The sequence below is a fragment of the Silene latifolia genome, chromosome 3 (genome assembly GCF_048544455.1).
Source record: "Silene latifolia isolate original U9 population chromosome 3, ASM4854445v1, whole genome shotgun sequence".
Classification (NCBI taxonomy): Eukaryota; Viridiplantae; Streptophyta; class Magnoliopsida; order Caryophyllales; family Caryophyllaceae; genus Silene; species Silene latifolia.
Window position 1 is genome coordinate 152,637,246 of NC_133528.1, and position 72,089 is coordinate 152,709,334.

At 39.9% G+C, this 72,089-nt stretch overlaps 3 protein-coding genes across 3 annotated transcripts; all 3 read left to right on the forward strand.

The window, feature by feature from the left end:
- The first annotated feature begins 11,938 nt into the window (after window positions 1-11,938).
- LOC141649990 (S-adenosyl-L-methionine:benzoic acid/salicylic acid carboxyl methyltransferase 3-like) lies at window positions 11,939-16,071 on the forward strand. The gene is made up of 6 exons (XM_074458653.1): window positions 11,939-12,106; window positions 13,583-13,987; window positions 14,849-14,903; window positions 15,229-15,455; window positions 15,606-15,905; window positions 16,018-16,071. The coding sequence occupies exons 1-6, from the start codon at window positions 11,939-11,941 to the stop codon at window positions 16,069-16,071; spliced, it is 1,209 nt and encodes a 402-aa protein (XP_074314754.1).
- Window positions 16,072-21,853: 5,782 nt separating this feature from the next.
- LOC141648548 (putative jasmonic acid carboxyl methyltransferase 2) lies at window positions 21,854-26,295 on the forward strand. Its single transcript, XM_074457273.1, has 5 exons — window positions 21,854-22,034; window positions 23,145-23,286; window positions 24,370-24,774; window positions 25,179-25,439; window positions 25,807-26,295. Exons 2-5 carry the CDS (start codon window positions 23,167-23,169, stop codon window positions 26,149-26,151), a joined length of 1,131 nt encoding a protein of 376 aa, XP_074313374.1. The 5' UTR covers window positions 21,854-22,034; window positions 23,145-23,166; the 3' UTR covers window positions 26,152-26,295.
- Window positions 26,296-30,067: 3,772 nt separating this feature from the next.
- LOC141649991 (putative methyltransferase TCM_000336) lies at window positions 30,068-33,243 on the forward strand. Its single transcript, XM_074458654.1, has 4 exons — window positions 30,068-30,220; window positions 31,527-31,931; window positions 32,686-32,946; window positions 33,085-33,243. The coding sequence occupies exons 1-4, from the start codon at window positions 30,146-30,148 to the stop codon at window positions 33,241-33,243; spliced, it is 900 nt and encodes a 299-aa protein (XP_074314755.1). The 5' UTR covers window positions 30,068-30,145.
- Window positions 33,244-72,089: the final 38,846 nt, after the last annotated feature.

The window sequence follows — 72,089 nt, forward strand, 5'->3', positions numbered from 1 at the left end:
GCCAAGATTCTCAATGTTACCATTGGTGTGGTATGGAGGGAGTATTATAGTTTCTCCATCTCATTTTCATCGGCCGTACCTTTTTTAGTCTGGCAAAATTAATCCGCCTCTGTATGAATTTGGTAATATTTCGTACTGTAGGCCTGGAGAAAAAGAATTGTACATCGGATGTACTACATCATACTTAATGATTTTTTGAGTTTTTGTGTATTTTTTTCGAGTACTATAGAGTTTATAAATTACATTTTAGGTTTATGATGTTAAAAATCAAATTTTTTTGAGCTTATATGTAACTTTTTTGAGTTATAATGTAATTTTTTGAGATTAAAGTTTAAGTAAATAAACTCAAAAACTTCAAAATAAAACTCAAAAATTTTAGATTAAAACTCAAAAACTTTATCGTAATGCTCAAAAACTATACCATCTGATGTACTACATCAGATGTATAATTCACTTACTGGTAGGCCTGGAAAAGTCCGTAATGTTTTGCTGTTTTAAGGAATAGTTTTGCTGCATGTTTTGTGTTTTAAGAATGCACAAGAAATAGTAAAGATTTCTCCTATATAATTGAGTCATTCTTTCTTTTCACTTTGTATAGACAAAAGAGTATAGGCAAAACGATTTTTTGTTAAACGAGGGGTCGGATTTTTTTTTTTTAACGAGGTAACGTTTTAACTGGGGTATTATTGGTGGTATTTACCAATTGCATTGAAAGTCTCTCGTGCAGGTCTACCTCTCTATTGACTTTTTATATAACATAATGTTTAATTTGAAAAAATGTTATGTACAATGGTTTTACATTAACATAGTTCGAGAAGGGTGACGATTTATTTATTGGTATATATTCTATAACATGAAACATGACAAAGATGCAAGTTTCTCCAATTAGCTATAGTTTTAGCTAACCTTAAACATGAACAAACATCTCTTTGTCGATCTTTTTTCCGCCCTAAAATCTTAAGATTTTGCATTGTAACAGAGAATGATAACAGCACAGGCAAGGCCGGTAATTGAAGAAGGCATAAGGGAAGTCTATAATACCTTAAAGCCAGAATGCCTTCTGATGGCCAACATGGGTTGTTCTTCAGGGCCAAATGCTTTGCTCCTAGTATAATTAGTAAACGTAATATTATTAATCGTGGGAATGTGTCTCATAATTTGTTGATAAATTTTAACATTTTAGTATAATTGGTAAACGTATGAGTTAAGCATAGCTAACGCAGTTTCATTTCCTAAAAATAAAATTTGATGATAAATAGAGGTAGTCCGGACAAGGCCGAACACCAAACCTAGTTTTTTTAAAAAGTGAAAGTGACCACTTTTAACATAAAATGACCATTATTTATTTATTTAAATGGTCACTTTTTTATGATCGGTGCTATACGATGGTCTAATTTGCGTTATCATAAACTTTAATACAAGCCATCAAAGTTTGATTTATATGATGGATGGTGTTATTCGAAAAGGAATAAAACAGTGACAAAAGAATCAGAAATACCGAAAACCGGAAGGTAGTGCCGCGTATAAAGAACCGCTGCCTTGAAAACTATTTCTCCGGTACGACCGTGGTGGCGATCAGCTAGTGCCGGTAGTTCCCCAAGGTTAACAGTACAATCTCCACGCAGTTCCGCCCACTCGGAACTGTGAGACTTGGAACGATCGAAAACAATACCCAGAAACTTTTAAGAGAGCAGAAGAGAAAAGGAAGAAGGAAGTGTGTTTTTGTTATATCTTTTCTGAAGTGAAGGGACTGCTTATATAGGAAAACGGAAGAAGAGCAAGAGCCAAAAACTGTTCCTATAATTGAGCAGTCAAGGGCAGAAATTAGGGGAGCATTAACAGCACATTAATCTCCCACTAACAGTCATATTGACTAAGCACCTGGACACTTTAGTCCGTAACAAAACAAACGGTCCTGGCCCAAAAAGATAGGCATAGCCCGCCGCAGGCGATTGCCAAATCCCGAATCCCGAATCACGAATCCCGGCCGGGCACGGGCACGGCGCGCGCGCGCGTGTGCGAGCTGAATTAAGCACCTCGCAAGGCTTCCACAAAAGCCTCCCTTGACCCACTAGTGATAGTGTAAGGTAAGAGAACATATATAAACACATGAAACTCTCTTTTCCTCACCAATGTGGGACAATTGGAAAAATAGGAAAGCCTCACATAAGCCCCTATTTCCAACAATCCCCCACTAGGGGCGCCAGATACAAGAAGAAAAGAATTCTGGGTAAAGGAAGAATTGGATACTTAGGTATCAATATCTTTCGATTTGAATTGACACTTTAGTGAAATGAGGAAACAACTTACTTACAGCGAGAGAATATCTTGCGATTTGAATTCCTAGCTGAGCTTCGGTCGATAGCCCCCACAACACATATCATACCTTCAGATTAAGATCGTTCCGCGAAAGTGCAACGCGCTCTGTTAGAACAATGCGTTTAACTTGGTATTGGCAGACATGTTCACAGGACTTCTCATAGTCTTGTGATCATCACACCTGCATAGGTGGCTCAAGTGCTTCTCAACAGCACTTCTCACATGAGTCATTAAGGACCTAAGTCCAACCTGGTGTATGATCCATCAAGTGCGTCTCAAAAGCACCACCATTAAGGCTATGAATCATACAACGCCATAGGAATAGAAACTTTAGACCTAGTCAAGTCTCACTCTTGACCTAAGGACTTAAGCCCCATTCCCCTCGACGTATCAACGACTAGTCTCCTAGCCAGCCCTTTAGTAAAGGGATCAGCAAGATTGTTTTCGGACTTCACATAGTCCAAAGCAATCACTCAATTGTCTTGGAGTTGTCTACCTGCAGCGTGCCTTATTCGAATATGTCTCTTTTTCGAATTGTAGACACTATTCTTTGCTACACCAATAGCAGCCTGCGAGTCACAGTGCAGGGAGACCGGTGTTAGCCGTCCGCCCCACACTGGTATATCAGCTAAAAGGTTTTTCAACCATTGAGCCTCTTATCCTGCCAACTCAAGAGCTATGAACTCAGATTCCATGGTAGAGCGTGCAATACAAGTCTGTTTAGAAGACTTCCACGATATAGCACCTCCACCCATGGTAAAGACATAACCACTAGTAGAACAGATCTCATCGTTACCGCAACCCAGATTCGCATCACAATATCCCTCTAACACACAGAAATTTACTATAATGCAAACATAAGTCAACTGTTCCCTTTAGGTATTTTAGTAAACGACGAAGAGCATTCCAGTGTTCATTGCTAGGGTTATGTGTATAACGACTCAGTCTACTAACTGCATAAGCAATATCTGGTCGAGTACAGTTCATTAAAAACATCACACTACCTAGGATTTTAGCATACTCTTCTTGGGAAACACTCTTGCCCAAGTTTTTACACAAGTGTACACAAGTGTACACTAGGATCATAGGTTGTTCTAGCAGGCACATCATCAAAGCAGTTAAATTTTCTCAACACTTTTTCAACATAATGAGATTGACTTAGACAGATTCCATTGGGATTTCGGATGACCTTAAGTCCTAGGATAACATCAGCTTCTCCTAAGTCCTTCATCTCAAATTGTGATGACAAAAATTCTTTGGTTCTAATTATCACCTCTAAATTATTACCAAGTATTAACATGTCATCAACATAAAGGCATATAAGCACACAATCAGATTCTATTACTTTTGAATAAACACATGAATCAGAATTGTTAACCACATAGCCATTACTTATCAAAGTGTTGTTAAATTTCTCATACCATTGTTTAGGTGCTTGTTTGATCCATAGAGTGACTTGTTCAGTTTACACACTTTACTCTCTTGACCCTCAATCACAAAACCTTCAGGTTGAGACATATAGATCTCTTCCCTTAGTTCACCATTCAAAAAGGCAGTTTTAACATCCATCTGATGTATAACAAGGTTATGAATAGCAGCTAAGGCGACAAGAGTCCTAATAGTCGAAATTTTGGTCACAGGAGAGTAAGTATCAAAATAATCAATACCCTTCTTTTGTGTAAAGCCTCTAACTACAAGTCTAGCTTTGAACCTCTCTATTGTACCGTCAGGTCTCATTTTCTTTTTAAAGATCCATTTACTTGTAATGGGTTTACTACCTTTAGGTAAATCAGTCAACTCCCAAGTCTGATTTGACACAATAGAGTCAAGTTCACTTTTAATAGCATCTTTCCAAAAATTAGCATCAATGAATTTCATTGCCTCACTATAGGTTTTTGGGTCATCTTCTATTAAAAAAAGCTGAAACAAACTCATCACTAGCACAAACAGTGTATCCAAGTTCAGACAACATAGTTGTATCATAATCATCACCAAAGTTCTTTGGGCATCTAGGTCTTTTACTTCTTCTAGGTTCAACAGAAACATCAATAGAAGTGCTAGTACTAGCATGAGAAGACAAATCAGAAGATGCAACAGATAAACTAGGAGATGGTACAACAGTTTTCTGAAAGGGAAAAACATGCTCAAAAAATTCAGCATCTCTAGCTTCAGATATAGAACGATCACTCAAAGACATAAATCTATAAGCAGAGCTATTTTGAGCATAACCTATAAACACACAATCATAGGTCTTAGGTCCAACGGTAGGTCTCCTAAAATCAGGTAAACCCACTTTAGCTAAACACCCCCATACCCTAAGGAAGCTCAGGTTAGGAGGATAGCCCTTCCAAATCTCGTAGGGTGTCTTGTCAAGTTTCTTATGAGGTACTTGGTTAAGAATGTGACAAGCTGAAAGAATTGCTTCCCCCCACATATCGTCAGATAGGCCAGAACTTAAAAGCATAGCATTCATCATTTCTTTTAAGGTTCTATTTTTACGTTCAGCTACACCATTGGATTGGGGTAAATAAGGTGGACTAGTCTCATGTATTAAACCGTTTGCAGCACAAAAGTCAACTAGATAACTGGATTTATACTCACCACCTCTATCAGACCTTACCCTTTTAATTTTCATGTCAAGTTGGTTCTCAACTTCATTCTTAAAGTTTATAAAAGATTGTTCTCCTTCTCTTTCATCTTTAGTCTTAAGCAAATAGACACGGGTGTATCTAGAACAGTCATCTATAAACGTAACATAATAATTCTTGCCACCTCTACTTGCAACATTTTTGAAGTCAGCTAGGTCGGTGTGAATTAACTCAAGAAGACTCGTGTTCCTAGTAGTCACAGGTTTACTAGGCTTCTTTGTAAACTTAGCCTCAACACAGCTAGCACATTTAGAGAATTCTTGACTCGTCAAACTCGGAATTAAACTCATAGTTCTAAGTTTTTTAATATAATCCACATTCACATGACCTAACCTACCATGCCAAATATCAATAGACTCAGCGATATAAGCAGAAGAAGATGCAATATTATTAATAGCAGAATCAGAGTTCAATACAAAAAGACCCCCAGACAGATAACCCTTGCCCACAAATTCCCCATTACGCGACATTACCACCTTGTCAGCCTCAAAAACAAGTTTCAAACCAGCTTTGTTTAACAAGGCACCAGACACAAGGTTTCGACGTAATGAGGGTACAAATAAAACATTTGCGAGAGCAAGTGTTTTCCCGAGGTGAGTTTGAGAAAGATCTTGCCTTTGCCTGTGATCTTTGCGGAGGAAGAGTTACCCATGTAGACGCATTCCCCATCAAAGCAACTTCCTCGAACTCGGCAAATAAACCCCTATCAAAGACGAGAGGTGTCTCGAAGCTCCGATATCAAGACCCATTCAAAGAACATTACCCACCAGATTAGCTTCCACAACCACAACTGCAATAACGTCATCGATCAAAGCAACATTGGCCTCGGCAAATTTCTTCTCGAACATTGGTAGGCTTTGTGCCCTGAGTTTTCCACAAACATAGCGAGACAATAGGACCCTTAGCGACTTTCGAATCTTAGGAACCGGTTTGGTATGCTTCCCTGGACCATTCTTCTTTGCAGGACCCTGGTTCTTACCCTGACCAACCTTGGCCTTACCCTTACCCTTATATTTCTCAAAGATAAGACGGACCACCGGACTCAACCAGATTAGCTTTTACAAAGAAGAACGGCAGAAACGAGTCACAGATTGACTAGCAGGAAGGTCTTTAAGGCGATTAGCCTCCTCGGTCCTCATATGTCCTATAAGTTCCTTAAGGGACAGGTCTTTCTTTTTGTGCTTAAGTTGGTTTCGGTAATCAGACCAGGAGGGAGGGAATTTCTCTAGCAGAACATTAGCTACGAAAATATCATCAAGTTTCATGCCTTCATTCACAACATCAAAGACATAAGTTTTCATAGACATGGACTTGATCCATGATAGGTTTCCCTTGACCATTTGAAATCCCAACCATTTTCCCACAACATATTTCTTTTTCCCAGCATCATCAGCCCCATACTTAGTTTCTAAAGACTCCCAAATAAACTTAGCAGACTTATTCACAGCAAATAAGTCGAAAAGGGTGTTTGTCATATTATTCAGAATATGCCACCTAGCAGTTTTGTTATCCTTTACAAATTTCGCAATATCCTCTTCATTGGACTTAACATCTTTAGCAGCAGGAGGGGTCGTCTCAACATCAGTAGAGGTGATAGGTTTAGGCGGGTCATTAAATAAAACATAATCAATTTCTAACTGCTCAAAATACATCAAAAGTTTCTGGGACCAACGCTTGTAATTGTGACCGTCTAACGACTCCAATTTCGCCAATTCAGGAGCAATTTTCGACATAACAGACATAGTTACAGCAACTAAATAGTTTTCAAATTGTTATTCGAAAAGGAATAAAACAGTGATAAAAGAATCAGAAATACCGAAAACCGGAAGGTAGTGCCGCGTATAAAGAACCGCTGCCTTGAAAACTATTTCTCCGGTACGACCGTGGTGGCGATCAGCTAGTGCCGGTAGTTCCCCAAGGTTAACTGTACAATCTCCATGCAGTTCCGCCCACTCGGAACTGTGAGACTTGGAACGATCGAAAACAATACCCAGAAACGTTTAAGAGAGCAGAAGAGAAAAGGAAGAAGGAAGTGTGTTTTTGTTATATCTTTTCTGAAGTGAAGGGACTGCTTATACAGGAAAACGGAAGAAGAGCAAGAGCCAAAAACGGTTCCTATAATTGAGCAGTCAAGGGTAGAAATTAGGGGAGCATTAACAGCACATTAATCTCCCACTAACAGTCATATTGACTAAGCACCTGGACACTTCAGTCCGTAACAAAACAAACGGTCCTGGCCCAAAAAGATAGGCATAGCCCGCCGCAGGCGATTGCCAAATCCCGAATCCCGAATGCGGATCCGGGCCGGGCCGGGCTCGGGCACGGCGTGCGCGCGCGTGTGCGAGCTGAATTAAGCACCTCGCAAGGCTTCCACAAAAGCCTACCTTGACCCACTAGTGATAGTGTAAGGTAAGAGAACATATATAAACACATGAAACTCTCTTTTCCTCACCAATGTGGGACAATTGAAAAAATAGGAAAGCCTCACATAAGCCCCTATTTCCAACAGATGGCACAATGGATTAAACTTAACAACCTAAAGATCAATAGAAACAAGAAGAAAAACTTGACCCTTTGCGGAAAGTCAATAAACTTTTGCTGCATGTTTAAACAAGGAATAGTAAAGATTGATCCTATATTATTGAGTACGTTACTCCGATTTTACATATTTGTCGATCAATATCTTGTTAATTGTAGAAGTTTCATATTAAATTTCCAACAAATTATACATGGAAGTTACTAAGGAAATGGATGTAAAAAAGGTTTTTCACATGAAGAAAGGTACCGGTCACACCAGCTATGCAACGAACTCTGTATTGCAGGTCTACCTCTCATCACTTTACCTTAGTACTCCCTTCTATTATATATTTTTTACCCTATTTTCTAAAACGAATTATTCAGGTTTTCTTCGCCTTTCTTATTTTGGAAATTTTTACTCTTATTTTATTCATCTCATTCTTCTATCCCAAACCCCACCAAACCTTTTTATTTTTATTTTATTCCTTTCCTTAATATCCGTGCCCACAAATAATGTGTAGAAAATATGGAATTTGAGGGACTATATATTTCTGATTATATTAGGAAGGAAAAATTATGTTTTACTACCTATTATGTTCCATTTTTTACAAATTACCACCTATTTTGTTCAACTTTACAAATAACCACCTAACTTTCATATCCATCCCCGCCATTTTAACCTATTTGTCCTTCTTGTGACGGTTTTGTGTAATTATCGACTCGATTTCATTTAACGCTCTTTCGATTATTTTCTTGACCAATCTACCCTTACCTATTACAGTCACTCACTCACTCACTCTATTATTACTTACACTCATTTCACTTTTCTTCACCTTTATCACTGGAACCCTATTAATAAATTATGGTAGTTCACTTCGACAATCGACAAATCTGGGTTTTTGCCCTTATTAATTATCAAGATTATTTGTGACAAATCTGATTTTCAAGATTAATTGCGCACTGTCTCCAATTAAGAATAATTGGCTGCCTGTTGAAAGCATTATTCTTTGCATCATTGATGTACAGGTCAGCCAAGTCATCATTGTTACATTTCTCTTGATTTGCTTCAGTAGCAATTTCATGATCCAACACATTCATCGTCTTGCAGTCTATGTTGAAAAAGAGAGAAGAATACAATTATAAACAATAGAAAAACAAAAATGAACACATAATAATAACTCTAATTGAAGAACTAATTCGAAAAAAAAATGGGGAAACAAATCTGAAGTTGCCCAGAATATGAGGAACAACTCTAGGTATGAGCAAAGTGACGTTTGTTCTTGATTTTGGGGGTTTTCATTTCAATAGAATGTAAGATGACAAAGTGAATTGAGTAAGGGTAAATTGGTCAAGAAAATAATCGAAAGAGCGTTAAAATGAAATCGAGTCGATAATTACGCAAAACTGTCACAAGAATGTCAAATAGGTGAAAATGGTGGGGATGAACATAAAAGTTAGGTGGTTATTTGTAAATTGAACAAAATAGGTGGTAATTTGTAAAAAATGAAACATAATAGGTGGTAAAACATAATTTTTCCTATTAGGAAATGTCGAATTGCAGAAAAGGTCAAGTAAACGGTTTTACATTAGAATAGTTCAAAATCATTATTAAAGATAGGGTAATTTGATAACTTATACCTTGAATAACTCACTTTTTCAAATCTTATACCTAAGAAAATTTTCCTTAAAATCTTATACCTAAAATAACATTTTCTTAAAAACTTGATACCAAATCTTATAAAAATCCCTAAATTAACGATTTTGCCCTTACTAATTTGATTGTTTTCAGTGGTGGTAACCGTAGATATGTGTGTTAATGGGTGAGGCAAATGATGACAATGTTTAATTAGTAAGGTTAAAATTGTCAATTCAAGGTTTTTTTTTCAGATTTTTGTATTGCAATAACTGAAATACAAAACAAGGAAACAATTAAATTTTATTAATAAATATCAAAAGTACGTGTACAATCTCTAATGTATCCTCTGATTCTAATATGCCGTAAGGGGTACGTGTACGGGGTACACGTGAGGGGTACGCGTGTAGACAAATTTAATTGCTCTACGCGCGATGTAAATTTGATTTCTTGAGAGGGTCGCGATGACTTGAATCTCTCTTGAAGGTTTGAACTTGTGATTGAATCTTCAACGCAGGTGGCATGATTTGATGTGCTTGTTGACTGCTTGCAATGATTTTGACATAGAGGATTTGTAGGAATTTGTACCTTGTTCTCTCTAGCTCCTTTGCAATTATGAATTTCCAATCCTTTGAATGAATGCGGAGAGCTCTATTTATAGAGTTTCAAATCCCCTTGTTGGACTTAGTTGGTCACAGGCCCATTTGTGGGTTTATTAGCTCCCTTGGCCCAAATTTGATTCTTTCTGGGTTTATTGATCCGAACAACTCCTTTTGTAATCCGAATCGGCCCATATTTCATTTAATCGGGACAAAATAATTAAATTAAGTTAAAATTTGGTATTAACTCAAAATAATTAATTTATTTTATTTATTCGGCACATTAATAAATTTTCCGTGCCTACAAATTGCCCCCTCGGGACCTTGTCACGTGCACCTCCCGGTGTCTTGACGTGGCGGGGTCTCGATTTTGCTTTGACTTGGAAGTCGATGACGAGCGCCCTAACTTGTCACGAAGGGCTCCTCCACTTGGCTCGACTTGGAAGTCGGAAATAGATAGTGAACACCCTAACTTATCGAAAGGATGCAATGTCGCCCGTTATTATCTAACTCGGCGGGTGAAATTTGTATTTGACTTAGAAGTCGCATGATGTACCCGAACTTGTCATAAGGGTATTTTTTTTTTTTTTTTTTCCTGGAATTTTTTTGACGTCACCCTGTCATTCTTTGATTGTTTTCTTCGACGGTGAACAGGTTGCGCTGTCTGCCTTGTTTGTTTCTTTGACTTCTTGCGCGTAACCAAAGTCCAACCCTCATCGTCATCTTCATGCTTCTTTTCCTCGTTCTTATCCTGAGGAGGTAGTATTTCTTCCAATGACGTTGGAGGTAGTGACGACAATGACCCTTGGATCTGTAATGCCACAGGCTCAAAACTCCCGAATTGCAACATATACACACATTGTCCTTGTTGTATAATTGGCTCGTCAGGTTCCTCCAAGACTACAGTAGTTTGATTTGTAGTTACTGTGTCATCCAAGTCAAGAATGATCTTCTCCTCCTTGGAGAGCTGCATGATCTTCTCCTTGAGTGTTATACACTTTTCAATAGGGTGACTCACCAGCCTGTGATAACGATGAGAATTGGGATCGTTTGTCTTGTTTGCTTGCTCGGGCGCTTGGACTCGGCAATTGTATAACCTTCTTTTCCAAGAGGTCATCAAGCATTAGGACAAGTCGAATCTGGGAATGGATATTTCTTAGCCCGCAACTCTTTCAATGTAGGCTTGTCTCGTTGGTAGTTGTAAGAGAATGATTCTTTCTTCTTTTCATACTTAGGCTTTGACGATATTTTCACAGTGCACTTCTTTGTTTTTCGACGACCATTGTTTCCTTTGTCGACGATTTGAAGTTCTTATCAGTTTTCTTGAACTCCTTCTTTTCACTTGGTACCTTAGAAGAACTTGGTCGAGCACTACCATGTTCTTTGATTGTGATCTCCATGTCATGGGCGCGGGTAGCCAGGTCTTGGAAGCTCTTTGGCATGATCCCTTTCAGGATGTAAAGAATGTCCCATTTCATCCCGTTGACGCACATTTCAACTGCTGACGCTTCACTTAAGCGATCCTTGCATTCCAAACTCAGCGCACGCCACCTGTTGATGTAATCGACGACAGGCTCATCTTGCCATTGAGTTGTCTTTGTCAATTCGCTCATGCGACGACACGTCCTGGTCTTTGTAGAATCTGTTGAGGAATTCATCTTCCATGTGACCCCAGCTGTCAATTGACTCAGAGTCCAGATCTGTGTACCAGTCGAATGCGATCCCTTTGAGCGAACGAACGAACTGCTTCACCAAACGATCACCTTCTGTTCCAGCATTGTTGCATGTTTCGACGAAGTGGGCGATGTGTTGCTTTGGGTTCCCCTTCCCGTCGAACTGTTGAAATTTTGGAGGCTGATAGCCAGATGGCATGCGCAGACTGTCAATCCTCTTAGTGTAAGGCTTGATGTAGCGTCAACTACTTGTCGAGCTATCATCCAACTGACACTTGATCGTCCTGGCTATTAACTCCTGTGACTTCTCTTGTGAAGTTCTTGATCTCATTTTTTGGCTTTTCCCTATCCTCGCCAACTTCTCTATCGCTATCATCATCCCTATCAGTGTCACCATGCTCGCTCTCGGCCTTTCTGTCACGGAGTGCCACCACCTCTTTTTGGAGCTCGTCAATTTTTTTGTTCTTTTCTTCATTTTCCTTCATCATCTTCTCAAGGAGTTCATTCATTTTCTGCATTCGATCCTCAAGAGTATCGCCACTTATCACCATGACTGAAGCGACGCTAGGAGTTGATGTTTCTTTCTTCTTTGGGGACGCCTTGGATTTGCAGGGGGAAGCCTTTTTGTCAACCTTAACACTTCTAGTCTCCTCGCGTGAAGGAGAAGAGGCGGCCAGGAGCGCTGTAGCAGCAGCAGCTATGGAGGCGACAGATCAAGTTTGGAAGAAAATGTTATTTTACGTATAAGATTTTAAAGAAAGTTATCTTAGGTATAAGATTTGAAAAAGTGACTTATTCAAGGTATAAGTTATCAAATTACACTTTAAGATATTTAAATGTGTCAGTGTTACTCATAAGATACGATATCGAGTTATTAATATAAAACTAATATAGACCCCGTGCTACAGCACGGTAATTTTTAGATGTAATTGTTAGATATGTTTGCATTTAGAGTATTAGTTTTAACTCATTTTCAGTTTTTGGGGATCATATTGATAAAATTTTACTATTAAAATAAATACAATAAGAAAGTCGACACTTTTAATTCGAATAAATTAGTGAATTTTACTTGAATTATTTTGTCAACTTTATTCAGAAAATAAATATTATATTATTATATTCATTAAAGGCATAAATCTCGTGAGATTTATATCATCGGATCAAATATGTAATAACTGATGAAAGATGATAATTATGGATATGATTGCATAATAATTTTAGTGCGTAATTATGGAGATTGTATAATAATACCCTAGATTATCCTAATATAGTGGGTTGCACGATTAACTACAATTTAGTGGGTTCTTATCCATTCTCATTCTCATTCCTAATGATTTAATATCCAAAGAAATAGGCCAATATAAGGATTATGCAATTTAGGCGGGAAAACTATTAAGAGTTTTATTCTCTTAGTAATAGAGTGATTAAACACAAATTGTGAAAATTAAAATACAAATACAATGAGAATGAGATGATTACTTTGGGTTACTTCTATTGGACCAATCATATTTAGATGAGGGTCTTAGAGCTGGTCATCGGCATGGGCTGAACCGGCCCGACCCACCTTGGCCCGTTAATTTAGGCAACTTGACCCCGCCCATCTGACCCGGTATTGGCCCGGGTCCTAAATTTCCAGCTCGACCCACCCCAAGCCTGCTATTTTAGCAAGAAAAAAAAATTAAAGGCATGTCGGCCCGTCCCGCCTTTGGCCCGCCTAAAATAGAACATGGGCCTGGCCGGGGTTATATCTCCTACAGCCCGGCCCGTCTCGCTCATGAGCCTGGTTAGGGCCAGAACAAAAGAGCCCGGCCCGAGAATACCTATAGACGGTCCTATAGAAGAGATGCTGAAAAAGAGTACAAATTATTACTCCCTCCATTCAACAATTATCACCCCATTTCTCTATTATATGTGAGGGATATTATATTGAAATGGGGTGATAAAAGTTGAATTGAGGGAGTATATAGTACCAATTTATACATAGGACTAGCCAAGTAACACAAAGCCTAACTAAATTATTCAATATACTTGTAAAAAAGTATTTCATTTTGATAAGTTGTATACCGGAAAAATGTAAGTTTGTCCAAGTAGTGAAGTAGGTGTAGTTTTAGCTAGCCATAAAAATGGTCGGGACGGAGGGAGTAATTTATTATTAATTGCACCTTGATATCTCAAACTTTTGCTTTATAACAGAGAACAGTAACATCAAAGGCAGGACCGATAATTGAAGAAAGCGCAAGGAAAGTATATAATAGCTTAAGGCCAGAGTGCCTTATGATAGCCGAAATAGGTTGTTCTTCAGGACCAAATGCTTTGCAAGTAGTCTCGAGAATCATTGACGTAATTGAAGAGGCTAGCCGGAGTATTAACCGTCAATGCCCTCAATTCGGAGTGTTCTTAAACGATCTACCCGGTAACGATTTTAATACCTTGTTTAACTTGCTCCCGAATTTCAACCAGAACTTGCAAGAAGCTAAAGGAAGAAGTTTCGGACCTTGTTTTTTGTCGGGAATCCCCAAATCATTTTATGGAAGAGTTTTCCCTGACAAATTTCTTCATTTTGTTCACTTATCTTACAGTGTTCACTGGCTTTCTCAGGTAAACAACAAAGCGTCTTGCTTGTGACGGGTTAATCCCGTCACAAGCTAAAGACCTCTCACAAAAAGGAGAGGGGTCAAGGTGGGGCACCTCCCATGTGTTTCCCCACTTACCTCTTATGGGTATTTTGTGAGAGGAAATGGTATCCGTTACAAGCTTGTAACGGATATCGCGGTATTCAATGAGATTTTATGGGTAAACAAAACCCCTTTTAGAGTCACCTAACTATTAACACAAAATGGCCTAACATAGTCACCAAAATGAAAACCTTACTCCCTCCGTTTAATACGTGTTTTAATTAGATTATACAACTAACTTAATTATATTATTAATGTCATAAATCAGTTGCATGTAATAATATATTATTTTTAATATTATTAAAATAACTTAAAGTGTCTTTTGGTAGTAATAAACTTTTTTTTCTAGCTCTTATTAATATTATATTTAGTAGATTATAACATTTAATTAAAACTACCGTTTATTAATGCAAATAATTTAATTAAGAACGTTTCTCTCTAAAATAAATCTAAAAAATACCATATTTTAACACGGAAATTACATTAGTAGTAAAATCAGGCTTTATCACCAATCTGATGGCTAAAAGGAGCTCTTTCTTCTAACTACTAGAGTGTTGGAATTTGTAAAGCACATACTTCGTATAATATATGGAACAACGTAAAACAACGTATAAAAGAAAATTTTGTGTTTTATAAAAACGATATATAATATGAAACAATGGGAGTATTACTTTATTTATTTATTTTTTGTGTTAAATAAGTTACCATGCAGTACCGTATAAGAGGAGTGGAACTAGAACTTCAGACCTAATAATGTCCACAATACCGGAGTCTTAAATATTAGGCCGATCTAGTCGGTGAAGTTTTGTTAATTGAAATGGTAGGTACCAAGAGGACTGGTGAGCGAAAATGGAGAAGCCTTTGATAGATGAACCAACTCAACCAAAACCTTAAGATGATGGTTGAAGCCCAACTCTTATAAATATTCTTATTACGCTCCCTCACTCAAATGCCCGTTGGGCTTGAAGAGTGGTTAGTTGTGCACCGGCTCCCCCGTACCGTGTGCTGGGTTTCCACTTCGAGAGTTTTTGAGGGGTTTTGAGGTTGCCAGGATTCGACCCGTGACCTTCGGTCACACTGGCTCTAATACCATGATAGATGAAACAACTCAACCAAAACCTTAAGGTGATGGTTAAGCCCAACTCTTATAAATATTTCTATTAGCCTTTAACAAGGGAAACATATACATAGCAAAAACAAGCCCTCCTGAGGTATATAAGGCATATTATACACAATTTGAGAGAGATTTCACGTTGTTTTTAGGATCGCGTTCAACGGAAATGGTCTCTGGTGGTAGCATGGTCCTAGTACTCAATGGTAGCATCAATAGTGATGAGCGTGACTCGATAGCTGAGTTGCTTGGCTCTACGCTCCAGGACATGGTTTTAGAGGTAACTAATAATTTATAGATATTACGGTATATATATTATTAATTGAAATTATGGAATTATACAATATACCGTAATATCTTTAACAAAAAAAATCGCAATTGTTATTGTTACCTACCGGAGGAGAAATGTTAATGCTGCAATTATAGACAGGGTGTAATTGAGCAGGAAAAATTGGACAAGTTCAACATGCCCTTCTTTACTCCAACCGTCGAAGAGGTAAGAAAATTAGTCGAGGCTGAAAGATCATTTGCTCTCAACAAACTTGAAACATTTGCAATTGATTGGAGCGTAGATACGTCTCAAAACCTTGAAACTCGAGCCAAGTTTGTAGCCAAGACCATAAGAGCAATTGTAGAACCTTTTCTTACAACTGCATTTAGCCATGCTGTTGTGAATGATTTGTTTCTATTATTTGAAACACGTGTTAAGGAACGAATTGGTAGAAAAAAGGTGAATTCTTTACCATTGTGTTATCGGTGACCAAGAAAGAATGAGAATTCTTTCCTTTGGTTTAACAATTAAAATGTATGTAATATAATTTCTATTGTTATCTGTAAAATAGATTATCATTGATAAATCTATGTTTAAATACACAAATATTAGAGTTTTACGATAGTGTTCATCGCGAGATACAATATGTAATGACGTTGTACTGTTATATAAAGATCATATTCTGTATCAACAAAATTTATCAAAGAAAACAAGTATGAATGTATTTGAAATCAACTAGTACAAACGAGTCGATGCTCGTCTTCTGAGAATTGATTGTCAAAACACAAACAGATATGTTATTATATGTATAATCTAATAATCTCAATTGAAATAAGAAACATATCAAGTTAAAATTCTCGAAATTACACACTACGGATAAGAGATATGATATGCCGTATTTAGCACGGGTTTAAGAGTCGTGAATTATTCTCGAAATTCTCGATCCGCCAATTAACTAACTTGATTCTCAAGATTCTTGAAATTCTGCTTATTTTTTGCTCTATCTTGAGTGACACTAATGGTAAGAGCCCGAATCATGTCCTCAGTAGACATTGATGAGCTCGGTGTAGCTTGTGATGGTGCCTGAGGTATGGAGGGTTGCTCTTGTGATCGCAGAATAAACTGACCTCTAGGAGGGCCAGATGATGGGTTAGCTTGAGAATTTCCCCAACGGAAGTTGGGATGAGCTTTCCATCCTTCATTATAAGTATTAGAGTATGGATCCCATTTCCTGTTTGGAATACTCTTCCATACACCATTCACCGTCTGAGAATCACCTTCTTGCATTTGAGGGCACAAATCGCTAGGATGACCCTTAGTAGAGCATATACCACAAATAACAACCATTTGTCTGCCAGATAACATATCACGGAGTGTGGAAGCAATATTATCACCCTTTTTCTCCAAGCCAGGATTAACACCCATAGCACTCACTCCTCTCCGTGAAGGTCTTCTCTCAAACTGTCTAGAGGTCTCAGCTAGCTTCGTGATAACCTCCCAAACTTCATCTGGATTCTTGTTGGATATATTTCCTCCACAAGCAGAATGAATCATACGGCGGTCATCTTGGTTCAGTCCACCACAAAAGTACATTATGAGATCATGTTCGGAGTAACCATGGTAGGTGCAACTGGTACATAACTTCTTAAACTTTTCAAGGTACTCGTACAAAGTTTCTCCATCTTGCTGTTCAATATTACTGATGGCTCTTTTCAGTTGAGCTGATCGAGAAGGAGGAAAATACTTCTCCAAGAATGCTTTCTTCATATCTATCCAAGTAGTGATACTCGTCGGTGGTAGATAGTTTATTAACCAGTCTCTCGCATTGCCTTTCAAGGAGAAAGGAAAGGCTCTCAATTTTAATTGTTTATCTGTGACATCAACTGGCTTCATACCGGTGCACACAATATGAAAGTCCGAAAGGTGCTTATTCGGATCCTCAATACTCGTCCCACTGAAACTTGGTAATTGATGTATCAATCCAGATTTCAGTTCAAAGGTAACTCCATCATCCAATGTTGGAAAAGTGATGCATAATGGCTGAACAACAAGATTTGGAGCTGTGAGCTCCTTTAATGTGCGGGTCTCTCGGGCCATATTCTCAGTGGTAGTAGAAATTTCCGAAGTATCTAAATCAGAGTGTAAATCCTCCTTGGAATCTGGGTGCTCGAAAACAGCTAACTGGCTCCCACTGATATGCTTCAACCTGAAAAGTGTCCGCTCAATCTCTGAGTTGTAAGGCACGAGTGGATGGTTAGTAGAACGGGTATTATGCATAAACAAAAATAAAACAAAACTAAGACTCTATACTACCAAACACACAAATTAACTATTGCCTTCCCCGGCAGCGGCGCCAAAATTTGGTGAGCCGAAGTCGTATGCTCCCAAAAATAAGTAATAAAGTCCTATTACCTTAACTATATAGTAGAGGTAAGTCGGGTGTCGAATCCACAGGGAAGGCGATGTAATTAATGTGTAAAAAGTAAAGAGTACAAGTAACAATAATATGGGGGTTTATAATGATTGATTAACTAAAGACTAATTAAACAAGGAATAAGTAAATAAGATGAATTCAGATGATTAAAGGTCTTGGGTCAACAAACATCCACTATCAACAAACTAATTGGTGTTCGATTGTCTTTAATTCAATTACTCTCAAGTACTCTATTGTGGAAATACAAGTTTCTCATTTCTCTTAAGTTTAGTCAACTAACTCGAAACGCGATATTAGAAGACCCTAATTATTGAATAATCTAAGCCAAGCGTCTAGATTTAATCCAACAACAGCATTAACAATTCAAGGAAGCAATAAAGATAACGATCTTTAACACACGCGGTTAACGATTCGAATTATATGTCTAGTCTCTACTTCGTCCTAATAACGATGAAACGCATACAAATTATTAGGGTAAAGTTTGCTACTTTAGTCTAGATTAATTGAACAATTACGGATTCAATTTCTAAACACGCAATAGATTAAAGTAAACAATTACTAATTGGTCAGATTAGCAAAAAAGAAACAATAATCATAAAATACGAGCAAGAGACATAAACAATACTTGAGAAATAAAAGAAAGAAAGAACAATCTCACAATTAATTAGTCTATAGCTTCAATCTGTCGATCAAAGAAAAGGGAGGATTAGTTCCTCATAATTTCTAAGCAAAAGTAATTAGGGTTCAAGAGAGTTTTTCCCCAAATTACACTTATTGAATAATAATATCAATGATAGAATAGCACCTCCGTACTCAAGCTAAACCTAATAATAATAACTAATAATAATAATAATCTAATAGTAATAAAATATAAAGTCTGAGATCTGGAAATAAGGCACGAAATTTAACTGTTCCATCCTGTCTCACGCGCGACCCGCGCCCTCATCCACGACCCGCGCACAAGTCTGCCCATATTCCCCAAGTGCTGCGTGTTTCTTCTTTTCGTATTCATTGTGAAACTTTCCCATGTTGGGCCATAGTGGGACAAGCCATGTGCCATGTCCAATCTTTTTTCCACTACTTTGATCATTTGCATCAACGATTAATTACTAGCCCAATTGTTATAAGTCTCCAAGTTGCATAACTAAGTCCACATTAAAGTTGGACATTAGTCTATACGGATCTTCTTGTTCTTGGCCTAAACAATGGACATGCTTCATATGTCTCAAGATCAACCCAAAGTCACGCTTCCTATCATAATTCCACTTAAATATTCCCATACACAATAAATATTGAAGATTTGTCCAATTCCACTTATAAAAATCCACCTATTCCGCAAATACTAACCCAAATAGACACTTATATATCATATTAAATCCGTCTTATCAAGATACTAAGTTAAAATGTAAGAATATACATATTTATTTGTAAGTTTATAGTATTAGAAGCTAAAGCTCTCTATGATTAACTTACATAAACAATGTCAATTAAAATTACGTAAAACATTTAATGGAGAATATATGACTTTTCATATTTATAAAATTTAGATTAAATATATTATTACAAAACGACCTGTACGAAATGCTATTAGTCACGGAGTAGCGACTTGTTATACTCCAATTATGTTTCATAGGTAGACTAATACATGATATAATTTAATAATAAGATCATATAGATCAGATATAAAGCCCAACTTTTACTGAATAATGACAATTAATAGAAGCTCAACTCTTTCCAAATAACTGAACGGGGAAAATTTGGAGTAAGACTTATTCTTTTCATTTTGGATAGTATTGTAAAGGATAATTCAAGTAAAGTGATGAACAAAACTTATGGTAAAGTTGTATAAAAAGCAGCTTTGCATAATTTTATAGTGTAACTGATAAAGAACAATAATTAAGGTAGTGATTGCATAATAAATTAGGAATAGTGATTGTTTCTTGTAAAAGAGGTAAAATATAAATGTAATATAAATTTGTTATTGTTTCCATGTATAGGATTATTTTTTTAGGCGGGAAAACTACTAAAAATTTTATTCTATTAGTAGTAAGAGAGATTTAAGCACAAAGACCAGTAAAAGGAGAGGGATTACTTGTGGAGATTTGTATTGAGTGACAAGTGAATAATGATTTATGTGGTTGATCAAAATTACCCCTTAAATATATTCTCGATATAAAAAAATAAACAAATAAATGAAACACTCATATATTAAACACAAATTCTCATTGAAGACATGACATATCCGTCACAAGCTGAAAACGGATACCATTTTACCTCACAATGTACCCACTTTTTTTCTCTCTGCAACACTTTCATGTGGTCCCCTTTCTCCACTAACCCATTTTGTTACCATTTTGTCTCACAAAATATAAATAAATAAATGAAGTAGCAAAATCATGAGGAGACCAATTGTATATTAAATAGATATAGAAATAATTAGAACAAAAGGAGTACTAAACTTGCTTAATAGTTAATACTACCGTTTTATCCAACTCAATTACAGACCATTAATTAATTATCTAAAAATAAAATAAAAAAAACATTATGTGGGGCCTCATGCACATAAGGTTGTTTGGAAAAGACCGTGACGTTTTGCATGTTTTAAAGATGCATAAGGAATAGTAAAGATTCCTCCTATATTAATGGAATCATTTCTTCTTTACATTTGGGAATGAGTATTAGGCTCTGTTTGCCACGACACTTCAGGTAGCTTATTTGATTAAAGGAGTTTATTTGACCAAAATTTTAGCTACCGATTTTTTCTTTCTGAAGTGTTTGCAAGTAGAACATTTTATTTGGTCAAATAAGTCGACGAAATGAAATCTTACGTTGGGAAGATTTGAAATCAGTCACGCGAAATGACTTATTTTCCATTTTTGTACCCTTTATTCTATAATATTAAATAATTTTCATATCCTTTTACGTCATTTTACCAAAATTAGCTACTTTTTCAAATTTAGTTTGTCAAACATATTTTTATATAATCGATTCCTTATCATTTCCTAATTTTATTACCTTATTCATTTTTTTTTGATTTTCGCCATTTTTAGGTTTTCATTTTTACCTTTTGATTTCACTTTACTTTTCGGGTAGCCAAAAACAGGCGCTTTAGAAAGTATAATCAAAGAGTTTATTGTGTTTATTGTGAGTTCTGCTTTGGTACAAGACCAATCTCAGTCTTAATTTGCCAAACAAGAGGTCAGATATAGGTAACGTTTCAACCTGATTTTAGCATAGAGTGAGAATATTGTTGTGATTAAATAGAAATATGGTAAGTTACTAAGGTATATATACACTCGGTAGTAATTTACACCATCCAAAACCTAATACTAGATTTAAAACATTTTAACTTATTCTACAAGGTAATAATATACTCCGATTTCTTATTTTCTAACTAGATCAGTCTAAAAAGTAGCTGATTTTAAGCTTACAAGTTAATGATCTACACCCGACATTGAAATGGAGATGGGAGGTTAAGACTCGCTTAACAAATTATTACGTGTCGGTGTATGACTCTGTCTTTTCTATAGTCAAAATATTATACTTTCTCCATCTCATTTACATCGTCCGCCTTTCACTTAATTGATCAACAGTTTTGTACTCCATCCATCTCGGACAATTATTATTTATTTCCTCTTATGGTGTATAACTCAATTGTTATCTATTTTTATTATTTTTGATAAGTTTTACAAAAGTGGACAAACAAGTGAAGTGGGTAAGTGACACGTATGATGGCTCTTTAATTTATCATTATTTTTCCTTTTTTTTTGTCATTTCCTTTATTTTTGTATCAAAAGGAAAAGATAACAAATAATCTAAACAAAGGAATATCAATTATAAACCACTGGTTCCTCATCTCCACTCCTTCGTAGCCAAACAAGTACGGTCGTCCGAATCAATTTAATCCACAAAGGGATCAATTATGTGGGGGCCTAGGGAAAAAAAATCAATAGCGTTAACTCCCAAGGTCCTAAATGTTTTAACAAATGTAAAAGGAATATTAAAATTTGCTATTATATAATGGAGTCGTTCTTTTTTTTTTCATTTGGCAGAAGACAAATAAAAGAGTAGAGGCAAAGAATTGAGGCACTAGTGAGTTTTGCTTTGGTACAAGACTAATCTCACGTTTTCGGCAAACAAGGGGTCGAATATAGGTAACGTTTCAACCTGAATTTAGTGTATAAAGCAATATAACGGGTTTTCTTAAATAGTACTCATACTCCGTAATTTAGACACTTAATCAATAGATACTATTGGTGGAATTTATCAATTGTAATGGAGGTCTAAAGGGTATAAAATTGTATACCTAATTTATTGTCCGATCTAAATTCGCTAATGTAATTTGACCAGTTTATTTATATTAGCACTATTTTTACAATTCATGGATTATACAACCAGTTGTACGATATAAAATCCGAGTTTTGTAATAAAATATCTGAGCTTTCTGTTAAAGAATATGAGATTTGTTAGAAAGTATCTGAACTCATCCATTTACACATTAAAAATATGAACTTTGAATTAGCTCAAAAAAAAATACATATAAGCTCGGATTCTTATACCTTGGTTGTACAATGCTCTATATACAACTGGATGTATAATCCTATTTGTGCTATTTTTATTGAGTTTAGTGAATTTAACTAGTGGATTTTACCTCCGTCTTGGAGAGTCATGCCACAAGTTTTTACCCTATATCCAGTCTCATTTTATTCATTTGAGACTTATTTTACTTTTACGTATTTTTCGGTTGGTATCCAATTATGTGGGGGAAATTCATGTTAATATTACAACAAATTACACGTGGGAGATTGTCGTTAATTTCAGAAAAACTATTGAAACTAAGAGCATCTCCAATGGTTAAGCAAAAGGACTTGCTTGCAAATAAAAAAGTTTTCAAGCTACTTGTTTAACCACCTGGAAAGACTTTACATATCTTTAGCTTAAATTGAAATTTTAGTAGTTTTCTATGGAATTTAGTAGCTCAAATGGGCCTACAAGAAAAAATCTACCAATTAAAACAACACTTAAATATTTTTAATTTTTATTTTCTAGGTAAAATAAGTAAATGTATTAATTAAAAAAGTGTTGTGGAAGGTAGTTGACATATGGTGCATTTAAGTCACAACATTAAGCTAGTAGTTTACCATTGTAGTAGTTTGTAGCTTAAAAATATTCTAGCTTGAAAATCTTATGTGGCAAAGGTAAACTAGTAGCAACTAGCTTACCATTGTGGATGCTCTAACGCACAATTGTCTTATGCCTTGTAGGAGTAATCTTATTCTATACAACATGCAAGTCATTGGAAACGCAGGAGATGGGAAAGATGCTAAAGAAATGGAACTTGAAAAAGTTCTTCATATGAAGAAAGGCTTTGACCACACCAGCTATGCAAGGAACTCTCTGTTTCAGGTCTACCCCTCCACCGTCTCAATCCCTTGCTCTATTTCTCCGACTCTTCATATAGTACATAGTGTTCAGTCGCAGAAAAGGTTAAACGGTTTTATGTTAAAGTAGTTCCAAACGATAAATTAAAGATATAGGAGTATATCTATATTACAACTAGAAAACATTACCAAAATCAATTTTTTATACACACTGCGCGAAAAAAAGGGTACAAGAACGGTCGAAAACTATTTTAAGTAAAGACACGGAGGCGTTCTAATGGTTCTATCCTTGGCTGTTATAGTAGGTCTCCTGGTTAATTGTAATAGTTATCGAATTATAATATAAATATTAAAAATAATAATTAATATAAATAATAATAATAATAATAATAATAATAATAATAATAATAATAGATGTAATATAATAATTTATTAATATAATAATAATAAATATGTTATTAATAATATTAATAAAAATGAATATAGTAATAAAAATAATAAATACAATAATAATAATAATAATAATAATAATAATAATAATAAATATTAATGCTACTAATATTGCCATTAATCATATATAATAATATAATAAATAAAATAATAATAATAATAATAAATATTAAAAATAAATTTTAATATAATAATAACAATAGTAAATAATATAATATAATAATGATGATAATAATTAGAATATAAAATAAGAATAATAATATTAATGTTGAAATAAACTAATCTGAACTAAACTAAACTAAACTAAACTAAACTAAACTGAACTAAATGGAGCTGAACTGAACTGAACTGAATTGAACTTAATAGAGCTGAATAGAACTTATTAGAACTGAAATTAAGTCCAAAAGAATATGACCTTAATTTGTAAATAGAAGAGCTGAACTGAACTGAACTGAACTGAATGAAGATAAACTAAACTGAATAGAGTTAAAGCGAACTGAAATTAAGTCCAAAAAACCAACTGTGTAAAAACATCCTACACAATTAGGCCACAAATTTAGCTAACCTTTAAAATGCGCAAACATCTCTTTGGCACTCTTTTAGCAAGTCTCTTGTTTAAAATTGCACCCTGAAATCTCGAGCATTTGCTTTGTAACAGAGAATAGTAACAACACTGGCAGGATCGATAATAGAAGAACGCATAAGGGAAGTCTACGTTACCTTAAGGCCAAAATGCCTTATGATGGCCGACATGGGTTGTTCTTCAGGGCCAAATGCTTTGCAAGTAGTCTCTAGAATCATTGATGTAATTGATGATGCTAGCCGGACTATAAACCGCCAATGCCCTCAATTCGGAGTGTTCTTAAACGATCTACCAGGAAACGATTTCAATACCTTGTTTAACTTGCTCCCTAGTTTTAACCAGGGTTTACAGGAAGCTGAAGGAAGCAGTTTTAGACCTTGTTTCGTGTCAGGGATACCCAAGTCATTTTACGGGAGAGTCTTTCCGGATAACTTTCTTCATTTTGTTCACTCCTCATATAGTATTCATTTTCTTTCTCAGGTAAACAAAAGCCATCTAATACAATGTCAAATTAAGTGTATATTAATTAGATATACCTAGTTGGGGCCTTAGTTATGTCGGAAGGTGTCTCGGTCCCTGCTGATTTTTCATAATACAATGTCAAATTATCAGTCGGCGTCCCTAATAATATTTACCCACGAATTGTACTCAAAAAAACCACGAAATCAATAGTTTAAACTTGATATATAGACCCACAAAAGCTATAAGAGATGCATATACTTAAATTATATTAATTTACTTATTTTTGATATTGAATGAGCCACAACTTAGTACAATAATATAGGTTGAGGGGAATTAAAACTTCGGTCTTGATGTCCAAAATGTCGGAATCTTAACTATTAAGCCAAGATATCTTCGTTAAATTATGTTAAGTGAAATGACAGGTACCAAGAGGATTGGTGAGCGAAAATGGAGAAGCATTGAACAAGGGGAACATATACATAGCAGAAACAAGCCCTCAAGAGATACACAAGGCCTATTATGCACAATTCAAGAAGGATTTCACATTGTTTTTGAAGTTACGTTCAAGGGAGATGGTCTCACAAGGTGGCATGGTCTTGGTACTCCAAGGTAGCTTCAATAGTGATAACCCTGACTCGATTCACTCGTTGCTAGGTTCTACCCTCCAGGACATGGTTTTAAAGGTACACTCGTTTTCGTGAAGCCAATAAAATACTTCCTGCATCCCATTTATATTGTCCTACTTTATATTTTAGGTGGATTTAAGAAACCCCAATATAATAGCAAAGATGATTGATTTATACTGTACATACTTACTAAATTTCGAAATGGGATAATAATTTTGCGATAAATTTAAAAGAAGAGGGACAGTAGATCAAGATGAAAAGAGGTAGCTAATTTAAGGCCAATTTAGTGCTTTTGTGTTCTTCGAGGTGGGTTAAAAGTCATTGGTTTTCAATCTCTTCGTCCTCACATTATCCCGTCCCACCTATAATATGAATATATGATCGATCAATTACAAAAGAAATTTAACCCTTGATTTATCACCAGGGTGTGATTGAGCAGGAAAAACTGGACAAATTCAACATGCCCTTTTATGCTCCAACAATTGAGGAGGTAAGAAAATTAGTGGAGGCTGAAGGATCATTTGCTTTAAACAAACTTGAAGCATTTACAACTGATTGGAGCATAGATACCTCTCAAAACCTCGAAACTCGGGCCAAGTTTGTAGCCAAGACCTTAAGAGCAGTGACAGAACCTTTGCTTGAAACTACATTTACCCATGGAATCATGGATGATTTGTATCTATTGTTCGAAATTCGTGTTAAGGAACGAATTGCTCGAAAAAAAGGCGAATACTTTAACATTGTGTTATCTGTGACCAAGAAAGAATGAAACTTCTTTCTTTTAAAGTCGAGGTAAAATCAGCATCCTATATAAAAATCAATAGATCACAATGTAAAATAATGTATATTGTTATCCACAAATGAAATTATCATTGATAAGCATTGATATGTATAATCTAACTACGATTTGATCCATCATAGATTTTAGATATCAATACTCAAATGCTGGATATTTATTTCATTTCAAATAGTTGATTTTAAGCTTACCGGGTACAATCGACAGACGAAAAAATGAAATAAGATGTGTTATTGTGTAAAAAAAAAATTTACAACACTTCATAGTAAAACCGATTGTTGTGTACTAAAATAGGTAGTTACAAAAAATGATCTCATAACTACTATCTCAAGAGAGTTTTTGCAGAACAAGAGACGATTTTACAATAATATTATTGTAAAACCGGTTTATACGGGATATGTGATTGGGCTAAGACTTGCTTTAACAAATTGGTAGGAGACATTGTATGAATCAGTCTTTTGTATTAAAAAGCCCAAGCAAGCAACAAGCAATGTCGGGCCCAATGAATGTTATATTACGCCTAACGGCATGATCAAATTATCCAGGAAGGGCATTCCCACCCGTCTTCATCTCAATTTGCTCGTGTGAATGATAACCTGTAAGATTGAAAGCTGCTACTACAAAAGAACCGATGCGCTTCTTCTAAGAATTGATCTTTATACACGATTTCTCGTACGTCTTCGTTCCGGGGATTTTCATCGATCCCTGATGTTGGAGATGGTCATGTCTAGACCTAGCAAAATGGGCCAGACCCGACCTGAAAAGGCTGACCCGAGATCCGAAAATGACCCGAACTTGCTTAACCCGAATATGACCCGAAACCCGACCTAACCCGACCCGAACATTGTTTGACCCAATGTTGACCCGACCCGAGGTGACCCAATCCGAAAAGACCCGACTCATAACTCACCTGATCCCAAATGACTTGAAGTGACCTAAAATGACCTGAAACGACTAGTATTAACTCATATTAATACTATATATATATCAAAATAAAGTTTCATTGGTTACAATAATCCCTAATAAATAGTTAAATTTGCAAAATAGTATTTCTTAATCAAAATAGTATTAACTTAAGTGCTTAGGCATTAACTCAAAAGCAACCCGACCCAAAATGACCTATACCCGAAAATGACCCGACCTGAAATGACCCGACAACAGGTCACCCGAAATTGATCCGAAACCCGAAAGTGACCCGACCCGACCCAACCCGACCTGAAATATGTGACAGACCCGAAATAACCCGACCCAAACTAACCCGACCCGTACCCGACCCGAGTGACCCGTTTTGCTAGCGCTAGTCATGTCTGCTTCGGTTGATTGCAGTACCGAGGATCATCTTTTTTCACTTGTTATGAACTACTTAGGCCCAATGGGCCATGACTATGACAAAAACCGAAATCCAACCCAGTTTCTATTTTAAACATCAATATATCATTAATTTATATTTATATTTAAACTCAATTTACATTAAATAGTTATTAATATTTTAAAAGTATTTTAATAATTTATAACGTAGTTTTTAGAATAATTTTCACTAATTTTAATATAATTATATACATATGATATTTCTTTTACAAAATTTAAATTTTGTAATTCATTCAAATATTATTTTTTTCCTTATAATGAATTACATACAATTTATAAATTTATAATAACTTTTATTGTATGTGATAAATTGTATAAAGGAATGAAATTGATTTTTTGGTGTAATTTTGGTTGAAAATTTTAAAATTGGATCCAATTTCAATTAAACTCAAAGTTAAAGGGACTAATCACTATATTTCAAACTTAAGGGGGTTAATCTCACAATTGACCAAAGTAATGGCCTAATGGGGGCTAATTGTCCCTTTCGCAATTATCAATGCAAATAGGTTTTGAAGATCAAGCCTCAAAAGTAGGATATTGATACAAGGTATAATCAAGACCTAGCAAACAGGTCAATTGGTTATATTTCGAATCGGATTAAACCAGTTTGATTTTATTCAAGTTGGCCTAAGTTTAAGTTTCATTTCGATTTTGGGGTGGCCATTTTCGAGTTGGTTACGGATTAGGTCGGGTTAATATCAATTCATGTTAGTTTCAGACTTTCTAAGTCATTATTTTCTTAAGCTCAAGGTAAATAAATAAATAAATAATAAATAATAAATAATAAAAATGGGCCTTATATTTTCCTTATATCTTTCAATTTGAATTTAATGATTTAAAGTACCATTAAATAGATAACTATTGGAAAAACTCATAACTGAGAGTGTTTTTATTCGAAAATAATTTTATTTTTTAATTCAAATCAATCGGCGTAGTGATATACTTTATACTTTAGATATAAAGGGGCCACAAGAAAGAATATGTTGATGATGAGGTCTCAACTCAAATCACGAGTACAACCTCTCAATCTTTCATAATTTTACATATGTATTGAGTAAGATATATTCAGGTTCTCTAGAAGACTATCTAGAATCAACTTAAGATCTTGTGAAGTTTTAGTTTAAATATCATGTAAATGTAATTGGTTGAACATTAAATAAAAGATACTCACTATAGATTGAGAAATAAAAGCAGATATACGGCAGCCGCAAAAGATCTGTGACAGTTTTATTTTAATAATGCCTATATTATAAGACCGTTATGCTGCGATTATATAAAAAGTGATCATTTTATGATAACAAGTGATCATTTTATGCTAAAAAATTATCACTTTTATTGCTTTGTATTATAAAATGACCACTATTTAAAAGTGGTTACTTTTTAACATAAAACGATCAATATTATACAACGATCTTATCTTATACTCCCTCCTATTCTATATGATCTTCCACATTGGTTTTGGACCAATATTTAGTGGAGTGGTAATATGTGGAGGAAAATAAAAGAATAGGAGAGAATGTGGGTCCGTTACAACTTACATGTTATATTAACCATATATGATAGACAAATAAGGAAAGTGGAAGATTTTTGTGAATTTTCCGTTTTAGAAAATGTGGAAGATGTTAGTGAATAGAAGCGAGTAATAAAATTTGCGTCGTCATAAACTTTATCACAATCTCAGCCTTCAATGTTTGATTTATGATGACAAAATGCATTAAAACTTAACAACAACCTGAGACCCAACAGAAACAAGAAAAAAACGGTCATGTGGGGCCTCACCCACGTTTTTTTTTCTTTGGCGAAAGTCTATAAAATTTTGCTGCATGTTTTTAGTGTTTAAAGAATGCACAGGGATTCCTATATACTGTATATATATTAACAAGTCATTCCCAGTTTAGTGTGTGAAGGGATATAACGGATTTTTTCAAACAATAATTTAGAGAGTTACTTTAGAGATACTATTGGAGGTATTTACGAGTAATTATTTTAAGAATTTCATTCCTTTTCGCTTGTGTTCCTTTACATTTTATATATTACCACCCCTCCATATTAAAAAGATTGAAAATTGGTGGAAAGTTAAGCAATTCTCATATGCCTCTCTGCATTTTTAGACTATGCATTAATGTCGCGTGATTATCAAACATTATAGAGTTCGTCGGTTTCTCAAGTTTGAAGTACCATAATATGAGAAACGTAACCCCGTTCTACCCTGGGAGAAAATTATTCATTAACCTTAGCTTGGATACAGTAGAGGAAACAAATTGTCTTAAGGACACAACGTGAATTCATTAGACTCGAATTTGTCATTCCATTTTAATATTGTTTTTTTGGGTAAATACTTCTATACCTCCAGTTGTATAATGAGCATTATACAACCATAATTTAGTACAGAACTCGAATTGTAAAGTGGTATAGTCTATTAATCTTGTTGTTGTTGTTGTTGTTGTTGTTGTTGTTGTTGTTGTTGATATTAAAATGCTTTGATATTTTGAATCCAGGTAAATCGATATAATCCCCTACTTTATTTTGTACATTATAATCCTATACAACATGCAAGCATTGCAAACGTAGGAGAAAGAAGAGATAAAGTACTAAAGAAATGGAAGTCGAAAAGGTTCTTCACATGAACAAAGGTGTTGGCCACACCAGTTATGCAATGAGCTCTCTATTTCAGGTCTATCCCTCTTCACTCGATCTTAACTACTTTCTTCGTCCTGATTATTTGTTTAGGTTTTTTGTTTTTGTTTTTTTATATATATTTTGGCTGTCTTATTCATATGTTTATCTTTCTATATTAGGTATGCTTTTAATGGGTAATTTGAAATCTTACATCTATTATTATCCACTTGTCATCCAAAAACAAAAATCACAACTAGTCACCTCTTCTCTCCTTGGTTTTTATGACAAAAACAAAGGTAAACGATGATCGAGATAACAGTGACGTTTTATAGATCTATAGCGGGAACTATGAGAAAGATTCAAGTTTCTCTAAACAGGTGTAGTTTTAGCTAGCCTTAAGGGTAATAACAAGGGAATGTTAATATCAGAAGTAGGGATGTCAATGTGGTGGGGCGGTGTGTGGTAGATATAGGTTCCGTACCCACCAAGCAATTCTTATACCTACATCTGTCTCACACTCTCACCTCCCATGATGGGTACAAGTTTTCATACCCGTACCTACGCCACCGGGTGAAAGTATAGACCCGTACCTGCCCCATTACCTACCAACCACCTGTCATAATTTTTGTCGATACTTTTTCTTTATATAAAATGCATGCGGTATCACTGAGGTTTGGCATTTTGGCTGAAATGCCCAAATTTTTGATATGGAAAACTTTAAAAGGCTATAACTCGTGTTTACGAACTTAGAAAGTGACGATTTTTTTTCAAATTGATCATCTTTCCGAGACCTACGACTTGAAAAAAAAATTGTCGAGTTTGGAACTCGTGACCAACAGATATGGTCACTCAAAGTTTGTTCGGTCAAAAAAACTTTGACATAAAAAAAGTCATAGCCACGGGATCCAAATACGACAATTTTTTTTTTTTCAAATTGTATTTTTCGGAAAGATGATCGATTAGAAAAAAAATTGTCACTTTCTGAACTGGCTTTGACCACTGTTATCGACTTATCGCCCTAAGATTCTAAGAATGATCAAACATCTCTTTATTTGGGTTCAATTTTTTCCCAAAGTCTCTTACACCCTCAATCACGATCAATAATTTACAAATGATTATTAAGGCAAGGACTAAGGAGAGAAAAACGAGTTTATAATTATTAAAAAATCAAAATTAACTTGAAATGGGATGAAATGTAATGGTTTCCACCACATATGAGTTGGTTTATTTACCAGAAAAGAAAAGTATAAACTATTGATTAATATACTGAAAAGTGTAAATTATTGACTAGGACGGAGGTGTATTTTAAATTTTATGGTGCACCCTGAAATCTCAAGCTTTTGCTTTGTAAATTGTAACAGAGAACAGTAACAATACAGGCAGGACCAGTAATAGAAGAAAGCACGAGGGAGGTCTATATTACCTTAAGGCCAGAATGCTTTATGATGGCCGATATGGGTTGTTCTTCAGGACCAAATTCTTTGCTACTAGTCTCGAAAATCATTGACGTAATTGACGAGGCCAGCCGGAGTTTAAACAGACAATGCCCGCAATTTGGAGTGTTCTTGAACGATCTTCCGGGGAACGATTTCAATGTCTTGTTTAACTTGATCCCGAATTTTAACAAGGAATTACAAGAAGCTAAAGGAAGCAGTTTCCAACCTTGTTTTGTGTCCGGAAACCCCGGATCATTTTACGAACGAGTCTTTCCTGACAAATTTCTTCATTTTGTTCACTCCTCATATAGTATTCATTTTCTTTCCCAGGTAAACAAAAGCCCTTTGCCTAGTTCGATACACCCATACATTCTAGAAAAGATCGCAAATTCTACAATGACACTGTCGTACGGTGCGACCAATAGAGCTGGCCAACATCACGGGTCAGCCCGGCCTGACCAAGGCCCAACCCGCCATCCTACACAACCCGCTCGGCCTGCCCTCTAACCAGCCCGACCCGCTCCTTCCCCATGGCCTGGCCTGGTCGGGGTTCCATTTTCCCAGCCCAGCCCAGCCCGCCCTAGCCCGTCTATTTTAGGAAAAAAAAAAATTATGTTATTAGGTGCGGCTTTAGCCTGCCTCGGGTCAAGCATGGTCCAGCCCAGCCAAGCCCGCCCCTCTCCCTGGCCTGGCCCGGGTCTGACCAGAAGAGCCCGGCCCACCCCATGGCCAGCCCGACCCGGCCCGAGTACAGGTCTAGCGACCATATAAAAAGTGACTACTTATGGTTAGAGCTAAGAAGTGACCATTTATGTTTAAAAGTGAGCCATTTTTTATAATGATAAAATAACTACTTTTAACATATGGTCAGTGAGTCACCGGTTATGATAAAATGATCATTTTTTATCTATTGCACCATAAACTTGTCACACACAATAACTATTGATAAAAGATGCATTTTTAAAAATATTAATTTGTTTATTTTCGATGTCAAATGAGCCACAAGGTAGTATAACATAGTTTGAATGAAATTAGAACCTCGGACTCGCAATACTTGAGTCTTAACTATTAGGCCGAATGACAGGTACCAAGAGGATTGGTGAACGAAAATGGAGAAGCATTGAACAAGGGGAACATATACATAGCGAAAACAAGCCCTCCAGAGATACACAAAGCATATTATGCACAATTTATAAAAGATTTCATGTTGTTTTTAGAGTTACGTTCAAGCGAAATGGTCTCGAGTGGTGCCATGGTCTTGGTACTACTAGGTAGCTTCAATAGTGATGACCCTGACTCGATATACGAGTTGCTTGGCTCTACCCTCCATGACATGGTTTTAAAGGTAACTCGTTAACTTGACATCAATTACTGAAGAAGAATTTATTATATTCGAAAATCACGATCCCTTGTGCTTTGAATAATATGAAAAATTAATTTGGAAAGAAATTTAACCATCTATCGCGTTATCACCGATCACCAGGGTGTGATTGAACAGGAAAAACTGGACAAGTTCGACATGCCTTTCTATTCTCCAACAGTCGATGAGATAAGAGAATTAGTCGAGGAAGAAGGATCGTTTGCTCTCAACAAACTTGAATCATTTACAATTGATTGGAGCGTAGATATAAGATATATGTGAATATTAGTAATTGTATTGATGATTAAAAAAGAGTTACAAATGGTGGTGTGTTTATATACTACTTGTATACAAGCTAAGCTAGGTTTAGGAAAGATACACTACATATTTTAGGGAGAGAAAATAGGTAACAACTAAACTAATTACAAGATAATAGAAGATAATGTGTGAATGGAATATGCATAACAAATACGAGAGATTTGTTCCACAATAGAAGGAGAGTGGACTTTGACAATTAGCTTGGTTGACTTTGTTCTTTAACATTCCCGCTCAAGATGGACGGGCGATAGCGAAGGCCAATATTGGAAGAAAGCAATTGAAACCGTGGCTTATGGAGCGGTTTAGTGAGAGTATCCGCAAGTTGATCAGACCCGTTAATGTGCTGCACTCGAACATAACCATGACGGATTTGTTCTTTAACGAAGTGAAATGCAAGGGCAACGTGCTTCATTCGCGAGTGAAAGACTGGGTTAGCCGAGTAGGTAGTAGTACTTAAGTTATCACAATAGATCATTGGTGGAGTACGGGTCGAGATGCCAAGTTCGAGTAGGAGGTTTTGGAGCCAAATGAGCTCGGCAGTGGTGCTTGCAACAGCTCGAAACTCAGCTTCAGTGGAAGAGCATGAGATCGCTTTTTGTTTCTTAGCAGACCACGAGATAGGATTACTTCCCAAATAGATTATGTAACCAGTAGTAGAAAGGTAATCATGAGGATCACCGCACCAGTCCGCATCACAGAACGCGTGAAGGCACAATGGGGACGAGTTGGTCAAATGAATGCCAAGATGTAGCGTGCCATTAAGGTAACGTAAGAGACGCTTTAGAGCAGTCCAATGGGCCGCGGTGGGGTGGGTTAAAAACTGGGCTAGTTTGTTGACGGAAAAGGCAATGTCGGGTCGTGTAAGGGAGAGGTATTGCAAACTACCAACAATTGAGCGATAGTCGGACTGGTTTTCAATGGGTGCGGTTTTGTCCATTATTAAAGGTGGATGGGCGAGCATTGGTGTGGACGCGGGTTTGGATTGTTCCATTTTAAATTTAACAAGAAGATCATATAGGTACTTGGTTTGGTTTAAATGTAAGCCATTTTTGGTTGGGGTGACCTCGATGCCTAAGAAATAGGACAGAGGGCCTAAGTCTTTAAGGGCAAATTTTTGGGAAATTTGGTTGATAAAATTGGTAATATGAATTTTATTTGGTCCAGTGACGATTATATCGTCAACATAAACTAAAACAAATAACGTGGTGTGGTCGGTTTTGAAAACGAAAAGTGACGGGTCAGAGAGTGAGTTTCGAAAACCTGTGGCGAGGAGGTAGTTCTTTAATTCGGTGTACCACGCACGCGGTGCTTGTTTAAGACCGTAAATAGCCTTGTTGAGTCTGCAAACATAAGAGGGGTTAATAGTGTCAACAAAGCCGGCTGGTTGACTCATGAACACGGTGTCCGTGAGTCGTCCCTGTAAAAATGCATTGTTAATATCAATTTGATGTAAGTGCCATTTGTTGGTGACAGCAATAGTAAGTATTAACCGAATGGTTGTTGGTTTGATAACCGGACTAAACGTTTCCGAATAGTCAATACCGGGTCGTTGATGGAATCCTTTGGCGACAAGTCGTGCCTTGTGTTGCTTGAGGCTACCATCGGGGTTGTATTTAATTCGATATACCCATTTGCAACCAATAACATTAGGGGCTTGGGTGGGTGGTACTAAGGTCCATGTTTGATTCCGGGTCAGGGCATCGTACTCATCCACCTTGACGCCATTGAGGGTGAAGGAGAGCTTGCTTGGTTGTGGTTGGCGTGGTGTGAAGAAGGGAAAGAGAGGCAGTTTGGGCAGTCTTGTTGGTCTTAAAGTAGCGAGGGTTGGGAACGATGATGTTGTTGGAGAGGCGGGTTCGATGGGAATGAGAAGGAGGTGGAGGAGGAGGGGGAGGTGGTGGAGGGGAGGGGGAGGCAGGGGGTGTGACAGCAGGGGGTGGCGAGACAGGGGGTGGGGAAGCTGGTGGGGTCACGGGTGGTGAAGGAGGGGTAGGAGGTGGGTCGATTGGAGGCTGGGCAGGGGGTAGGAGTGGTAGGGTGAGAGTACACCATTGAGTGGGAGTATGTAAAGGTTCGGGTTTGGAGTTCGATAAGGCGAGGTATGGAAATTCCAGCTCAACGAAGCGAACATGTCGCGAGGTATAAAGTCGATTAGTGATAGGGTTCAAACAAAGATACGCACTTTGGGTGTTGGAATATCCAACAAACACACAAGGGACGGACTTGGGTTCGAGTTTGTGGCTAGTGTAAGGTTTGAGCCATGGGTAGCAAAGACAACCGAAGGGACGGAGTTTGTGATAGTTGGGATGTTGGCCAAAAAGGAGCTTGTAGGGCGATTGGTTAGTGAGGGTGACGGAAGGAAGACGATTAATGAGGTACGTCGCGGTCGAAAACGCATAGGGCCAATATTTGGTGGGCATTCGAGCTTGAGTGAGTAATGCTAGTCCCGTTTCAACAATATGTCGGTGACGACGCTCCGCAAAGCCATTGTGCTCGGGAGTGTGCGGGGTGAGGTAAGATGGGTTATGCCATCGTTGAGAAGATCGGGGTTTATTTTGGTGTATTCGCCACCGTTGTCGGAATAGAATTGGCGAATAGGACGATTAAAGTATTTCTCAACTATAGCTTTGAAGCGATGAAATGTGATAGCGGTGTCGGACTTATGTTTTAACGGGTATAGCCAAAAGTAGTGGGTGAAATGGTCAACAAATATGACATAGTATTTGTATGAATCATTTGACAAAACTGGTGACGTCCATACATCGGAGTAGATTAAGTCGAGTGGTGCATGGGATTGTAGAGTAGAAGTCGAAAAGGGTAGTTTGTGGCTCTTGTTAATTAAGCAAGAATTACAATGCAAGAAATCGGAAATGTTGAAATTAAAACTAGTGTTTAACAAACGTAAAGTAGAATTTGATGGGTGTCCTAAACGAGTGTGCCACAATACACTCGAGGATTTATTGGTAGCAAGGGCGTGAGAAGGCTTGGTGGAGGGAGTCCATTGGTACGAACCGTCAACAAATGGTCCTTCAAGCAGAGTTTCCCCCGTCTTGATTTCCTTAAAACAAAAAGAAGTAGAAGAAAAGAGAGCATAAGCATGGTTATCGGTGCAAAATTGCGAGACAGAAATTAATGGTTTAGAAATTTTAGGAACAAGAAGCACATTGGTAAATCGTAAAATATGAGATGAATTAGGGATAGAAAAATAACCAAGGTGCGAGATAGGTGAGGACGAGCCATCGCCAATCACGAGGTCGTCAGGTCCGTCGTATGGTGTGTGGAAGGAGAGTGTGTTGAGGTCGTTTGTAATGTGATGTGAGGCCCCGCTATCAATGAGGTAAGAAGTAGAGGAACCCGGATTTGTGGTGGCTGTGTGGGCGTGGGGTCGAGGCTGACGGGTGGGTGGTGGTGGGAAAACGACATTCGGATAATCCTTCTTAAAATCGGGACAATCACGAATGACATGACCTTGGGTGCGACAATATTGGCAACGTTCTTTGAACGGGTTTGGGGTCGGGTTGGTGTTGTTGGAATCACGGTTGGTGAAGGTGTTTTGGTGTTGATAGTTGTGACGAGGTTGGTTGTTGTGGTTGGAATGGGGTGGGCGAGATTGGTTAGTGGTGTAGGAGCGATGGAAGGTCGCGTGAGCAGAGGGTGTAAAGGCGGCAGTGGTGGTATTTTGTGGTTGGTTTTTGACAGTGAGCTCATGCTGAATTAATTTCTCATGAAATAATTCAAATTAGATAGGTGAGTCTCGAGCACGAACCGCATCGATGACGGGTTTATATAGGTTATAATCAAGGCCGCCAATTATATGGGAGGTAATGTCCTCGGGGTCGACGTGTTTTCCTAATTGGGCTAGTTGGGTTGTGCATTCTTTAATGGCAAGCATATACTCGGATATGGTTTTGCCCGTATGAGAAATGGTTCGAAGACGATCCTTTAATTGAAGGATATGTCCGCGAGATGGGTTGGCGTAGGTTGTTGCGAGGGTAGTCCAGGCTTCTTGAGATGTGGTTGCATCCAATAGGACGGGTGCCACGACATCATCAAGGGTACCAGCTAGGGCTCCTAAGATTAGTTGGTCTTGACGGAACCAGGTTTCATAGGCAGGATTAGGGACGGGTTCGGGGTTGGGTTTTTCCGTGGTGGGCGTGGGAGTGGTGGTTTTGGGTGGGGCTTTGGTGGTACCATCGAGGTAGGAGAAGAGGCCGAAGCCAAGGAAGAGACGGCTTATTTGGTAGTGCATGCTCGATAATTGGTGGGGGTTAGTTTGGTGCATGTAGGGAAAGAAACAGAGATGAGCGGTTTCGTTGGTTCGGCTGTGTAGATACCCGTATCCGTCGATATTGGAATTTATAGAGAACCCGACAAACACCCGATGATGATAGGACACATGTATTCTTTAGTTGTCATTGTCATTATTTGGAGCTCGTTTACGAGGTAGAATGGGCGTCGTCGATGAAGTATTCTATTAATTTAAATGATATTTAAATTAATGTTTTTTTTAAGTGAATTCATTTTATTAATTTAAATGATATTTAAATTAATGTTTTTTTAGCGAGTTCATTTTATTAATTTAAATGATATTTAAATTATGGTTTTTTAGGTGAATTCAATTTATTTTATTTTATTTTGAATTTATTTTCCCAAGTTTATTTTATTGAAAATAAAATAAATAATTGATTTGAAAAATCATTTTATGAGTATATTTGATTTGAAAAGTCATTTATTTTAATGGGTTAATTGATTTGAAAAATCGTTTTGAAAATCGAAAAGAACTCGTTTTGAACACTTGTTTTTGAGCTCGATTTTAGCTCGGTTTTTGAGCCCGTTTTCTTTGCGAATTGGCACGAATCTCGAGTACACTAACCAACCTAAGCCTCTACCCATCCACCCTTGTTCGAACCCCCTACCCACGGCCCAAATTCCATCCCCAAACACCCCCCAACAGCCCGCGCATAAACCGAGCCCCCTGTTTTTGCGAGCTAATTCCCGAGCCCAAACCCGCTCCAAACACCACCAAGACCCGTACCCATTAACCCTAACCCATACCCTAGTATCCTACCCATATTATCCTAGCTTAATCACCAAGAAAACCCCAAAAACGAACCCTAGAAACCCCCCCAAAAGCTGCTGGACAGCAGCTATGTTCAGCTAGCCCGATTTGCCCTCCCTCTCTTTTAACCTATTTTAACTCCCTATAAATACCACCCCTCGACCATACAATCATTCCTCTAAGTTCTCCATACATCCAAGCATCACATACAAGCTTAAAACCTCAGAAAAAAACCCTAAACATCCTTCAAAAACCCTAAACAAAACCGACACACAAACTGAAACTGTTTGTGTGTCCTCTTCGAAAACCCATTCGTTCCTCCATCAAAACTCCATAAAAATTCGAGTTTCTTGTTCCTAATTAACCACATAACATCCATATACACATTAGACAAAGAATTACGAGCCAAATTGCCCTTGAGAGTACACGAGATCCCTCGAAAAACAGAGTGAAATAACACTCTGTTTTCGCGGTTTACTCTTGTCTGTCCAGTTCTGTTTGTGCTCGTTTTTCGTGCCCATTAACCCAAAACGAGCAGGGGTTGCTTTAAGATCCTTGTTCTCCTCTCTTTCTAGTTTCCAAAACATCTTTCGAATCGAATTTTCGTCGTGAAACGAGGGAGATATCACTGTTTTAAAATCGCTGTCCAGAAACTTTCCAAAACCCGTGTTTGCTTTGTTCTTCGTCGACGACGGCCTCTCGAGATAAAATCTACCATCGATTACGACCCAAGACGGTGTCAACGATACATGTAGGTTGAGGGTGCATCAAATCCCCTTCTCTTTTCTCTTTTTATTTCGTTTTTTTTATGCCTTTTTTATTGTCTTTTTTTGTTTGTTTTTTCGCTTGTTTATCGATTGTTTTAAATTAACTATGAAACTAGTTAGTCCGAGTATGAGTTAAAGTACCACTATGAACACCCGCGTTGACTTGAGATGGGAAAAGAAACCGCTACATCTGTCGGTCGTACACCCCCGTCTCATTTACATATCCTCGTGTTCAAAGTAGGGCATAAATAAAACAATTATCTAACTTTGTTCTTCGTTTTCGACCCCCTTTTGTTTCGCCAAATCGATGCAGACCCTAGGACCCGTTGCATGTTAGTTTAACCTCTGGTTGTTAACCTATGACGTATTTAGATGACTTTAATTTAATTTAATAACCTAATTAGACACGATAGGTGGCTTCGACGTAAGTTATAAAATCAATCGACGATTCTGTAAATAATTGAATGCATCTCTCTCTTTCACCTAATTTCTCGCTAGTATAAGAGTGCGTGACTAGCACCTTCTTATTGACACTCGATGAGTTAAATTATTTAGCGAATTGGACCTAATTAGATCCTTTAGGCCGTGTGAATGCACCCTCGTGCGACAATCAATCAACATCGTTTTTTTACTCGTTTTCTAACTTGTTTCTTATCCCTTTTCGCAATCATTCGATCTAACCAATGAATCTAACTTAGGAACTAGGTTGGCCTTGTCTTGGCCGTGGGGTGGCCGTTTTATTTACCTTTCTCGTTTTGTTTTTATACCGTTTGTTTCCTCGTTGTTGCGTTGTTTGTAATTTATCGTTGTTTATTGAGTTGTAATTTTCGAGTTTGTTTTACTTCTTTTGAGTCAAAACCTCTTCAAAAACCTTGGTCTTGTTTGGTTAGACGGTTTTTCCCCAATGCTTGTAGGAGCGTAGTAAACCGCATGTTGTTTAAGGCAACATGGCCCGGTTTATGCTAATGCATGCTTTGGTGCGTAGCCTTATGTCTAATTCGATGAGATTAAGCGCGAGCACGCATTACGAGGAGTGACCCAAGGACCGTGGGTCATGTGAGCCGTGGGCCACCCTCATGTGCACGGTTTTCAAGGCCTAATGGCCGTGTGTTTTGTGTCGTGTTTGAGTTGTATGTAGCAATTGTAATTAGATCGAGTTGTAATTTATTTATCGTTGTGTCGGCATGAAATGCCTGGTTTGTAATAGGTAGATCCCAACGGCTCCCCCATTCCCCCTTAAGCCTTGTTTGTTTGCTTTACATGTTGTTAGATCAATCAACCCACATGCTAAATTACAACTTTGACAAAGTTAGTTTAGTTGCATTTAAAACGACATAGAAATTGTTGTCACATGATAGGGTTAAAACAACGTTTGCATATCATACATCGTACGTAGCTATGACCTTGTTTGAAATCCGACACTTGACTTAGTAGAGGCCGTTATCGACGGGCGGGGTTGGGTGTCCTTATGGGCTTCCCAACACGTACCCTCACCCCTTACTCAAGATCTATGGTTTGTGGATCCGTCTAAATACCATTGGATTACGAGAGTCATTCAAATCGAGTGATATAGGGTACAAGTCTTTATCTTTAATCACTCGTAGTCGATTGGCTTTATGCTTTTCGATGAAAGGTGTAAAGTTGACTTGAACGGTTCCAAGTTCCCAAAAACTTGGTGGCGACTCTAATATGTCTTAATTCGATTCGAAAGAACCTCGAGTCGATTATGCAGCGTGGATACCTCGGACGCAGTTCCCGAGGGCCTTGTCCCTGATTTGGCGACTCACTGGGAAAAGAGGACTAGTTACACTTTGTGTTTCTAGGGTCTTTTCCTCCGAGGTGAAACTTGAAAAGAAAGTGTTGGAAAGTAAAACATTACTCATAGTGCTACGATTCATGCATAAACCCTTAAGGACTTTCCCGGGCCGTCCCAGCGTTTCTTCGTGATGCGTGGGGGGCGACGTCCCACTATGCTAGGAAGCTGCACATTGCTCGCTTCCACTTCGCCTCGCGTGGTTCTTGAGGGTGGGGACGATCTTCTAGGTACTTTACCTTAAGACACCTCGCTCTATTAGACCGCAAAAGGATGGAGGGCATAGACCTTCTTATAGAAGACTTGCCGAGACTTAGAGATGTCTAGGAGCATACATCCTTATAACATGAGAATGACAATGTGCAATGTGTTTTCCCGAGTCCTTTTTTTTCGAAAATTCCAAGTCCCTTTCAAAACCGAACTTTTGAACAACTTACTTTCAAAATAACATGGTTTTAAAAACGCGGAATGCTGCCCAAATAGGACTAGGATTTTCGGCCCAAAACAAGCTTTTATAGCAAGCATCTTTGCCCATTTCAAATCTCATTTTTCAAATCGATCATTCGTTTTTCAAAATCAATCCAAAATGTTTCTCGAACCTCAACCAGGCATGAAATGCGTCGAGTCGTGTCCGGGTCATGGCCGTGTTAGGCCGGGTTTGTTTCAAGAGTCTAGAACACGACCTTGTTGGGTCACCCAAACTCACCTCTTGGGCTTTGGGTCATGTTGGTCGACCTTTTGGTCTAGAATAGTCCACAAAAAAACGTCCAAGCTAGGCCTTATGGACGTTTCACTCGAACCCCTAGGCTATGTTAGCCCAATCACGGGTTTAGTCACACCAAGTCCAGTTTAGAATCGAGTTATGACAGTTTGAGTCATGTCGTTTTGTCGAGTCTAAAATGAACCGATGTCTAAATCAAACCGTGAGTCGAACCCTTGTTTAATCAATCTCAAGTCGAGTCTTTGTTTGAGTCAAGTTGGGGTCGAGTCCTTAAGTGTGCAGGGGCTCTTACTTTAAATATTGACTCAGTACGGGGTTTTCTTGTAGAAAGGCCGCCAAAAACCCGACGTCAAGCAATGGAAGATCTTTGTTAACAAGCTTTACCGAGGCCGTGAACCTCATGATGACCCGAATGGATGCAATCGAATCTAAGCCGGGTGAAGATTCCCTCCACCACCGACGATCTCCGGAAAAACGGTTCAAGTTCATCGAAGACCGTTTGAAACTCTCCCAGGGGAAGAACATTCACTATGAGAATGCTAGGGCCTATGCCCCGGTGCAGGATAAGTTGCCCACGAACATGGTACTCACTGACATCCCAAAGTTTAAGGGCACAGAAGATCCAGTCCACCATGTTAAGACTTATAAGGGGTACTTAGCATGAAAGGGAGTACTATTTGACATGCTCTCGAAATTTTCGCTCAATCTCGGATGAACACCGAAGGCGTGGTTCTATAATCTGGACCTTAAGAACTTCCCCACTTTCGAAGATATTACGGTGGAGTTCTGCAAGCACTATGCTGACAATGTCGAGATTCAAACCAACATAAGAACATTAGAGGTGATGACACAGAAAGAAAAAGAAGGCTTTACTGAATTCCTTGCAAGATGGCGCGCTGAAAGCGTGAAATTAGCCAAGAAGCCCGACGAAGTTGAAATGGTAGATAAGTTCGTAAAGAATCTACGACCTATTTATCGCAATGCTCTGAAATACCAGAATTTTGGCTCTTTCAAAGAATTGATAAGAATCGGGATAAAGGTAGAAGATGATGTCATAAGGGCAGAGGCTGAAAAGCCGAAAGGGTACCAAGGGGCCTCATCGTCTAAGGCCAAGGCCCCAACAACGACCCATATTGATGAAGCCATCAATATCTTAGAAGGGCAATCAAAGAATCCGCAGCGCCAAACACCAAGGGCATTCACCGATATCGGATGCACTTATACATACGCTCTCCAAAGGCTCATAGCCCAAGGGAAGCTGAAGCCTATTGGTCCAACTCCGGACCCACCCGCTGAGCAACAAGGTAAATGGTATAAACCAAATGCCTACTGTGCCTTTCACCAAGGGAAAGGCCATGATACTGAAAGGTGTTATCGACTGAAACACGAAATTCAAGACATGATTGAGAACGGAACGCTCCCGATCCCAACTGTTAAACCCAATAACATCACCAATCCATTTGGCGATCACGCCAACTTTGTTTCTGTCGAAGACAATGTCGATTATTCCCATCTTATCCGCCCATGTCACTTGAAAGGGGTGTTTATCGGGAAAATATTTGTGGATTGCTTTGAATTCTTGCCAAACCCGAAGAATGAAATTCAAGTCGGGAGTCTTGTTCTAGAATGTACTCCTCTCGTTAACGAAGTTAATAAAAGACAATTTGATTCACCAACCTTCATCACTGGCGTAGATCCTCAGAGGACTACCTCGGGATGGAGGCAGACCATCAAAGGGATCAAGGACAAGAGCCGAGCATCTAAGTTGACAACTGAACAAGGGAAAGCTCAAGACCAGATTTGAAAATTATGAGTCGGGATCTGTTTTCTTATCTTAGTCGAGTCGAGTCTAGGACTTTCTTTTCTTGAAGTTGAGTCGTTTGTTCCACGATGACCTAGGGTGTGTCCTAGGAATCGTTCCTTCGAGTCTGTTAAGCATTTGCCTTCCCAATAAAAAGTTGCAGTTTCATTTCCAAATATGTCTTGTTTCCAATCCTCAATCATTCCGAAACATGATAAAACGCACAACACACTCAAAGAAATCCCTGGGGTAGAAATATGTCCCGTTTCAAAATGTAAGGTACACTAGGATCCCGTGTTTGATTCCTTTACCTATTCCATGTCTGGCGGTAGAAAACCTCCATCAGAACCAATGCTCAAGAAAAGCTTTTAGATGATTCTATGACGAACCCGAACTAGCTCCTTGTTTCCCTATCAATGACGGAAGGCAAGCCCATCCCCAACAAAATCATCCCATCTCGAAGAGAGAAGATATCAACCCGTTCTAACAAGGAATTGTTAGTTCTTAACCCAATTAGTTGGCGAAGCCCAGTTTTCAAGGTGTATCCATTTATGACTAAGAGAATGAGTAGAAGATCATTTTCAAAGAGAAAAAAGATGAAAAAGAATGAAAAGATGAAAAAAAGGATGGAAAAAAAAGAAAAATGAAAAAAAAAAGAAAAGTGATGAAAGAAAAAGGAAAAAAGAAAAAAAAAAGAAAAAAAAGATGTTGAAGTTATTGCAGAATGCTTTTGGTCGAATGTCGAAGTTACAGAGGCCAGAATTCAAGTCAAGTACCCATAGTTGAAGTTCAATGGGCGAAGCCCAAAAGCTTAAGTAGTAACCTCTTTACCCTCTAAGTCCTTCCTGAGACAGTTACAAGGGGATAGTCGGGAATTTTGAGAATCATTCCGCTTGTGTTGTTACACCCAACCTTTAGGGTCCAGACATGGAAATTTGAACCCACATCATTTTTTCAACCAATTTGCACTCGTGGTTCATCAAACCCGAGACACCCATTCCAATCACATCAACAGCTATAGCCCTTGGCCTTAGCACCACAAAATAAACCTTCAGAATGATGGTTAACCTTTCCAACTTGTTATTACCAAGCTCCACATCCCAAAAGATCAAAGCCTTTTACACCTAACCCCAAACACGGGATTTAACGGTACTTTACAGGCTAGAATGGGATATGACATGATACCTTAGGTGAAACCTTCGAGTGTGTACACACAATCAAAATGCCATGTTTATGCACCATGATCGAACTACGTCGGATTTGATTTCGCTCCACGCGAATACGAGGCGATCCTGAGAATAAGGGATTCAATCCACTCATCAACCAAGTTGCCATCTTGTCAGTTTCTTACGGGTCTTAACCAAGTCCAAATGAAGCCACCTTTGTTTGAGTCGGTCTTAGCACTCGATGTAGGCTAGGATAAGGATATAGGTTCAGATGAGTAATGTCAAGTCTCGGAATGAGCTTTATCTAACGGTTTAGGCAAAGATGCTGAGTCACATAGATGTGGGTTTGTATTGGGAACAGAAAATATGAAAAACCCGCTGAAAAGAAAGAAGGCGTGGAAGAATAATAGTAAAAGCCCGCTGAAAAGAAAGAAGTGTGGACAGCGGGCCGCCCACGGGGGCGCTTGGGAGTGAAGGGGCTCGAAAACAAGCGTTTGCATTTTGTATGGAGTCGCCACCAATTTTTATGGGAAATTGGAACCGTTCGAATACCTCGTGTCATGTCAAGACACAAAGTAGTGACATGAACACTAAGCAATCGTTACCCTTAGCATTCTATGTCTAGAATGACTCTCGTGGATGCCAATGAACACGGGTGCTCACGGAGATCTGGAGTAAGGGGTGAGGGTACGTATTAGGAAGCTCTTTTGATCGAACACCTAATCCCGCCCGCCTCGATAGCGGCCTCTACTAATGATTAGGGAGTTTATTCGTACTTGATATATCGTCGGCTATATGCATGCAATGCAACATCCAAGTTTTAATCCTAACATGTGAAGATTAGCTAAGTCGGTGAACAATTAAGTTAGCAAACAATTGGGTCAAAGTTGGATTTAAATGCTCGATTACATGTGGAAGCATACAAAACAATGAAATAAATGAAATAAATTACAATAATGGGAATTACATTAATTACATTGGATTAGGCGGTTTATGTCGAAAATACCTTTAAAACGGATAATTTGATAAAAAGGAACAAAAGAATAAAATAACAAATTAACGAACAGGAATTAGCGATATTACGAATATTAGTTAATTAATACGTAAACTAATTAATCTAGGTCAAGGCAGAAAAGGAGTTCAGGGACAGAAGTCGTCTGGAACAAAGAAGAGACATCGCGCCCTTTGGAAGAGCGCGCAGACGCAGCGCTGCGTCTGTTCCAAGGACGAACTCGGGTCGTGAAGCCAAAAGCGCAATTGTTAACGTTAATTGGTGAATTTAATGGACTGATTTAGATTATGTACCCGGATGAAAGTGATTTACAGATTATTTAACATGTGATTTGAGTCATAAAACAATAAACATGGATGAGACGGAGACGAAGACAGATTAAACATGTGAAGGGTCGATGTTAATTAATGAACAAACTAACAAACGATTAACTGATCGAACTAAACATGATGAATTGAGGACGAATTAGTGAACAAACAGGTGAAAATATATCAACAACGAATTCCAGAAACTCAATATGAACGAATTGAACCTCTAAAACTCGAAACTTGAATTTAATGACGAAAACCCGCAAATATGAATTATAAAGGATTTAAGTCGGACTTGATGACTAATTAAGCACGAATGATGAATTATATACAATACACACATGATTTATAAATTACCGTGATGAAGAATTAAAGAACAAAACGAAAGGAACAATTTTGATACGAATTGCAGAGGACGGAGGAAGAAGAAAAGAAGCAGGAACTGCGGCAGCCTCACGAAGAGGCGCAGCAGGCGCTGCGCTCCTTCGAAGAGGCGCAGCGATTCTTTGCGTCTTTTCTCGATCTGTCTATCTACGGAAATCCAAAACAGGTTTTAAAGCACGGTTTTAGAAATCGGTTTTAATGAGATACTTTCGACATAAACCTTACAATTGTGATACGATAAATAAAATACAATAAATAAAGAGAATTATACACCCTCAGACTTACATGTTGACGGAACGAGAAGAACTAAGAAAATCGATTAGTGATGCTCGACGCGAATGCAAGGAAAGAGTGCCCTCTTAAGAGGAAAACGATTTAACAAGTTGATTAATTAGATTGATTGAGTGTAGTGGTCAAATTGGTCGGTCATGCAACGGAGAGGCTGGTACCCGGAAAGATCCGAGCTTACGTGGTCGAAGGTTCAAGCACGTAGGCGCCAATTAGTAAGAACAAAGTCTAGAATGCAAAGGGAGAAGAGAAGGGCGGACACTCGCGTGAGAAATATGAGGAACGAAAGCTCCTATTTATACTAATCACGTGAAGGAATAGGGTTTCGGAGACTCTTTGGAAGTGAATCTCGGAAAGATATAGAAAAGATACGTAAATCATGCAAAGAAGGGCCTGGGAAGAGGCGCAGCAGCCACTGCGCCTCTTGGAAGAGGCGCAGCAGGTGCCGCGCCTGTTCCCAGGGGGTTTCCTCCTGTTTAAGAAAGATTTCCGTGTTTAAGTTATGGTAGGACGGATTTAATTCGATTATCTTTTGAATATTACGGGATATTATTTGCCAAAAGATAAAATTTGATGAATATGGAATAGAAATATCCGGAACATTCCGGAACATTCTGACTCGGGATTTAACAAACTATCGTAAAACGGAGACGGTTTTTGACCCGGACTCGAATGAATGTACTCTAATTATGCCAAAACGATCAGTATCGGCACGTAGATGACAACTAAGAGGTTGACATTTATATTTGAGCAATCACTTGACGATAATCTTACGAACCGTCACAAATCGTTCCGCGAATCAAACATGCGGCCCAATCATCACCGGGTGGTTTGCGAGGGGTGCGGAAACGAGGTGTCTCTGAGCCCCCACTTTGACCGAGGCTTGGACAAGGCGAAAGTCAAAGTATAGCCATCAGGTCAATCGAAGATTACAACTTGACGACTATGGCGACGCGAGGCGGCTCAAGGGGTCCGAGCCAAGGACTTGTCGTCGGGAACATTTTAGAGTCCGTCGACTATCGGGGAGGGTCGTTTAAAGTCCATTAGACTACGTAAGGAAGCTCGCTTGACCATAAGAAGGAACCATACCGAGACTTCTTCCTCGAGATGCTTTCGGAGGTGCATAGGAGCTAAGGTTAAGACCTAAAGATAATATATGAACGTGCTAGGGTGTGGGACCCTAAAGGAAAGCATTGACAGGAAGGAGGCCAAATACGAGTCCTGACCTAAAGGTAACTAAGGTTTGGGTATAGGAAACGGAGAACGACACCTGTCGAACTCTCTGGGAAACAAGAAACATTGAAAGCAAGCAGGACGTTGGTAGAAAGCTGCTGGGGAATCCGCTTGCGTTGGTCTCGAGCGGGTCTCGCGAAATTTGGAAGTTGAATTTGCTTGCGTCGGTCTCAAGCGAACTCTTGTTGGGGAATATGTCGACGACTAGGAACATCTTGATCGTCGGGGGAAAGTCTTGAGCGAGCGATCGCAAAATACTACTGCTACTGGATAAAATGATTTGACGACTAGGAACATCCGAATCGTCACGAAAGAAAGCCTTGGGTGCAAGCGATCGCAAAATACTCTGCGCGAGAATGGTTGAGCAATATGCAAAATATGCTGCGCGGGATAAAATGAATTTGGACAATGCGAAATACGTCGACTTTGGATAAAATGCGGGACCGGAACGAAGGAAATCGTCGAAACGGACCAAAGTGATAAAATGTCATCGAAGAAGAGGCGCACCAAAGATGGGCCCACGAGTAACGAACTCATAACGGATTTTTGAAAATCCATCAGGAGGGAAACAAAGGAAGAGGCGCAGCAAGAGCTGCGTCTCCTGGGAAGAGCGCGCGCGCGCTTGCTGTCTGTTCCCAATTCAAAGCAATTCGCGTAAAAACGCGAAATCGAAAGGTTTTCATTTCATTATTTGAAACATAAATCCTTCAATTTCTCTCTCAAATCTTCACCATTTCTATCAAGGTTGGATTCAAAAGCTTGCTTGGAATATGACTAATCGAGGTATGTGCTTTAATCTTGCATTAATCATTCATTTTTGTCGAATTTTGAGCCGCGAACATTAGGGTTTTCGACCCTTTTGATCGAAAATTTGGGGCTTTTCCCCCAAATGGATTTGTCATGCCAAATTGATACTAGAAATGAGTAGTAGGCAATGTTAGGAACATAACCATGTATTTACTTAGAATTTTCATCAAGTTTTGAGCCCTTGAGCGAATTTTGAGACAGTTTCATGACTAGATCGAAAATTGCTTGAAAATGGCCTTAGGATTGCCCATTTGTGATGAAATTTGATACTTGGGACCCTTGGATGATGGGTAAACTTCCTGTCATCTCGGAAATTTGGTTTGTGACAACTTTTTGCAGGACACTTTTTAGGGCATAATCGCCATTATAGCGAAATCTTTGCCGAATTTTCGACTCGAACTCGGAACTAGGCTTTGACTTTGACTTGACTTGACCCTATTCATCACATGAGTGATTGGGTTTGGCGGGAACATGGCCAAGGATGGCCGGAAAGGGGCGATTTCTGGGCCTTGAAGGCTCGAAAACTACTTAACAAGGGCTTGTCGCCATGTGACGCGGCCTGGATTTGCTTTAATCGTTGCAGGTGACGATGCTTCTTCTTCTGGGAGAGATCCCATGGACATAGACGCCGCTGCTGTTGAGGAGGCTTTAGAGCAGGCCTTCACCGTCGCGGTGATGGCTGCTGCAGAGGAGGTCCCCGAGGAGGAGGCTGCTGACGAGGAGGAGATTCCGAGACGGGCCCACCTCGGACGAGGGGGTCGCCAGCTGAGAGGTGCTCCTGCGTGGGCCGAGACCTGGGAGAGTAGGCACCTTGTGTGGGCTGCAGAGGGTCACTTGTCCTACAGGACGGTGAAGAGCTTGGTAAATAGGAATTCCCTAACTCTTTACCTATCCTTTTCCGTTTCTGTTCAAATTCCTTTTAAATTTATCCAAAACTAAAGATAGCTTTGTTTCAAATCATGATAGGAGGCCGGGAACATCCGGTCGTTCTCGGGGTATACGACGGCGATGGAGCACTACGAGCGGCTGTCGGAGGAGGAGAGGGCCATGATCGAGCGCGGAGCATTTGGTCCTCTGGTTCAGGTTTGGAGGGATATTGTGAAGAGGAAGTTGCGGGCCAACCTTAGCTTGGTTCGCGCTTTCTTGGATCGATTCTGGGATACGACTTCCACATTTCACCTGCCTTTTGGTGAGGTGGGAGTCACCTTGGAGGACTACGGCATGATTTTCAGTCCCGTGCGGGGATCGAGGAGATGGTGTGGCGGAGAGGTGGCATGAGGGCGATTCGGCCGAGGCGAGGAGGTTGATCGGTGGAACTTGTCGCCGAAGGCTGTTGCGGTGCGGGTTTGGTACCCAGATACCTATGTTCGAGATTACTTTGCGGGGAAGACCCGGCATCGGTGGTGATCGATGGGAGGGAGACGGCTCCTCCTCCTTGTACAGCGAGAGCGAGAGGGCTCGTCGTGGCTTTGGTGGTTCTTGTCTTCGATTTACCTCGGAGACAAGGGTGAGAGGCTGTCGACGAAGCTTCTCCCCTTTCTTTTTCGACCGAGTTCCTTAGGGCGTTGGGACCGGGTCATCGCTGCTTTGGTTTTGCGGTCCTCATCCGCTTTATGAGGGCCATGGTTCGCGAGAGATGATGGAGAAGGGGACTTCTCCTGCGCGCTGTCGGACCGGGCTCTTGTTGGAGGTATGAACCTTCCTTTAGATCAACGTAAATTCCTTTCTTTTATCAAAGATCGAAAGATCGTCATTGACCATTACATTTTACGGGCGTGGGTGTACTCTTACTTTCCGGACCTCGCGCCCAAGAGGACGGAGCCGTTGGAGAGGGCCTATCCCGTGGTGAGGGATTGGGTCATGTGCCGGACGAAGAGCAAGCGTTCTTCTCACAATGTCTACCGGCGGGATGTGAACGCCCTTGATTGAGCGGCGTGAGTATCCCATTTGTATTCATTCACATCTTCTCATATTTTGTTTTCAATTGATCATAGGAATGACCTTTGCCTTCATATTGTGACAGTGGGTGCCCAGACCTTGGGCGGAGTACGCTGGAGCGCCTCCCTTTGTTGCTGAGACCCTTCGTCCTAGGAGTTCGAGTCGGTCTCTTTGTTGTGGACGTCGATGGGTCCTGTATGGTATCCGGGCGAGCGGTTAGCTCGTCGGTGCTTTCGGGCGCGTTGACGGTTCCCGTCGATCCTCCTAGGACGATGTTTAGGAGCCTTCGAGGTGAGAGGGAGGCGGACTGGCGGTGCCGGTGGCGACGACCTTCTTCTCCCGAGGAGGATTACTCGGCGTTCCTTTACGGGAGGTTGGCCTATTGGCCGGTAGTGGTGAGTATCCTTTGTTTTCTTGTTGATTTGATTTTGAAAATTACGACGAAGGATCATCGATTAACGAGAGTTGTTTTGTCCTTGTAGGAGGTTGAGGCGGCGGGCATCGAGCCCCCAGAGTACCCCGAGACCCTCGAGTACACTGACGCTACTGGGAGGACGACGATCTCTGAGTTACGTGACTTTGACGTAGCTGTGACGGATGCTGGCCTTGATGACTGGCAGCATCTGATTCGGAGGGTGAGCTCCCATTTTGCATGGTTTTCGTGTAAGAACACGTTTGACTGAATTTGTTTAATTTTGCCGAGGATTTCTTTGAAATGCGGGTCGCGCCATCTCGGTTCGTGGCACTATGGAGGGTGGCCAACCGGCTACGAGCTACGGCCATTGAGGCACTCGTCGGCGGTCGGGGTCGTCAGGTATGAACCTTTGTACCCATTTTTCGATCTTCTTTTTTTTGAGTTTTGGTTTTCCAATTGAGTTGATTGACGTGAGCCAATTCGTTCTTGTTTGCGGGGTGACCGCGAGTCGGGACGAGAGTTGGCCTGAGCTCGGGAGGAGACGGCTCGCTTGTCGAGGAGCTCGAGTTTCGGGATGCCGAGATCGCCGCTCCGATGGCGAGAGTTCTTGAGTTGGAGGGTGCCCAGCAGTAGCTTGTGTAGTTTTGTAGATTTGTACATTTTGATTTTGAAACATTTTTGGACTGGTTTGGGGCAAGCCCCGATTTTCTTGGATTTTTGATTTGGGGGCGCAAGCCCCGGTTGCTTGTACATTTGGACTTGTTCGGGCGCGAGCCCCAGTTTGCTTGTACATTTGCTTTTTCTTGTATATATGATGGCTCGAGTGCCTTTTTTCTTTGGGTTGCTTGTTTGTACCGCAGGTTAGTTCTTGAACAGGTTTGGTAGATGACGGTTTACGCCGTCATGTTACCGGAATTTACATGGACAATCACGCGATTCACACATTTTATATACATATAAGGCCTTTAATTAGTGCAAAATGAGACTCAAAAGGACCAAATGCAAAAATTTTTTAGGAAATGACCGGAAATGACAAATGACCTGGGACGGTAGGGAGGGTTACCCAGAAAAAAAAAAGAAAAATAGAAATTCATAAGTTAGAAAATGTAGCAAAAGAAATTAAGAAAATGAAATAAATATATGAAAGTTTGAATAATAAAAAGAATTAAATGGATAATTAAATACACAAATGTGATAAAATGGCGAAAATGTCAATGTCGCCTCGAAATGCGTGCCCGCGAAATTAGGAAATCCCAAAACATGGTAAACTTCCGTAGTTTACCCAAAATAAAATCCCATAGGAATAGGAAATCACGCGTGTTATAGAATTAGGAAAGATCCAAACGCGGAAATCACGGGGAGTGAGCACTGGGAAGAGGCGCAGCATGAGTGCGTCCCTTTGAAGAGGCGCGCAGTGCCGCGCCCTGTTCCCGAGAGGGGTTTGTTCGGACGGATTTTGGAAACAAAGACAAATTAGTATAAATAGAAGCGCTGCCGAAGCTTTGAATCATATAATTCTTCCGTCTTTTCTTCGTCGCTTCTCCTAAAACTCCTAAAATAAATTTTCAAGAGAAAATTATCATCATGAATACTTTGGAGGTTCGCTTGAAGGAATGGACTAATGAGTTTTCGAACATGGAAAAGCACGACATGGGTGCTTATAATCTTGGGTCTTTATTGAGTTTGAAACTCATCAAGGTAGTGAAACCGTTCTTAGATGCTTGCCTTGATTATTGGGATTCAAATTATCATGTATTCGCCTTTCCAGGAGGTGATATTTGTCCTTTTCCGGAGGAAATTGCTGCTATTGGCGGTTGGGACCCCGAACACTTACCTGCCATCCCTTCTACTGCTCAAGGGTATAAGAGTAAGTTTAGAGATTTGCTTGGACTTACTAGACTTGAGGTGGATCGCCTTGTTACTTCGAAAGGCGTGCGGATGTTGGATTTTATAGACCGATTCATCAACAGGGCCGACCCTACTGTCTCTTATGTTGCCAGGAGGAGAGCATTTGGCTTCTGTTTGTTGCATGTGTATGTCTTTCAGGGACATGTTGATGAGGACTTGAGAGGTGATCCTCGCCTTTTGAGCCTTATTGAGCAAATGGAGCTGCGCAGGAGCCCAGCTTGTCTGTGCTTAGGGGAGATCATTTTGGGTTTGGATAATAGGAAATCCAACCGCGATCTTCCGTTCTTGGGAAGTCCCGTTATCCTACAGGTAAAAGACACCTTCCTTTCTTCTTTCTTTTCGTTTTTTTTTTTTTTTTTTTTTTTTTTTTTTTTTTTTTTTTTTTTTTTTTTTTTTTTTTTTTTTGGTGTCTAATACCTGTCTTGGTAGGTTTGGCTCATGGAACGGCTCCGATTGCTTGAGCCCCCAGTTCATGCACTTTCCTATCATGCTCGTATGATTTCGATGAGGACGAGGTTGTACATGGTGGATTTCACTCGGGTCTGTGACTATTGGAAGAACAAGCTAAAGACTGATGATGGCCCTTTGATCAGGTGGGTTGTACCGTGGTGGCACCTCAAGTCCATCCTTTGGGGTGTCTTCTTTAGATCCCACTAGGTCCGTGCGCATCCCTGGATTGGAGTTTATGGTGTGCATCTTCCCTGAGAGGTTGATGAGGCAAGTTGGGTTGAAGCAGATGATCCCTAGGCTTGACACCGTCCCGCAGACTGCCATGGCATTGACTACCGAGAGCCGAAGGGAGTGGGCTATGAAATGGGCCCAAAGAAACATGTGGTTCCTGAGCTTCTCTTCCAATGCTTTGTGGGTGTCGGATTCTTATCTGAGGTGGAGGAAGGCTGCAACTTCGGAAGAGCGCGAAAGACTGAGGAAGCGCGAGCCCGTTGATTACAAGGCGCGCGAGGGAGAGAAAGAGAAAGAGAAGCATCTGACCGAAGGAGAAGAAGAAGCCGGCTTTCAAGTCATTCATCCTTCGAAGAAATCAAAGACTACTCCTGTCGCAGAGATGGTGGTTGACAAGAACGGGAGGGTCAGGCCTCGAGAAAGACCGTTGGTGATTAGGTCTGAAGTGGTGCAAGAGCGCCCGGCTCGAGGTCGTGACAAGAAATATGACAAGAACGACAAGGGCAAGGGAAAGATGGAGGAATAGCCCAAGTCTTAGTTATTATTATTTGATTATTATTTATTATTGTTGTAATAAAAAGGAGGGATTTTTAGAATCCTAGCCTATCTATTTTTATTATTTGTCGTACTATTTAGAAAATGAAATAAAAGAGGTTAAATGGTTATGAAACCGCTGGCATTTTCTTTAATTATTCTTGTCGAATTTCAGATGCAATGCAAATGTCCTTCTATTTACATTTATTTTATATATAATGGTGGGTTGAATCCCGTGAAGGATTGCCTACATATTCACTTAAAGAAAGTGAAATCAAACCCTTGCGCGTAGTTCGAGTAAATGTAAAAGAATAATTGTTCGAAGCAAGAGCTTGTAATGAACACAGAAAATAAGCATGAGCTTTGCTTACTCGGGAGGTGCGAATTTAGTTTGTTGGATGATATGAGGATGACAAGTTTGCCAAGATGCAAGAGCATAGTGACATTCAAATGGGCCAGGGGCCGTTTATTTAGTGCCACAAGAGCGACACGTAGGTTTACGCGAGGCGCGTTTCTGTCTTATCCTAGGCATAGTATCGTTTCAGTTGGTCGAGATTTGTGGGGTTTGAAAACTCATTCCCATCTAGGTCTGTGATTCTAACCGCACCCGCTGGGAGTATGGACTTGACTAGATATGGTCCCCAATTAGGTTTGAATTTCCCTCTCGGGTCGACAGGTAAAAGAGCTCTAACCGATTTGAGAACTAAATCTCCTTCTTTGATGTTTCTTGGCCTAACTCTTTTGTTGAAAGCTCGTTTGATGCGTGCTTGATATGTTTGGACATTATGCAAGGCACGTAGCCTACGTTCATCCAGGAGGATGAGCTCTTCATATCTATCCCTCTTCCAATCGGCTTATGGGATTTGACTTTCTAGCGAGAATACGCAAGGATGGTATTTCTAGCTCAACTGGTTGTACGGCTTCCATGCCGTAGGTCAAATAGAAAGGAGTAGCCCCGGTGGGCGTCCGACGATGTACGATACCCCCACAAGGCGAAGGGTATTTTGCTTGGCCAATCTCTATAATTGTCAGTCATTTTCTTGAGGATCGTGACGACATTTTTGTTAGCGGCCTCTACCGCGCCGTTAGTCACGTGGTCGATAGGGCGAGGAGTGATGATGCTTGATCTTGTACTTGGCTAGCAATTGTTCGGTTTCGGCTTGGAAGTGGGACCCATTATCGCTAATGATTTCATGTGGGCAACCATATCGCGAGATGATGTTGTTTTGTATGAACTTGGCTACATTTTTGGCTGTGAGAGCGGTGTAGGAAGCCGCTTCTACCCATTTCGTGAAGTAGTCAATTGCTACTAGGATGAAACAGTGACCTCTGTTCCTACCGGGGTTATTTTCCCAATTATGTCAATTCCCATGCGGAGAATGGCCAAGGAGATGTCATTGTGTATAGTAACGAAGGAGGGACATGTTGTACGCGTTCGAAGATTTGTGATTGTGGCAATGCCTCACATATTTGATGCAATCGGATTCCATTGTGGTCCAATAGTACCCTAGACGTGTGATTTTCTTTGCCATCATAGGTCCGCTCATGTGAGGGCCGCATTCTCCATCGTGGACTTCTTCCATTACTTTCCGTACTGTGAATGATCAAGGCAACGTAGGACTACACCCAGAGGTGTTCTTTTGTACAATTCTCCTTGCATCAGGATGTATTGGGAAGCTAGTAGGCGTATAGCTCGTTGTCCCCTTTTGTCCATTTCTGGTGGATAAGTGCCGTTAAGCTTGAAGTTTAGGATTGCTTGGAACCAGGGTTCTTGTGCGATTTCTTCTTCATCGGTAATTTGATGGACATACGCCGGCTCCGACCGTCGTTCAATGCATAAAGGCATTTCCATCATGTAATCTGGCATGTTTATCAAAGATGCAAGTTTCGCAAGAGCGTCCGCAAATTGATTTTCTTCTCGAGGTAGGTGTAAGTAGGTTACGTGATCAAAGAATTGAGCCACTTGGTCTATCCTAGCCTGATAGGGTGCAAGGCTTTCACTTCGGATTTTCCAGGATCCTGTAACTTGGTTGATGATCAGTGACGAATCCCCGTGCACTCGTAGGTTTTTGATACCTAAGCTTACTGCCGCTTGTAGTCCAATGAGACAAGCTTCATACTCTGCAGCGTTGTTTGTCACCTCGAAGTCGAGTTTGACAGCAATCGGTGTATGCTCACCTTCAGGAGAAATGAGCAACACTCCTATCCCAAATCCTCTTAGGTTTGATGCTCCATCGAAGTATAGATCCCAAGAGTCTACATCAGTTTGAAGTATATCCTCGTCGGGAAATGACCAAGTATCTATGGTTTGTGCGTCGTTGATGGGATTTTCTGCGAAGAATTCGGTGACGGCGCGACCCTTTATTACTTTCAGTGGCACATATTTGAGGTCAAATTCTGAGAGCATCATGGTCCATCTTGCCAGGCGTCCGTTGAGAACGGGTTTCTCGAAGAGGTATTTGACTGGATCCATTTTGGAGAATATCTTGACAGAGTAGCTAAGCATGTAATGACGTAGCTTCTTTGTTGCCCACACAAGAGCGAGGCATGTCCTTTCGAGTTGTGAATATTTGCACTCGTATTCCAAGAACTTCTTACTTAGATAGTAAATAGCTCTTTCTTCACTTCCTACAGTTTGAGCTAGCATAGCACCCATGGCAGTTTCAGTTACTGTGAGATATAAACCAAGAGGTTGATCTCGTTGTGGTGGCATGAGCACTGGTGGTTTAGCCAATATCTCCTTGATTCTGTCGAACGCCTTTTGACAATCATCGTCCCACATGGTGTGGTCTGTTTTCTTGAGCTTCTTGAAGATAGGCTCGCAAATCATAGTAAGTTTCGATATGAATCGACTTATGTATTGCACTTTTCCCAGGAATCCTCTGACTTCTTTTTCTGTTTGAGGTTGTGGCATTTCGATCAGAGCTTTGATTTTGGACGGATCTATTTCTATACCTCGTTGGCTAACGACGTATCCTAGGAGTTTGCCAGATGTCACCCCAAATGTGCATTTCTGAGGATTGAGTCTCATGTTGTACTTTCGTAGCCTTGCGAAGAACTTGCGAAGGTTCGCAATATGTCCCTCTCTTTCCTTGGATTTGACGATCATGTCATCCACATATACCTCGACTTCTTTATGCATCATGTCGTGTAGAAGTGTAGTCGCGGTGCGTTGGTATGTAGCCCCGGCGTTGATCAATCCGAACGGCATTACTGTATAGCAATAGGTTCCCCATTGGGTGACGAACGCGGTCTTATGCATGTCTTCCATGGCCATTTTGATTTGGTTATAACCCGCATATCCATCCATGAAGGATAGTAATGGATGGTCTGCAGTATTGTCTACCAATATGTCGAAGTGAGGTAGAGGGAAGTCGTCTTTTGGGCTTGCTTTGTTTAAATCCCTAAAGTCAACACAAACTCGGATTCTCCCATCCTTTTTGGGCACGGGTACTATGTTAGCTACCCAGTCAGAATACTCGGAAACTTTGATGAACCCGGCTTTGAATTGTTTGTCAACTTCTTCCTTAATCTTCAGAGCCCACTCTGTTCTCATTCGTCGAAGCTTCGCATTTCACGGGTTTGAAACTGGCTTAATCGGAATCCTATGTTCGGCGATATCCCTGTCGATCCCTGGCATGTCTTTGTAGGACCAAGCGAAAACGTCTTTGAATTCATTTAGGAGGTCTATGAAATCGGTTCTTTCGGTTGAGCTCAAGGTAGTCCCTATCCTAAGTTCTTTGGGTTCTAGTTCGGTTCCAACATTGATGGGTTCGGTGTCCTCAATTACAGGTCCCCCTTCCCCTTCCTGTAGTATTTCTTTGGCTACGTAGGGAGGTATTTCGGTCAAGTCTGGGTCTTGGTCATCCTCGGTATCATCATAAACAGAATTGCACTCAAGATAACGCAAAGAGTAAGCGTAACCGATTTATTCATATTAAGATTTGAGTAAAGTTGAAACAAAGAAGCCAACTGATCCAAGGATAGTGGCGGCAAAGGGACGATAATTGGGGCATTTCCGAACTACTGTGACTACTCGAAAATAAGCTAGGAGAAACGAGGGGAGTGGGGATGACGACGGGAGTAGACTCTCTAATGACTCCTCTAGACTCGACTCGACTCCGACTCCGACTCGATTCGAATTCGTCGTCTTCCGGTTCTTCTTTGAACATCTCTCCTTCTCCAGTGGTGAGCTTGAAGAGTCTTCCTTGATTGTTGGTCCATTTGATTGATTTCCTCCACCCTTTCACTTTGCTTTGTGTCGATTTCGTGATCAATGCGGTGGGGTTGAAGCGATCGTCTTGAAGTATCGTAGTAATGATCTCATCTTGCGCGGCCCTAACAAATCGGTCCTCTCCAAACAGGAGGCTAACGGCTTGTTCGTCTAAGCAAGGTGCTTGACGGTTTTTGACGGTAGGAACCGTTTCTGGAGGGATAAAGTAGCAATCGTGAAAGATCTCGATTCCGGCCAACTTCTTCTCGAGGTAATGCCAAGGTTCGGGAAATCCATGAAAGAGTTCTGAACTTCCTTCTTGGACGAAGTATCCATTGAGGGTAGGAAGATATGGCCTCATTTGGACTCCTACATACTTGCGGTTTTGGACTTGGGCGAGCATTTCGAGAACTTCTTACATTTGTGGGTTTGTACCCTAGTCCAAGTGGTATTCTTGATGAGTTGCCCTTCTTATATGGCGCGAATGTGTTCTCCCGAATTGGGTTCAAAGGCATTCCAGGGAAGTATCCCTGGTTCTTGAGTATGTGGTTGACCACCAAGTTGGAGTAGGGATTATAGTATAAGGGTGCCAACTCACTTTCTATGACATTTACACTTTGGAAGCCCCCAAGTTCGTATATGGGATCCGCAAGGACTTGATTATTTGATTGCTTCTCGATTATGGCCTTAATGGGTGACGAAGTGATTGTCACAACTTTGCCATTTAGTGGGATCTTGATCTTTTGATGAAGGGTGGATGTTACTGCTTTGGAAGCGTGAATCCAAGGCCTTCCCAGAAGTATGTTGAATGAAGCTTCGATGTCTACTATTTGGAAGTTGACCTTTCGTTCGATTGGTCCCGTTGCTATGGTTAGATTGGCAAGTCCTACCACTTTTCGTCGTGTACCGTCATATGCCCGTACACCTTGATTTGTAGGAGTCCAGTCCGACTCTTTCATGCCTAGTTTGTATGCCGTTTTGAGGGGTATGACGTTGACCGCGGAGCCATCATCTACCAAGGTCATTGGCACATTTTTCTTTAGACAGATGACAGTGATATATAGAGCAAGGTTGTGACTAGCGCCGAAAGGTGGCAAGTCTTCGTCTGAGAAAGTAATAGGATTACTTAGCTTGGGTGATTCTTGGAAGACCAAGTTGACTACATCTTCGGGAGTAGAGTTATGTGCCACATTCAATTTGGCCAAAGCTTGTAGTAAATCTTGGCGGTGTGGAAATGAGCTTGCCACTAGTTGCCGGTGAAAGATCAGCCTTGGTTCTTTGTAATTGCTTGAGCAAATGATCAGTGGGGTCGTCTTCGTTGTCATTTGGTGTGATGACATTGGTTGGACCGTTTTGAGTAGTGTTTTGGTATGGACGACCCGAGCGAGTTAGGTGATCCACATCTTGGTCTTCGCCATTTTGGACTATTTCCTTGACTAAGGAGTTTTCAATGAGATATTCATCTTCATCGTCATCGGCCTAAACCCCATTGATCGCGGCTAGTTCCCTCATCCTCATGATGTCACTTTCTAGTTGTATGATTTGATCGACTAGTTTATCGACCACGGTGACTACTTCTTGCATAGTGGCATTTGGAGCGAATATCAATGGTACGCGTTCTTTAGGTGTTGCATTGGGATCGCGCAAGATCATTACCATGCTTTCTAATTCCCACACTTGTCTATCTACACTCCTTGCCCAGGCGATGAAGTCGGAAATGGTAGGGAGATGGTAGAGTAGAGTCTTTCTTTCTCAATTGCTCGAATTTCATCCTCGGCGGGAGAAATGAGATGTGAGCAATCTAAGGTAGATTCATCACTTGTAATCACTAGAACTCCAAGAGGATTTTGAGTGTTATTAGGCTTACCTCCTGGTGGAATTGGAAGTCGACCATCTTCGATCATATCTTGAAGCACGTGTTTCAACTTGTAGCATTTTTCGGTGTCGTGCCCCTTACCCCTATGGTATTCACAGTAGGAATTTTCGTCCCAGAACTTGGACTTCCTTTCGGGTTCGGGAGTAGGTCCAATGGGTTGGAGTTTGCCTTGCTTCACTAGCCTTTTTAGAGCATTGGAGTACGTATCTCCAAGGTTTGTGAACTTCCTTGGTGGGCTAGTTTTCTTGGATGGCTCGAGAAGGTTAACCTCGTCGGTCTTGCCAGTAGAGCCGTATGAACGACTTGTGGACCCTTGATATCCTCGACCTACCGTTTTGGACAAGAGCCCTTTGCGGATGTCATCTTCAATTCGTGTCCCCAACACGGTTAAGTCTTTGAAAGTCTTGATGTTTTGATATCTCAAATGGTTGGCATATATGGGCTTGAGATTGTCCACGAATTTCTCCACAAGAGTGGCCTCATCCGGGCGTTCTACTAGTTGAGTACTAGTCTTCCTCCACCTACTTAGAAAGTCGGTGAATCCTTCTTTGTCATTCTGGGTAAGAACCTCTAGAGTGCGCATATTGACTTGGATCTCGGCATTATCCGCGTATTGTTTTGAGAATTCGATCGCGGCGTCCTCCCAAGTAGCGACCTTCTTGTGATCTAGGGTATAGAACCATTGCTTCGGGATGGTGTCGAGAGATGAAGGAAAGATCCTTAAGAACATCTCGGGTTTGATGCCTTTGATAGACATGTAATCTTTGAAAGCTCGGATGTGGTTTAAAGGGTTCTCGTGTCCTTTGAACTTAGGGATATCCGTCATGCTAAAGTTAGTGGGCAATTTGGAATTGACGGCTTCATACTTACGATTGTTCTCCTTGTAAATGTCATCCCCCTTAAGGTACATCAATTGCTCCTCTAGGTATTGGAGTCTTTTCTCATTGCGGTCATCCCTATGATTTGATTCTCATCCTTAGATTCGTCATCGGAAAATTGTAGTACTTCACCTTTAATGGGAGGCAACCTTCCCTCTACGTCAAAGATACGGCCTTCGATGAGCTCGAGGCGGTCATAGGTTTGGTTTTGGGTAACTTGCATTTGGGCTAGTGCGGCTAGGATTCGATCACTATTCTCTTGAAGTTCTTTGGAGGTTCGTATCATCACTTGACCCAGGCATCTTGAAAACTGGACAAGAGATCGGCGACGAATCAAAACACGATCGACCATTCTATCACACTTGCTAAAAGAGGAAAAGACTTGACTCATGAAGTGGGTGTGTGCCACTTGTGTCGAGTGAGTTTTGAAGAAAGACAAGGTCTTTGAAAATGTGTGTCCTAGCCAACTGTAGTGTAGTTGTAGGAGTGGACTCGAGGTGGGGTTTTGAAATGGGCTTGTGGCCCGAATTTTGACACGACAAAGAGTTTCGACCGGATTTTGTACTAATTAAAGGCCCTATTTTCGAAATTCTTGATTGAAAACGGGTTTTGATTTTTGAAAGTTCGTCATGGTTTTGTTTAGAATGGTGATCACATAAGGTTTGCACATTTATACAAGCATTATAACGGGATCTTGAGTGCGTTTAGAAGGGTTTTGGTTTAAAGGGTGGGGTGCCATACCGAACCATCAAACCCGAAGTCTGTGGAGAGGCTCGTGCCAAACAAGAGTAAGGCCGATTCCTAGTCCATTTCCTCAAGTAGTGAAGGCCCTTGATACAAACAAGAGTAAGCACCATGGTATGGATGACGTCAATCGCTATCCATCTTTAGGCCCAAATAAGAATTAAGACCGTTTAGACGGGACAATTGGTCGAATGGGTTGGGTTGGGCCTAGGAAGGCCGAATAAACGGTCTAGGAAGACCGAGTTATGAAAACCGACAATTGTCTTGTACAACCTTATTCCCTAACCTTGTTCAAGTTTCACCCTAGCTACACGTAAGTGTATAATCCCAGTGAGTCGCCAAAGCGTGGACAGACGGGGAGCCGCCACGGGGCGCTTGGGAGTGAAGGGGCTCGAAAACAAGCGTTTGCATTTTGTATGGAGTCGCCACCAATTTTTATGGGAAATTGGAACCGTTCGAATACCTCGTGTCATGTCAAGACACAAAGTAGTGACATGAACACTAAGCAATCGTTACCCTTAGCATTCTATGTCTAGAATGACTCTCGTGGATGCCAATGAACACGGGTGCTCACGGAGATCTGGAGTAAGGGGTGAGGGTACGTATTAGGAAGCTCTTTTGATCGAACACCTAATCCCGCCCGCCTCGATAGCGGCCTCTACTAATGATTAGGGAGTTTATTCGTACTTGATATATCGTCGGCTATATGCATGCAATGCAACATCCAAGTTTTAATCCTAACATGTGAAGATTAGCTAAGTCGGTGAACAATTAAGTTAGCAAACAATTGGGTCAAAGTTGGATTTAAATGCTCGATTACATGTGGAAGCATACAAAACAATGAAATAAATGAAATAAATTACAATAATGGGAATTACATTAATTACATTGGATTAGGCGGTTTATGTCGAAAATACCTTTAAAACGGATAATTTGATAAAAAGGAACAAAAGAATAAAATAACAAATTAACGAACAGGAATTAGCGATATTACGAATATTAGTTAATTAATACGTAAACTAATTAATCTAGGTCAAGGCGAAAAGGAGTTCGGGGACGAAGTCGTCTGGGAACAGCGCGAAGAGACATCGCGCCCTTTGGAAGAGCGCAGCAGACGCTGCGTCTGTTCAAGGACGAACTCTGGTTGTGAAGCCAAAAGCGCAATTGTTAACGTTAATTGGTGAATTTAATGGGTGATTTAGATTATGTACCCGGATGAAAGTGATTTCTGATTATTTAACATGTGATTTGAGTCATAAAACAATAAACATGGATGAGACGGAGACGAAGACAGATTAAACATGTGAAGGGTCGATGTTAATTAATGAACAAACTAACAAACGATTAAGCGATCGAACTAAACATGATGAATTGAGGACGAATTAGTGAACAAACAGGTGAAAATATATCAACAACGAATTCTAAACTCAATATGAACGAATTGAACCTCTAAAACTCGAAACTTGAATTTAATGACGAAAACCCGCAAATATGAATTATAAAGGATTTAAGTCGGACTTGATGACTAATTAAGCACGAATGATGAATTATATACAATACACACATGATTTATAAATTACCGTGATGAAGAATTAAAGAACAAAACGAAAGGAACAATTTTGATACGAATTGCAGAGAGGCGGAGGAAGAAGAAAAGAAGCGAGAAGCTGCGGCGGCCCTCACGAAGAGGCGCGCGGGCGCTGCGCTCCTTCGAAGAGGCGCGGCGATTCTGCGTCTTTTCTCGATTGTCTATCTACCGGAAATCCGCAAAACAGGTTTTAAAGCACGGTTTTAGAAATCGGTTTTAATGAGATACTTTCGACATAAACCTTACAATTGTGATACGATAAATAAAATACAATAAATAAAGAGAATTATACACCCTCAGACTTACATGTTGACGGAACGAGAAGAACTAAGAAAATCGATTAGTGATGCTCGACGCGAATGCAAGGAAAGAGTGCCCTCTTAAGAGGAAAACGATTTAACAAGTTGATTAATTAGATTGATTGAGTGTAGTGGTCAAATTGGTCGGTCATGCAACGGAGAGGCTGGTACCCGGAAGAATCCGAGCTTACGTGGTCGAATGTTCAAGCACGTAGGCGCCAATTAGTAAGAACAAAGTCTAGAATGCAAAGGGAGAAGAGAAGGGCGGACACTCGCGTGAGAGATATGAGGAACGAAAGCTCCTATTTATACTAATCACGTGAAGGAATAGGGTTTAGGAGACTCTTTGGAAGTGAATCTCGGAAAGATATAAAAAAGATACGTAAATCATGCAAAGAAGGGCATGGGAAGAGGCGCAGCGCCCATCTGCGCCTCTTGGAAGAGCGCGAGCCAGTGCGCCTTTGTTCCCGGGGGTTTCCTCTGTTTAAGAAAGATTTCCGTGTTTAAGTTATGGTAGGACGGATTTAATTCGATTATCTTTTGAATATTACGGGATATTATTTGCCAAAAGATAAAATTTGATGAATATGGAATAGAAATATCCGGAACATTCCAGAACATTCCGACTCGGGATTTAACAGCTATCAGAAAACGGAGACGGTTTTTGACCCGGACTCCGAATGTACTCTAATTACTGCCAAAACGACCGTATCGGCACGTAGATGACAACTAAGAGGTTGACATTTATATTTGAGCAATCACTTGACGATAATCTTACGAACTGTCACAAATCGTTCCGCGAATCAAACATGCGGCCCAATCATCACCGGGTGGTTTGCGAGGGGTGCAGAAACGAGGTGTCTACAAGAAGGCGGTGGCAAGAAATGATGAAAACTCGCTGAAAAGAAAGGAGGCGAGGAGAAGAGTGACAGAATGTTCCCAACAAGAGTGATGTGTGATGTCTAAGTGCTTTCATAAGATCAGTCTGTGTTTAGTGTCGGGGCGAAGCCAACGTTGTTGCTCGTGATTTTAATCCACCTTGTCAATGCCAAGTGATCTTGATTCCCGTGTGCCCTCGGGAGCACGCCCATGACATACGATATCTACATCCCAAGTCGACGACCTTGTGATTCCCATTTGCCATCTTTTGGCACCAGAGTGGCCAATTTACATTCTACCCCCAGCAAGTCCATATTTGAATTAAAGCCCGTGCACACTTAGGGTTTTATTTTCCTTTTTTGTTTTACGGTAGCGGGCTACGCCCACGTTGTTTACGGGTCATACAGAGTGTCTGAGCCGTGTTTCATGCTCACCCATCAAAGTTCGATTTCAAAAAATTTCAAAATTTCAAAAACTTTTTGCGCATTATGGATAGATGATCCAAGTCAAGGTTCAAATCTCAAAGTTCAAAATCAAATTTTGGGTCGACGACCCAACATCCAAGTGATTCATTTCAAATTCAAAATTTGGGTCGATAGCCCAATTATTCAAAATTTTCAACATGTTCAAATTTCGGGTCGATGACCCAGTCTTTCAAACTCAAATTTCGGGTCGATGACCCAACATTCCAAGTGATGTCAAATTCAAAATTCGGGTCGATGGCCCAATTATTCAAAATTTTCAAATTCAATTTTCGGGTCGATGACCCAATCTTTCAAATGATCTAATTTCAAGATCGATGATCCAAATGTGCTTATGTGATGATTATTGCTCGTACATTTTTTATGTTTCAAACGTAGCAGGATATGCTTCAACTGGGGGCTCTAAAGTCTTCGACTTTAGAGCCATTCAAATCAGGGCTCAAGGCGTTGGTTCGAGAGACCACTATCAAGATGTAGAGGATGACATCCACCAAGAATTCAATTCGATACAAGAGTATGAAATGGAAGAATTCCGTAGCTGAAAGCAAATGAGGAAAGCGGCGGCAACCTCCTTGGAAAGTCCCGTCCCGTTCAGACAAGTGCCAGCAGATGATAAATTTCGGGCAAATGTCAGCAGACGATGAATTTTGGACAAACGCTAGCAGATGATAAACTTTGGGCAAGTGTCGGCGATCGAACTACGACGCGGGTTTGATTCCGTCAGAAACGGATACGTAGGCGCCTAAGGATAAGGCTCAATCCACCATATATGCAATTTATGGGTCGACGACCAACGACGATAATTTGATACAACAGAAGCAAGAGTCAATCCCCAACGAAGTTTCAGGTATGATCTCTTCTTATGGTCAAGTAGCTTATATACGCAAGTCTAATGGACTATAAACGACCCGAAGAATCCTCGGTCGAGAGGGACTGGGGTATACTTTGACTTTCGCCTTGTCCAAGCCTCAGTCAAAGTGGGGGCTCTGTAGATACCCGTATCCGTCGATATTGGAATTTATAGAGAACCCGACAAACACCCGATGATGATAGGACACATGTATTCTTTAGTTGTCATTGTCATTATTTGGAGCTCGTTTACGAGGTAGAATGGGCGTCGTCGATGAAGTATTCTATTAATTTAAATGATATTTAAATTAATGTTTTTTTAAGTGAATTCATTTTATTAATTTAAATGATATTTAAATTAATGTTTTTTAGCGAGTTCATTTTATTAATTTAAATGATATTTAAATTATGGTTTTTAGGTGAATTCAATTTATTTTATTTTATTTTGAATTTATTTTCCCAAGTTTATTTTATTGAAAATAAAATAAATAATTGATTTGAAAAATCATTTTATGAGTATATTTGATTTGAAAAGTCATTTATTTTAATGGGTTAATTGATTTGAAAAATCGTTTTGAAAATCGAAAAGAACTCGTTTTGAACACTTGTTTTTGAGCTCGATTTTAGCTCGGTTTTTGAGCCCGTTTTCTTTGCGAATTGGCACGAATCTCGAGTACACTAACCAACCTAAGCCTCTACCCATCCACCCTTGTTCGAACCCCCTACCCACGGCCCAAATTCCATCCCCAAACACCCCCCAACAGCCCGCGCATAAACCGAGCCCCCTGTTTTTGCGAGCTAATTCCCGAGCCCAAACCCGCTCCAAACACCACCAAGACCCGTACCCATTAACCCTAACCCATACCCTAGTATCCTACCCATATTATCCTAGCTTAATCACCAAGAAAACCCCAAAAACGAACCCTAGAAACCCCCCCAAAAGCTGCTGGACAGCAGCTATGTTCAGCTAGCCCGATTTGCCCTCCCTCTCTTTTAACCTATTTTAACTCCCTATAAATACCACCCCTCGACCATACAATCATTCCTCTAAGTTCTCCATACATCCAAGCATCACATACAAGCTTAAAACCTCAGAAAAAAACCCTAAACATCCTTCAAAAACCCTAAACAAAACCGACACACAAACTGAAACTGTTTGTGTGTCCTCTTCGAAAACCCATTCGTTCCTCCATCAAAACTCCATAAAAATTCGAGTTTCTTGTTCCTAATTAACCACATAACATCCATCTACACATTAGACAAAGAATTACGAGCCAAATTGCCCTTGAGAGTACACGAGATCCCTCGAAAAACAGAGTGAAATAACACTCTGTTTTCGCGGTTTACTCTTGTCTGTCCAGTTCTGTTTGTGCTCGTTTTTCGTGCCCATTAACCCAAAACGAGCAGGGGTTGCTTTAAGATCCTTGTTCTCCTCTCTTTCTAGTTTCCAAAACATCTTTCGAATCGAATTTTCGTCGTGAAACGAGGGAGATATCACTGTTTTAAAATCGCTGTCCAGAAACTTTCCAAAACCCGTGTTTGCTTTGTTCTTCGTCGACGACGGCCTCTCGAGATAAAATCTACCATCGATTACGACCCAAGACGGTGTCAACGATACATGTAGGTTGAGGGTGCATCAAATCCCCTTCTCTTTTCTCTTTTTATTTCGTTTTTTTATGCCTTTTTATTGTCCTTTTTTGTTTGTTTTTTCGCTTGTTTATCGATTGTTTTAAATTAACTATGAAACTAGTTAGTCCGAGTATGAGTTAAAGTACCACTATGAACACCCGCGTTGACTTGAGATGGGAAAAGAAACCGCTACATCTGTCGGTCGTACACCCCCGTCTCATTTACATATCCTCGTGTTCAAAGTAGGGCATAAATAAAACAATTATCTAACTTTGTTCTTCGTTTTCGACCCCCTTTTGTTTCGGCCAAATCGACAGACCCTAGGACCCGTTGCATGTTAGTTTAACCTCTGGTTGTTAACCTATGACGTATTTAGATGACTTTAATTTAATTTAATAACCTAATTAGACACGATAGGTGGCTTCGACGTAAGTTATAAAATCAATCGACGATTCTGTAAATAATTGAATGCATCTCTCTCTTTCACCTAATTTCTCGCTAGTATAAGAGTGCGTGACTAGCACCTTCTTATTGACACTCGATGAGTTAAATTATTTAGCGAATTGGACCTAATTAGATCCTTTAGGCCGTGTGAATGCACCCTCGTGCGACAATCAATCAACATCGTTTTTTTACTCGTTTTCTAACTTGTTTCTTATCCCTTTTCGCAATCATTCGATCTAACCAATGAATCTAACTTAGGAACTAGGTTGGCCTTGTCTTGGCCGTGGGGTGGCCGTTTTATTTACCTTTCTCGTTTTGTTTTTATACCGTTTGTTTCCTCGTTGTTGCGTTGTTTGTAATTTATCGTTGTTTATTGAGTTGTAATTTTCGAGTTTGTTTTACTTCTTTTGAGTCAAAACCTCTTCAAAAACCTTGGTCTTGTTTGGTTAGACGGTTGTTCCCCAATGCTTGTAGGAGCGTAGTAAACCGCATGTTGTTTAAGGCAACATGGCCCGGTTTATGCTAATGCATGCTTTGGTGCGTAGCCTTATGTCTAATTCGATGAGATTAAGCGCGAGCACGCATTACGAGGAGTGACCCAAGGACCGTGGGTCATGTGAGCCGTGGGCCACCCTCATGTGCACGGTTTTCAAGGCCTAATGGCCGTGTGTTTTGTGTCGTGTTTGAGTTGTATGTAGCAATTGTAATTAGATCGAGTTGTAATTTATTTATCGTTGTGTCGGCATGAAATGCCTGGTTTGTAATAGGTAGATCCCAACGGCTCCCCATTCCCCCTAAGCCTTGTTTGTTTGCTTTACATGTTGTTAGATCAATCAACCCACATGCTAAATTACAACTTTGACAAAGTTAGTTTAGTTGCATTTAAAACGACATAGAAATTGTTGTCACGTGATAGGGTTAAAACAACGTTTGCATATCATACATCGTACGTAGCTATGACCTTGTTTGAAATCCGACACTTGACTTAGTAGAGGCCGTTATCGACGGGCGGGGTTGGGTGTCCTTATGGGCTTCCCAACACGTACCCTCACCCCTTACTCAAGATCTATGGTTTGTGGATCCGTCTAAATACCATTGGATTACGAGAGTCATTCAAATCGAGTGATATAGGGTACAAGTCTTTATCTTTAATCACTCGTAGTCGATTGGCTTTATGCTTTTCGATGAAAGGTGTAAAGTTGACTTGAACGGTTCCAAGTTCCCAAAAAACTTGGTGGCGACTCTAATATGTCTTAATTCGATTCGAAAGAACCTCGAGTCGATTATGCCTGGCGTGGATCCCTCGGACGCAGTTCCCGAGGGCCTTGTCCACAGGCTGAGTTGGGAATTTGGGTGCTAGTGGTTGCCATAGGTATATCGATGGTGAGGAAAGCAGCGAAAACGGTGATTAGCACAAGGATCGATGTGATTCTTGATACCATATAAGATATATGTGAATATTAGTAATTGTATTTATGATTAAAAAAGAGTTACAAATGGTGTGTTTATATACTACTTGTATACAAGCTAAGCTAGGTTTAGGAAAGATACACTACATATTTTAGGGAGAGAAAATAGGTAACAACTAAACTAATTACAAGATAATAGAAGATAATGTGTGAATGGAATATGCATAACAAATACGAGAGATTTGTTCCACAATAGAAGGAGAGTGGACTTTGACAATTAGCTTGGTTGACTTTGTTCTTTAACAGTAGATACCTCGCAAAACCTTGAAACTCGAGCCAAGTTTGTAGCCAAGACCATAAGAGCGGTGGCAGAACCTTTGCTTGAGACTACATTTACCCATGCAGTCATTGATGATTTGTTTATATTGTTCGAACTGCGTGTTAAGGAACGAATTTATGGAACCTTGATCTCCATTGTTGGTATGATAGTAAAACAGAGTGTTTGTTATAGTGAGGGAAAGTTTGTTATAGAGAGAGAAACAGAGGTAAATAAAATGAGGATCTTATTCATAACATATGTACATGAAGTATATTTATAGTACACCTCTTATTCAGTCCTCAATACAATATAATTAAGTCTACAGTCCCCCCTCAAGCTTGACTTCCTTTGTAAGAGTGAAGTCCAAGCTTGTGAACTAGAAAAGAATGTTGTGGAGTTGCTAGTCCTTTGGTCATGATATCTGCAAGTTGCAGACCAGTACGCACATGCTGTGTGACCAGGAACCCTTCTTGAAGCTTGTCTCGCACATAATGACAGTCAACGTTTAGGTGCTTTGTCCTCTCATGGAAGACAGGGTTCTCTGCAATATGGGCAGCTGCCTGGTTGTCACAGTATAGGGGGATTGGTAGAGGAACCTGAACATGTAGATCAGTGAGTAGTGCTTGAAGCCAAACCATCTCACTTGTTGTATAGGACATACTCCTATACTCGGCTTCTGCACTACTTTTACTAACTGTTTTTTGTTTTTTAGTTTTCCATGAAATAAGTGCTGAACCAAGAAAAATGCAAAAACCACTAAGAGATCTGGAGGTGAACGCACACTTTGCCCAGTCAGCATCACTATAGGCTTTGAGCTGAAGATCAGAAGCAGAAGGATAGTGCAGGCAACATTTATTGTCCCTTTGAGATACCGGACAATGTGGATTGCTGCTTGCATGTGTGGCACTCGTGGCTGGGCCAAAAATTGACTCAGGTGCTGTACTGGATAAGAAATATCTGGCCTTGTCAAATTTAAGTACAAAAGCCGGCCAATTAATCTTCTGTACTTATCAGGCTCATGTAGCAAATCCCCTTGTTCTACTGATAATGTAATCCCTCTTGGCATGGGAACTGGTGTTGGAGTGCAATTATCCATGTTTAAGTCTTTGAGAATATCAACAATATATTTCCTTTGGTTTAGCAAGATCCCAGTATCATTTCTTGCCACCTCCAAACCAAGGAAATATCTTAGGTGTCCAAGATCTTTAATAGTAAACACAGCATCTAGCCCTTGTTTGACTGATTGTATCCCTGCTTGATCATCCCCTGTCAGCAATACATCGTCTACATAGACAAGAGCTATGATCAGGGAACCATCAGAGTTCTCTTGAATGAACAAGGAGTAATCTTGTCTAGATTGTTTGAAACCTAGCCCAAGTGCGTGCTTAGTGAGCTCCTTGTTCCATTGCCTAGAAGCTTGTTTTAGGCCATACAAGGAGCGTTTGAGTTTGCAAACCTCCTTGTTCTTTGCTTTGGCATAGCCCAATGGTGGCAACATATAAACTTCCTCCTCAAGGAAGCCATGCAAAAATGCATTATTAATATCCAGTTGATGAAGGATCCACCCCCGTGCTGCAGCTAGTGCCATAAGAGTTCTCACAGTGGCAAATTTTGCCACTGGTGAGAAAGTATGCTTATAGTCTTTGTCCTTAACCTGATTGAAGCCCTTTGCAACTAGCCTGGCTTTAAATCTCTCTATAGTTCCATCTGGGTTGTGTTTGATTTTATACACCCATTTGGAACCTATGGCCTTCTTTCCTGATGGCAAGGTTACCAAATCCCAAGTATCATTAGACTCCAAAGCCTGTAATTCCTGATTCATAGCTGTCACCCACCTGGGATCATGCACAGCCTGAGCAAAAGTAGTAGGTTCAAATTCTTGGAGAACATTAGCCAAAGTGCTAATGTATGCAGGATCAAAATCAGGAAGAAATTGTAAGATAAAGCATTAGTGCAAAGTGGTGATAATGTTGTAGGTTGAAAAGGCAGCTTGATATTGCACTGATAACCTTGTAAAGATTTTGAAATCTGCTTGGGTCTTGTAGACTTCCGAGGAACAGGAATATCAGGGGTGAGAGAAGAATCGATCTGTTCTTTCGATCGGGAGGCGAGATCCGATCGGGTGTGTTGAAGAGGATAATATTGGAGTATTAGTGGTGGTTGGTGAAATAATGGGAATAGGATTAGTACCATGAGACAAGTCTTCAAAAAGAAGAAAGGGAGGAATGCTGGCTTCTTCTGAAGTCTGTACACCAGATGGCAAAGGCTCTGGTTGTACAGGAGGGTGTAGGGATTTATAAGGAAACTCAGTTTCCCTGAAAACAACGTCCCTGCTGACAGAAACAGTATGAGTGACCAAGTCATAA

Excerpts from the sequence above, each read along its gene's own strand:
- LOC141648548 (XM_074457273.1), top strand. The coding sequence starts at position 23,167 with ATGCAAGTCATTGGAAACGCAGGAGATGGGAAAGATGCTAAAGAAATG. Across the intron at positions 24,775-25,178 it reads GTATTCATTTTCTTTCTCAG|GTACCAAGAGGATTGGTGAG; the intron begins GTAAACAAAAGC and ends GTGAAATGACAG. Across the intron at positions 25,440-25,806 it reads TCCAGGACATGGTTTTAAAG|GGTGTGATTGAGCAGGAAAA; the intron begins GTACACTCGTTT and ends ATTTATCACCAG.
- LOC141649990 (XM_074458653.1), top strand. The coding sequence starts at position 11,939 with ATGACTGAAGCGACGCTAGGAGTTGATGTTTCTTTCTTCTTTGGGGAC. Across the intron at positions 14,904-15,228 it reads GGTAGGTACCAAGAGGACTG|CCTTTAACAAGGGAAACATA; the intron begins GTGAGCGAAAAT and ends TATTTCTATTAG. Across the intron at positions 15,456-15,605 it reads TCCAGGACATGGTTTTAGAG|GGTGTAATTGAGCAGGAAAA; the intron begins GTAACTAATAAT and ends AATTATAGACAG.
- LOC141649991 (XM_074458654.1), top strand. The coding sequence starts at position 30,146 with ATGGAAGTCGAAAAGGTTCTTCACATGAACAAAGGTGTTGGCCACACC. Across the intron at positions 31,932-32,685 it reads GTATTCATTTTCTTTCCCAG|GTACCAAGAGGATTGGTGAA; the intron begins GTAAACAAAAGC and ends GCCGAATGACAG. Across the intron at positions 32,947-33,084 it reads TCCATGACATGGTTTTAAAG|GGTGTGATTGAACAGGAAAA; the intron begins GTAACTCGTTAA and ends ACCGATCACCAG.